Below are 71,133 nucleotides of genomic sequence, written 5' to 3' on the forward strand. Positions count from 1 at the left end.
TAGGGGCAACCGCATCGACTACCCTCGCCAACACGATTAGGAAGTTGACCAAGACGTCCGAGCGCACATCAACAATCTCTGAGACGCGTGACATCATATCAACGAGCGTCGTTTCTCTCGCCATGAAGAAGTACACCGCCATCAAGAATACGAGTAAGAGTTTGGTAATCCAAACTCAACCCTCTAGCCACTCAACATCGGCAACGCCGTAGATCACAACAGCGACGATCCCGAAGGGCCTTGAGCATTCACGAGGGCACTCCAAACACTCCAGTGCCCCCGTGGTTTCAAAATCACCGGGGTCGAGCCCTACGAGGGATGGATGAACCCCACACAGTGGCTACAAGCTTATGCCACTTCTGTGCGCGCCGTTGGAGGAGATACCAGTGTCATGGCAAACTATCTTCCCATCATGCTCACGCCAACCATGATGAACTGGTTCACAAGCCTTGCCCTAGACTCCATCGGATCCTAGGAAGAGCTGAAGAAGGTCTTCACCGACAACTACATGGCTACATGTACTCGGCCGGGCACCAAGCATGATCTGAATCGCATCTACCAGAAACCGTCCGAGCTCCTCCGTAGCTATATCAGACATTTTTCCGAGGTGAGGAATTCTATTCCCAACATCATGGAAGCGGATGTCATCACCGCCTTCATCTGAGGACTCCATCACCGTGACCTCTGTTTCAAGTTCTATTGCAAGACGCCAAAGGGGATTGGCAAGATGATTATGACCGCCGATCAGTACGCCGATGTCGAAGAGGCTAAAGTACGCTTTAACGAGGATGTGGGCACTCATCGCCCAACTTGCCGCAGCGATGAGCGACCCGACGATCGATGCCACAGCGACTACAGTCACCATCGGGACAATGGTCGTGATCGGCCAGAAGGGTCCAAATCTAGTCAATATCGTTGTCACCAACCAGACCACATCATCACTGTCGTTGGCGTACCTCACGCCAAGCACAACTACAATGAGCAGTACAAGAAGATCCTTGAGGGTCCGTGCCCTCTTCACAAGAATAGCAAGCATAAGATGAAGGACTACCTCGACTTGGCTAAGGAGTTCCAGGCTAAAAATTCGAACAACGACAACAACAACACAGCTAGAGGCCGCCGACCACCTGGAGACAACAACAACGCCTTCTAGGATCACGACAAAGTGGTCGCCACTATCTTTGGGGGCCTCACCACCACCGAGAGCAGAAGAGATTGGAAGCTCACCGCCCACTAGGTGCTCGCCGTTGGCGCAGAAGATGCCATCGCCAACCCCAGTTATCGCCCCCGGTCTGATGTCCCTATCACCTTCAGTAGGGCTGACCAGCGGGCAGACATCCCTTACACAGGGTGTTTCCCCCTCATTCTTGATGCAACCATCAGGAAAGTGATTTTTAGGAATGTACTCGTCGACGATGGAAGCGCTCTGGACCTCCTCTTCGCTGGAGCCCTAAAGGAGCTAGGCCTTGGGATAGGAGACCTCACACCATCCGACTCCTCCTTCTAGGGTGTGGTACCTAGCAGGACATCCAAACTACTTGAAGAGATCGCCCTCCTAGTATAGTTCAGCACGGCTAACTACCGCATCGAGCACATCAACTTCTATGCCGCGACTTCAACACCGCCTACCATGCCATACTTGGTCGGCTGGCTCTGGCCAAGTTCATGGCCATACCACACCATGCCTATCTGATGCTAAAGATGCCTTCACCTGTAGGAGTTCTAGCCCTATGGGCCAACCTCTCCATCGCCTACGCCTATGAGACAGAGAGTCTCACCCTCGCCGAAGCCACCGACCTCTCCATCCAGATGGCTAGCGTGGTCATCGATGCCAAGATGGTGCCCACCGATGACCTAGAGATCCCAGCGTTGGAGCCTCCATGTGCTTCCGCCAAGTCCAAGGAAACAAAGGAGGTCGACCTTGGCCTAAACGACCCCTCTAAGACCGTCAAGATTGGGGCTCGCCTCAACCCCAAATAGGAAAGCGCGCTCATCTCCTTCTTATGTGCCAACACCGATGTGTTTGCTTGGAAACCTATAGACATGATAGGGGTACCACGAGAGAAGATCGAGCACTCCTTGAATGTCTCGCCGACCGCCAAACCGATCAAGTAGAAACTCTGACAATTCACGCTAGACAAGGAGGCTATTAGGGTAGAAATAAAATGGCTCCTAGCTGCCGGATTTATTAAAAAAGTGTATCATCCTAAGTGGTTAGCAAACCCTATTCTTGTTCAAAAAAAGAATAAAGAATGGAGATTGTGCGTTGATTACACCGATCTCAACAAACACTTCCCTAAAGACCCCTTCGGCCTGCCTCAGATAGACGAGGTTGTAGACCCCACCGCTGGCTGCAAATTGCTCTCCTTCCTCGACTATTACTCTGGCTATCACCAGATATCCCTCAAAGAAGACGACAAGATCAAGACGTCATTCATCACACCTTTCGGTGCGTATTGCTATACCACCATGTCCTTTGGACTCAAGAACGCCGGGGTGACCTACCAAAGGGCAATCTAGATGTGCCTTGACCAATAGATAGGCCGTAACGTCGAAGCTTGCATCGATGATGTGGTCGTCAAATCCAAAATCATCGATAATCTCATCGCCAACCTCGAAGAAACGTTGACCAACTTGAGAAGATTCAGATGGAAGTTGAACCCTTCAAAGTGCATCTTTGGAGCTCCATTCGGCATACTCCTAGGCTACATCGTCAGTGCCCGTGGCATCGAACCCAACCCCGACAAGGTCTCCGCCATCACCAGCATGAAACGACCAACCTACGTAAAGGACATACAGAAGCTTACAGGCTACATGGCTGCTCTCAGCCGCTTTATATCATGCCTCAGCAAAAAGGGACTACCGTTCTTCAGACTCCTCAAGGCCTCCGAGTGCTTCTCCGGGTTGGAGGAGGCAGATACAGCTTTTGAGCAGCTTAAGTTGTTTCTAACGAAACCTCCGATCATGATGGCACCTCGACTAGATGAAACCCTGTTGATCTACATCGTCGCCACTTCTCACGTTGTTACCATAGCTATCATTGTCTAGTGCGAGGAAGCTAGACACGCCTATAAGGTGCAACATCCGGTCTACTTCATCAGTGAGGTTCTTAATGAGTCCAAAACTCATTACCCTCAGGTTTAGAAGCTATTGTACGCCATTCTGGTCACGTCGCGCAAGCTCCACCATTACTTCGAGTACTACAAGATCGTCATGGTCACCGAGTTCCCTCTAAGGGTCATCCTCCACAACAAAGAGGCCAATGGCCACATCATCAAGTGGGCTATCAAGCTCAGCACTTACTCCATCGAATTCAGAAGCAAGCCTACCATTAAGTCATAGGCACTGGCTGACTTCATCGCTGAGTGGACTGAGATCCAAGAGCCCATCCCCGCTACTTGCCCTGAGCACTAGGTAATGTACTTCGACGGCGCCCTCAACATCAACGGTGCTGGTGCTAGCATTTTATTCATCACGTCGACCAAGGACAAGCTCTGATACATTCTCTGAATTCATTTTCCAGCCTCCAACAATGCCACGGAGTATGAAGCATGTCTCCATAGACTCTATATAGCCATCAAGCTCGGCGTCAAATGCCTCATGGTATATGGAGACTCCACGCTGGTCATCAACCAACTCAACAAAGATTGGTCCTATTCTAGTGAGAAGATGGATGCATATTGCGCCAAAATCAGGAAACTCAAAGGGAAGTTCTATGGTATTGAGTACCACCACGTGGTACAAGATCAAAATCAGCTCATCGATCACCTACCTAAGATAGGCTCTTCTCGCACCGTGATTCCACCTGGGGTCTTCGTTCAAGACCTCTTTACGCCATCCATTAAGGAAGAGAAAGAAGTTCAAGAAGTCCCCACCATCAAGCAGCTGGTACTTACAGTACCTTCGCTGGCCGCTGATTGCATGGAATAGTTCATCAAGTACCTCACCAGCACCGATGTACCAGCTGACAAGACTAGAACTGAATGCCTAATCCATCGTAGCAAGCATTACATGCTGGTAGTTAGGAACTTGATGAGGAAAAGTGCCAAGGAAGGGATACTGTAGAAAAGTATCACCTAAGAAGGAGTGAAACTACTTCTTGAAATCCACTCTGGTTTCTGTGGCAATCATGAGGCCTCGAGAAACCTGGTCAGCAAAGCTTTTCGAGCTAGTTTTTATTGGCCCACGACCATCGCCAATGTAGAAGACCTCGTTCGACGTTGTGAAGGATGTCAATTTTTCGCCAAGCAAATACACGTGCCGGCGCAGGAATTGCAGACCATCCTAGCTTCTTGGCCTTTCGCATACCTGGGGACTAGACATGATCGGGCCTTTCAAGCTAGCGCTAGGTGGTTTTTGGTACATGTATGTCGCCATTGACAAGTTCTCCAAGTGGATCAAATACAAACTGCTTGTTTTGGCTACTACAAAGAAGGCGGTCGAGCTCTTCGAAGATATCATTCACAGATTCGGTCTCCCAAATAGCATTATTAGCAACCTCAGAACTACATTTACTGGTCATCATTTTTTGGACTTCTACGAAGACCGATGCATCTCCATCAAATATGTCTCTGTTGCCCATCCTAGAGCCAACGACCAGGTCGAACGGGCGAACAACATGATCCTTGATGCCCTCAAAAAGAGGCTATATCAAAAAGAGGAAAAGCATCCGGGCAGATGGCTCAAACAGCTCCTAGCTATGATCTGGGCACTGTGCACTCAAGCTAGTCGCAGCACCAGTGTGTCTCCATACTTTTTGATCTACGGATAAGAAGCCATACTTCCAGCGAACATTGCCTTCCGAGCACATAGGGTGGAATATTATAACGAAGAGCAAGCCATAGCTATTTGGATAGAGGACGTCGACAGGACCAAAGAAGAATGCATGATCACTTGCATCCGCACAGCCAAATACCTAGAAGGCTTGCGAAGATACTACAATCGCAACATAAAAGGTCGTTCATTTGCTGTTAGCGACCTCGTTCTCCATAGAAAACATAAAACAGAAGGGATGCACAAGCTCTCCTCCCCCTAGGAAGGGCCTTACATGGTCAAAGAGGTTACCCGACCAGGGTCTTACTGGCTATGCGACCTGGACGAATCGATATCCCCAATTCATGGCACATCGAGCACCTTATATGTTTCTATCCTTAAAACACTCCAGATATGTACTCTCCACTCCATAATGATTGAAGTTTTTGTCGCCATAATTTGTCTCCATTATTTCTCCACTACGGTTTAATCTCCATTTGCGGTCGCCAGCTCTAAGCTACTCCCTAACAAACTCCGGTTTAAACTCCAATGCGTGATCTCCATAAATACTCTATCACGTTTCTCCATACTAAAATATCTCTAAGATATTTCACCAACCATCGAGCAGCACACATTCTGCTCTATGTTCTTTGGAGAAAACCCAGTCTCCGATCTCTCCCTACACGTGCTACGGGCTCTGCGCTCTGCGTTATGGGTGGTCGGCTATGGTTCCTCGATCACGCCTGTTCCTCCTACACGTGCATGGGCTCCGCGCTCAACGTTATGGAATACGGGCAAGCCAAGGCCAAGAGCCCAGTAATGAACTAACTACTCAGATGCTACTTATACTACATATAATTGCGTTAGGGTTAACACTACATCGATTTTTCACCGAAAGTGCTGGCAAACTGCATAAACAAGCACATGTCACTTTACAATATTTATACACATACATAAATATTTGTCTATGCCCTAGCGCATTTAACTATCCTCTCTAGATGTTTTATATAGGATACTTTCTGAGTAGGTCATTGCGTTTGGCCCTCTCCGTCCACCTCACCGAACAGATCGATGTCGCCGGCCAGCTTCTTTGTTGCGTCCTCCACCACACCCTCTAGTTGTTGTTGTTGCTTCATTGCACCCATCCCACTAGCAAATCCGGCCCCTATCGCTTGAAGATCGATGGCAGGGTAATGAGACCGGACTACCACCAGGGCATGGGTCATGGCAGAAATAGTGGCATCTCGGTTGAAGCTCTTGAAGTTCTCCCACGCCGCCTTGCATCTGTCGATGATGGTGTTCGGATGCGGCGGGCTATTATTGGGCTGAGGAGCTACCTCCATGTCGACACAGTCGAGCACAGGCTTGACCCCGGTAGCCATGGCATCAAGTTTTGCCCTCTAGGTTCTGGCCTCTAGCTTTAGCATGTCAAACTATGCCCTGGTCCTTTGGTAGTATTCTGCAAGCACCGAGAAGACCCATCAAGCGAAGAAGTCACTTCAGCAACTCTGACCACGAACTACTCACCTTTTAGCTCGGCCAGTTTCTCTACTCACCTAGATGCCTTCTTCTCCTCCTCTTGAAGTTGACCGATGACTTGACGCAACTGATCGAGCTTCGCATCTTGCTCTACAAACATAACGGTCGTCAGCAACAATAAGATTGTTCGGCAATGCAAAGCAAATTCGTTGATCCACCATACCTTTCCTCTGCTCGAAGATGTTTCTCAGCTGCTTGGATTTGTGCTCCAGCTGCTCAGAAAGACTCATCAGCTGTGCGGAGATGGTGGCCAGCTGCTCGGATAGGATGCCCTTCTGGTACTCTAGGTCCCTGGCATTAGGATCAGCAAGATCCCACTCGCACTGGGCCCTTTATACTTTCTTCTCCATCAGCTTCACCGCCTCCTTTAGCTTCGTATTCTCCTTGGCAAGGGGCTCCATCCTCTTGATCAGCTATTGCCGGTGTACGACAGTTCGTGCTATGCTCTACAAAAGCACCAAGATTATGAAGAACTCCAATCTCCAACGTCAAAGATGGACATTGCCGATGCAATACTAACCTTGATCTACTTCATGGCTATGGAAAGGGTCAACTCTAGCCTCTTCACCTCTCTGGTGGTATCCTCCTCTTCCACGACCACCACTTCATCCCCCCGCTTGCGGAGGATCCAGACGGTTTGAGGTTGTGATTCCTCACGCTCAATCTCCTCCACCTCGTCCTCTTCCTCCATAGCTGGTGGCGCCACCTGGGGGATGGTGGCCGCACAGCGCATTTGACCACACCCTCCTATGTCTTAGGGAGTGCCGCCTGCTCCTCCAGCACCACCAGCCTCCCCATCCTAGACTCTAGCATGACGTTGGCAGCTCTAGCTCCTGCCTTTGAAGATTCGGTGGCTCCCACCGTCGTCCCTAGCGTCTCCATCACATCAACCACTGTCGTCATCAACCGTTCTCCACCGCCAACTCCATCAGCAGTGGTGGTCAACTCCTCCGTAGGCCGCCGAGCGCCCAGGGACTCTAGGACGGGGTCTGTCGGCATTGCCTCCGCACTAGGACCAGCCCTCGGCTGCTCGCCAGTCTGGACGGATGGATTTAGATCCTCCATACGCCTCGCTCTGTATCAGATTAGCTCATCAATCGCCGCAACTATAAGGATCCGACAGCAAAATGAATCCAAGGCAAGGATACTTACACGTTGGCCTCCCGGTACACAGTTCTAAACTAGCACTACCTCCTTGAGCACCCAGGCATGGGTCTGCAGTCAACATGCATGCCCTGGGCTAGAGGTCTCATGACCCCCGCTGTCAGCCTCTCGTCCGCCTATCGCTCGGGTACTCCTTCCGCCTATTGTTTGGGGACTCTTTTCACCTGCAACTCAGGGACTCCCTTCGCCTATTGCTTGGAGACTCCTCCCCTCCTTTTGATTGCACATCCATGCGTGTGTTGCGTGGTGGCACCTCAGTGCTCAGAGGAGGAGCTACTAGAGCCCCATTGTCATCCGACTACTCGGACATCGCCGCACTCTACATCCGAGTGGTCTGATCACCACCAAGCGAGATGCCACCCGGCTTGTGGGGAGCTACACCCGCCATCTTTCTCTTCTTGTGGGCCAGCTCATCTATCGCCGCCCTTTTCCCCGGGACTTTCTCCAACACCGGGGCGACTCTCCATCCGACCAGCGTCTGTGCCTCTAGACTTCGATGAGGCGCTGACAGCACCTTCCTCTGGCTGAGTGGTTGGCCGGGCGTCCACTACCTTCGACCAATCGCTCCTCGACACGCCTGAGAAGTACGCCGCTTGTTCCTGTGAATGGATCTTTCCACAAGTAAATCAGTTCACTGCTCAACAACAGTACAGGATAAAAAAGCATCAGGAACAAACAGTTAAGACTTTTACCTAAGGAGGTGGGTTCGTGTAGTTGAAGGCTCTCGTCTACCCTGACACTCTAAATGGGGCATTTGGAGCAAATAGTTTGGCTGCTCGGCGTATCACAGCCTCCTTCGACAGCCTCCCCGTCCTCTCTCGGGTGCCGTCAGTGTCTCCCTTGAAGTCAAAACCCACGTGGGCCCTCTCCTCACAGGGCTGGACGTGGCACACTATGAAACTCACCGCCACCAGTGCGCGGTTCATCTTTACACCCTTTATCAAGCCGAGGAGCTCCCTCACCTGATCCATATCAGCACTGCTCGGCTTCTTCGACCAGCTCCTCTAGTTCTCCGGAATGTGGTCGATGTCACAGCGGATGGTAAGATGACTTTGTTTCATGTAGAACCACCCGGCGTTCCATCAGCGAGGTGTTTAGCGGCATAGTGATGTACTCGCCGGCCATCCTATCACAAAGTTGCAGATACACGCCGCCGACCACTCTAGAACCGCCATCGTCCTTCTTCTTCAACCAGAATAGGTGTTGGAAGAGGTTGAAGTGGTGAAGAATTCCGAGATACGCCTCGTAGAAATGGATAAAAATGGAGATGTGCAAGATGGTGTTGGGATGCAGATTGCACATATTCACTCCCCGGAACTCCAACAGATCCCGCAAGAAAGGATGAACAGGAAATCCTAATCCATGCTAGAAATAATCTTCAAATACTATGACTTCATCGGTATGCGGCATCGGGTAGGGCTCACCATTGGCCGGACGCCATCCAGCGGTGACACGGTTAGGGAGAACGCCCGCCTCCACCATCCGGTTGAGCTCCGCCTCCCCCATGAGTGATGACACCCATTCCTTGTCTCAGCTTGATCCGGTGGCCGCCTTCTTCGGGTTACCAACTCCCCTCTTCGGCGCCATCTCTCAGATCTGGTTTGGGATTGGCAGTGGAAGCGCGTGTGAATGTGAATCGGGAAGCGCGAGGGCTAAGGAGGAAGACGAAGTGGCAAAGGTGGGAGCGCGGGGTGCGGCGGCGTAGTTATAAAGCACCCTCCCCATTTTTCGCATTCAAGGGTTTTTGGGAAACCGCTTCATGATTTGCGCCTCTCCGAATTCTCCAAAGCGTCGTGCTAGGCTGTTACCTGGGCTTTCGCGTAACTGCAGCCCATATCGCTGACTTTTTTGCCGCAACTTGTTACTGCACACCGAATATTCGTCGACTTCTCCATAATACCATTAAGGCTCAGTAACCACTACTGTACGGCCATTACTCTGGGTTTTCTCCAAGATTTGATTTCTCCAAGATTTCCACTTGTGGCTCGGGGACTATGTCATCATTACGACTTGGTTCCTCACCACGCGGGGGATTTTCTTCTAGTTACTATTGTTTCTAACCCTAACACCACGTGACCACGTTACCTACTGTCAGGCTCGAAGACTAAGTGGGCACACTTCACCTTGCGATAAATGTGCTTTTCTTATGTTGGAGCTCAGCCCAGGGACTGGCTACCTACTCGGCTGGTCTTCTGCTTTTCTTCTACTTTGGACCCTGTCACTACGTGACTGCGTCACCTATTGTCAGGCTTGGGGACTAAGTGGGCACACTTCACCTTGCGGTGAGTGTGTTTGCTTTAATCTGGAAGACTCCACGCCTCCTGAAGTTGAAGAAGACTATCTCCCTTTCTCATGGTCGGACTCTAAGTGGGCACACTTGGTCCACTGCGAAGAATTTTTTGATTTTGAACTTGAGCTCCTTACATCCTTGTGGCAAGCCTTACTTGGGATGCACTGCTCGACGACGGTTCACAACTGCTCGGCGACTCAGTATGGTGGTCGGACTATGAGTCTGACTGCTCGGCTTTGTTCGTACCTGCTCAGACAAGCTTAAGACGACGTTGCACAACAGATACAAGGCGCTCAGGGATTAGCTGTGGGGGGTACGACCCCGGATACCCATGGCAGACTACATGGGCTACGCCCCTAGGGGTGGCCCAGCCTACGAGATGAAGCCTTACGGAGCACGGCGCTGCTCGGCGCGCCTTGCAAGACACCGGGAAGATATCCTGAAGATACTACGAGATCTGTTAGGATACGTATGATCCCATGATTCCTATAATCTATTATTACATTTCGGTTATCTCCTAGATCTAACCGATTTGTAACCCTGCCCCCTAGACTATATAAGGCGGGCAAGGACCCCCTCCAAACACAGGCAATATCATACGAAGCCAATACAATCCAACATACCACAGGAGTAGGGTATTACATCACGCTGACGGCCCGAACTTGTCTAAGTCTTGTGTCTTTGTTGCCTTCTTGTTCTCGATTACACGCATCTGTGTCGATCAATCCACCTTTGTGGGATACCCCTCGGAGGACTGCCGATGATAAACTGTCGACACTCATACAACTATATGCAAGTACTCTCTATCTCTACTTCCCAAAAAGAATGTAATCCTAGGTTTAATTTTGAGTTAGTTGAACTTTGTTATGTTTGACCAAATTTATAGAAAAAATAGTGTTAATATTTATTTTCCAAATAAGTTTATTATGAAAATGTATTTCATAATTAATATAATCCAATAGTATATAGTTATTCAACATTATAGAAATTAATACTTTTTTATATAGTTTTAGGTCAAATTTAATAATATGTATTTAACTCACCAAAAAGTAAGAATTAGATTTTCTTTTTTAGGATGGAGGGAGTTATATTTATAAAATGTGCACAATGTTCGTGCATGCATGCGCGCACATACACCAATATGCATCCTAGTACTCCTATATATATAGTCAACACATGGTGCCACCTTTGAAAGGTCCGTGCCATCGTCCTCCATAAAGTTGTAGAGCTCCTACTACTCGATGTGACCGTGCTACCGCTCCATTCATCGGCCTACGTACAGTGGATGACCCGAAATGCTCATGGGATGGTGACCACAACGGCATGAGTGCCGATCCCTCCCCCCACCGCACATACACACACGGACACACCACATCACCACGGCCCATGATGCATGGCTAAGGATGGCAACGGATCGGGTTTGGTGCGGATATCCGCGGGTTTCGGGTTCTGCGGGTTCAGGTTTGGGGATGGTTTTTCACCCACGGTTTTCGGGTTCGGGGCCCCGAAACCAATCGGATTCGGTTTCGGGTTTGGTTTTCCACCCGTGGATATCCAATAGATATCCGAAATAAATCATTTGGAATTAAAACTCATGTTTTATAATATACTAATAATAATTTGTTTACTTAGATTATTACATTTATTTAAAGTTGACTCATGAAAATAATTATTATTTGTTGCCTCTTGTTTATACATGTGAATATGTGTATATATATCCGCGGGTTTCGGGTATCCATTCGGGTATCCGTTCGGATTTCGGGTATCCGCGGGTTTGGTTTTGGGGATGGATTTCCACCCGAATCGGTTTTCGGGGCGGATTCGGGTTTCGATTTTGGGTTTCGGTTTTGGGTGCACGGAGACTCCACCCGATCCGAACCCGACCCGTTGCCATCCTTATGCATGGCCGGTGTGAGCGAGAGCTCATCCCTGCAATGTTTGGCCGCCCATCATTGCATGCATGCATGCGAAGTGAGCAGAAAAGAAAGCAATTTACAATTCGTGTTCACCCATGGTTGGCTCGTTTACCATCTCTTTTATTTTCTTCAGATGGTTGGCTTACTGCTTCCCATGTGGGTAGGGATGAAAACGGATATCGGATATGGACGGATATCACCGATATTACATTTGTTTTCATATTTCTGTCCGGATTCGGATTCGAATACGGATAGTGTCAACTATGTCGGATAGGATACGATTGGATATCGATATCATAAATATGCGATTTGAGTATTCGGATACGGACAGTGGTGGATGCACGATGCGGGATAAGGGGGGCTAAAACAATGGAGATGTTGATTTGCATGAAGATTTAATGGTGAAATCAAGCTTTTGCTACTTCTAAGCACGGTAACGGCAGTGCTCCTATCCAACGGCCGGGGATCTATTAGTGATTAGGCTTGAAATCAAGAAATTAGGGGGGCTGGAGCCCCCCCTGTGGATCCGCCGCTGGATACGGATACGGTATCGGATGTTGAATATCCGGACTCGGATACGGACAGATCTCAACCCCTCTAAACAGATTTGGTTTCGAATACGGTCGGAAAATATCCGTACCGTTTTCATCGCTACATGTGGGGGCGTACGTTTTGGTTTGGCAGTGAGTGTGTTCGGCTGGCATATTATCAGCGCTGCAGCTGCAAAAAAAATCACTGTAGGCTCATGTATTATGGTCAGCTTGGATATGGGTCCTTGGCAGATCTCCCGTGCGCCCTTCAAGCTGATCGGTAAATGAGCGGTCCGCCTCGTTGGCTCAAGGTGTGTGCGTGGCGTTCGTGAGTGAGAAAGCTTTCCTGAGTCTGCATGGTGACCACGCCATGGGCCGATATTAGGAATAGCCAATGGGTTTTGGATTTGGGCATGTGCGCCTTTTGCTTATTGGGCTGAGCCCATGTATAACTATACTACACATGTTTTTTCTGTACGGAAAACAAAGGGTAGTATGGAATATTCAGAGAGCAAACAGAACACCTTTCTTCTTTCTTCCGTTCTATTAATTGTTCTTCTTCCTCATCTAGATCTCTGGTTGTTGTTTGGTTCCAATCCCAATGCTTCTTTGCCTATGATGCTAAAAAAAATGCTTCTATGCCTATCCATGTTACCTTGCCGCTAACAAATGAGATCTTCATCAAACATAAGCTTAATTAGAGCTTGGTTTGGTACGTGCATGGGTGTTTCTTCTGTTTTTTTTTTGGTTTGTTTGTTCTTTATGAGCTTGTTGCTATCAGCCAAAGGATATGGATCTGTAACGAGGGATGATTAAGTGAATGAATTATACATAGGCAAGAAATCTTTGTTAAAAAACTTGTGTTGGTGACATTTCTGAAATTTTGTTACTTCTGTTGTGTAACATTTCTGAATTTTCGTTACCACCGCCGCAACTAATATGAACTTGTGAAGCAAATTCGATAGGAAAATATAACACCTTTCAACAAATACATTGTTTAGGAACGTCACCCTTCAAATAATTGTTGGTATTTCTACCACCAATCGTCGTCGTCATGACTCATGAGTACCATTGGGATGGGCCCTCTTAATTAACACAAGTGGACAATAGACACAATTCAAATCACCATCAAGGCGCAGATTTAGTTTGGGCCTGTAAGGATAGTGGCATAAAATGGGCTTATTTTGTTGGGCTTTAAGCCTTTATAGCTATCAAATGGCTAGAAAACGTTACGCGATCTCTTTTTTCTTCCTGCTTTGGTCGCCGCAGCTCGGTGCTCGGCAACTGAGATTAGCCATTGGACCGAGCTAAATTCCAGAGCACAACAAAGTAAAAAAACATAAACGGCCCATGAACAGCACCCTGGAAAAAAAATTGGAGAAATAATCATCGCTCTCAATTCCCAAATAGCCTTTAAATAGTGAATTGTAGGATAGGATTTCAGCCATTGTATCAAGCGCTACACATAGCGTAAAGCCACGGCAGCGTTAATCCGCAAATCCGTCATAGTAGAACAACTATTTCCGGTGATAATAATCGCTAATGAAGCCATTGACTTTAGAATGAGACATCGGAATCAAACAAATGAGAAGAGTGCAACCGTTGGACGGCAGGACGGGTCACCTTGTTATGCTATCACTATCAGTGTCAGACCAATACCAACGATGTGAGTTCATCCCTATTGTAGATCCACCCCTTTCTTTTGGTACCTCTTCAAAATGTTGATCCATCCCTGGCTCTTGGTAAAAGATTAAAGAAACTCCAACATCATGCATCCATGTATCTTATCATTGAAAAGAAACGAAGTTGTTATATTTCAGGTGTCTGGATTTTTAAACAACAATCTTAGGCAACCAACTAGTACAAATAAAGGTACAACTTACACAAAGATAATTTTAAAAAATTTCCAATGGTCAACAATGACAAAATTATATGTTGCCAAAAAGATCAAGGAGTAGCAAAGAAAACACATATATATCTTACTCCATCCATTCTAAATTATAAGACATTTTGGCTTTTTTTTATACATAATTTTTGCTGTGTAGCTAGATATACACCATATCTAGATGCATAACAAAAGCAACTTATCTAGAAAAATCAAAACATCTTGTAATTTAAAACGGATGGAGTACCATCTATATCATGAAAATATATAGTTACGCAATCATGAACTAAATTCCCAATGATGCCACCACAATCTCTGCAAAGTATACAGGTTTATTGATCATGCCACATTAGTACCATCTGCCTCTACTGTATGTAGTATATATGTACCACTACTACTCTGTTAGAGAGAGAAGATAAGTAAGATAACAGCAGGTTGATCTCCTAATCAGCAGCTACGTCTACGTGCTACTCTTCCTTCCTCAGCCTCAGGACAGTCATATACTTCCAGTCTTCCACTGTTCTTGGCTGCCATTGATGGATCCCGTCTGCACCTTGTCCACCATCATCCAGTCCCTTGTACCTGTACCATTTCGCGCATGCGAGGAACACGAAGAAGCTGACGGCACCGATGAAGGCGATGAGGAAGTAGAACCAGTCCAACTTCCCCCTGTTGAGGTTCTCGGCGAGCCACCCGTCGTCTCCCCGCACGGGATCGGCCGTCACGCGGTGCACCACGACTACCAGCAGCCCGCTGAGGTACAAGGACAGCACCAGACCGGTGAAGAGGAGCGACCCGGCGACGCTGCGCATGTTCTCTGGGAACTGCTTGTAGTAGAACTCCATCTGGCTCACCTGGTTGAACGCCTCCGAGAGGCCCAGCGCCGCCAGCTGCGGCACCAGCCAGAACGCCGACGCCGGCGAGACGAGGGTGACTGAGAGTAGCTCGCGGTTCGCCTCCGCCTGGTGGAGCACGGCGAGCTCGCGCCGGCGCTGCTCCACGACGCCGGCGATGAGCTAGGCCACGACGGAGAGTACCATGCCCACGCCCATGCGCTCGAGCACGTGACGCCGCCCTCGACGCCGGTGAGCCTGCGCAGCCGCGGCACCACGAGGCGGTCGTAGAGCGGGATCCACACGGCGAGCGCCAGCATGGGGAAGATGGTGAACGACGCCGGCGGCATCTCGAAGCCGCCTCCGGGGCAGAGGCGGCGGTTGACCTGCGCCGCCTGCAGGACGACGTAGGTTGGTCTGCGCGAACGCGACGTAGTAGACGATGCTGTTAGTAATCCTGTGTAATCCATAGATAGAGCATGTTTATTTTTAGCCTTTGCATGGACATGTGGTTGCCGTGTGCGTAGGAGGTCGTGGACGAGAATCGCTCGCCATGAACCTGGCTATGGCCGGTGATTGCGGCGCATGGGGATGGACGTGCGCACTTCACGCGATCGTCGGAGCCATGGCTTGCATAGCTCTGCTCTGTAATTCAATAAAAGGAAGAATACAATCTCAGAAAAGCTGCGCTTCCGGGCAGCAACAAAACTCCACTGCGTTCCTGTTCTTGTCCATCGTTGTGAGCCCGCCGTCCGCTAGAGCCCGCCGTCGGCGTTCCTCGCTTCTTGCGACTGACAAGTGGCATCAGAGCTAACTTACGAGGGACCTCGTTGTCGCCATGGCATCTCCACCGAGACCTCGTGGACGTTCCCCGTCCAAGAAGAAGAACGACGGCAGCAGCGGTTCAGGTGTCAAGACGCCGCCACGTGCGCCTTCCCCGAGTTGCTCTCCTCTTCCTCGCCGATCGCGCACCCGCGGTGAACGGCGCTCACACACCCGCGACGCACGCCGTCCACGAGAGGCCGTCATCGAGCACATCATACGCGAGGGAGGAGGCTCCGGGAACTGGCCGCAGCTCATGCAGACAAACTACCATGAGTGGTCCCTCCGCATGAAGCTGAAACTGCAAGCCCGTCACCTCTGGGACGCCATCGAGTTCGACGACGGCGACTTCGACGACGACCGGAGCGCCCTCGACGCAATTTGCAGCGCGGTACCGGCGGAGATGGTGCCCGCGCTCGCGACTAAGGACACCGCCAGGGAGGCTTGGGAGGCCATCAAGACCCTCCGCATCAGCGACGATCGTGTGCTGAAGGCAACCGCCCAAAACCTCCGGGCGGAGTACGAGAACCTCACTCTCCGCAACGACGAGGCCATCGAGGACTTTGCCCTACGCCTCACCGGCATGGTGCAACGTCTGGCAACACTCGGCGACCCTGAACCCGACGACAAGGTGGTGGCCAAGTACCTCCGCGTCGTTCGACCACGCTACAAGCAGTTGGTAATCTCGATTGAGACCCTTCTCGATATCTCGCAACTGTCAATTGAGGAGGTCACAGGGAGATTGAAGGTCGCCGACGGTGTTGAGTCCGTTCTAACGCATACTGCGAGCGGGAAACTGCTCCTCACTGAGGAACAGTGGGTGGAGAGGTACAAGAAGAAGGACCAAGAGTCCGGCCGGGGCGGCTCCAGCTCTGGTGGTCGTGGCAAGTTCCGCGGCAGAGGCCGCGGCCACGGCTCCGGCGGGTCAGGGAGCTCCGGCGGCTCCAGCTCCAGCCGTGGGCCTCCGCCTGACGAACCGTGTCCGCGTTGTGGCAAAAAGGGCCATTGGGCTCGTGATTGCCGCAACAAGAAGAAGAAGGAGCCAGCCCATCAGGCCCATGTGGCCCGAGAAGAGGAGGAGGCTACTTTGATGCTGGCCATCGATGTGGCCTAGGAGGAGGCCATCTGTTCCCCTCCGGCCACGGTGGAGCTCCACATCCTGGAGAAGAAGGTCACCGCCGATCTCGACGATGCGGCGGACCGGGATCCCTCGCGTTGGATCCTGGACACTGGGGCGTCCAATCATATGTCCGGATCCCGCGCCACCTTCGCCGACCTCGACATCGGCATCACTGGCTCCGTCCACTTCGGGGACGGCTCCATCACCCGCATCGAGGGCGCCGGCACGGTGCTCTTCCACTGCAAGAACGGCGAGCACCGGTCGATTCCCAACGTCTACTATCTCCCTCGCCTCACCGCCAACATCATCTCCGTCGGCTAGCTCGACGAAGGCGGGTACCGGGTGCTGGTGGAGAATGGCGTGATGCGGGTGCGTGATGAAGACCGCCGCCTCCTCGCCAAGATCCCTCGAAGCCCGGGTTGGCTGTACACCCTCGGCGTCACTATCGCGCGCCCGGTGTGCCTGGCGGCGTGCACGGACGACGACGCCTAGAGGTGGCACCAGCGTTTCGGCCACATCCACTTCGCCGCACTGCGCAAGATGGGGCACGAGGAGCTGGTGCGTGGGCTGCCAGTCATCGACCAGGTGCAGCAGGTCTGCGATGCCTGCCTCGCTGGGAAGCAGAGGAGGGCACCCTTCCCTCAGAAGGCGCTCTCGCGTTCCACGGAGCCGCTGCAACTTCTTCATGGAGACATCTGCGGCCCCATTACACCGATGACCCCGAGTGGTAACAAGTATTTCCTTCTACTTGTCGACGACTACTCACGCTTCATGTGGATCTCCCTGCTGCCATCCAAAGACGCCGCGGCCACCGCCATCAAGAACATTCAGGCTGCTGCAGAACGCAAGAGTGGGAAGAAGTTGTTGATGCTGCGCACCGATCGTGGCGGAGAGTTTGCCGCCGCTGACTTCGTCAACTACTGCGCCAAACTCGGTGTTCGCAGGTAGCTCACGGCACCGTACACTCCTCAATAGAACGGCGTCGTCGAGCGCCGCAACCAAACCATGGTGGGCACGGCCAGGAGCATGCTGAAGGCCAAGTCTCTTCCTGGTGTGTTCTGGGGGGGCGGTGACAATGGCGGTTTACCTGCTGAATAGGTCTTCCTGCAAGGCGATCGACGGGCGCACCCCCTACGAGCTCTAGAACGGGCGCACGCCGTCGGTCTAGCACCTCAGGACGTTCGGGTGCATCGCCCACATGAAGGTGAACACGCTGCACCAGAAGAAACTCGACGACCACAGTCGACGCATGGTGTTCATCGGCTATGAGCCGGGGTCCAAGGCCTACCGGGTCTTTGATCCCCTGACGCGACGTGTCCACATCAGCCGCGACGTCATCTTTGGCGAAGCAGCAGAGTGGGCATGGTCTGCAGCAGATCCAGCCGAGCCGAATGACTTCACCGTCGAGGAGCTAGAACACCAGGAGCCCTCCGTGATCACCACCACCAGTACGACTACGGCGTACACTCCTGCATCAGGCTCTGCGTCAGGCTCCCCGTCACCTGCTTCGTCGAGCGTGCCCGTGACCCCAACCGTAGACTGGTTCGCGGCTGGTTCTCCAGCTGCTACCGGCCCCTCTCCAGCATCGAGCCCCACGGCGCAGCCCCACGTCGAATTTGCCTCCTTGCCCGGAGCCGAGGCCCGTGACTTCCTCGACGCCGATCACGACGATGACGCTCCCCTCCGATTTTGCCGCCTCGACAATGTGCTCGGGGAAGCCCTGACACCTAGGCTCGCCCATCGTGATTTGGAGGAGCACCTGCTGCTGGCAAGTGATGTCGAGCCAGCATCCCTCGAGGAGGCGATGCGCCACGAGTGTTGGCGCCTGGCCATGCTCGACGAGATGACCTCCATCGAAGCCAGTGGCACGTGGAAGATGGTGGAGCCACCGGCGCACATCAGGCCGATCGGCCTCAAGTGGGTGTACAAGGCTAAGAAGGACGCCGCCGGCATCGTCACCAAGCACAAGGCACGCCTTGTCGCAAAGGGGTACGTGCAACGTCAGGGCGTCGATTTCGACGAAGTCTTCGCCCCCGTCACGTGCCTAGAGTCTGTTCGACTCTTGCTCGCTCACACTGCCTGTCAAGGTTGGGCGGTCCATCACATGGACGTGAAGTCCGCGTTCCTGAATGGGGTGCTTCAAGAAGAGGTGTACGTCGAGCAGCCTCCCGGATTCATCCTCCGTGGGCATGAGAACAAGGTTCTTCGTCTCGTCAAGGCTCTCTACGAACTACGTCAGGCTCCGCGGGCATGGTATGCCAAACTCGACGAGTCCCTCATCGGACTTGGGTTTTGGAGGAGCGCCTCCGAGCACGCAGTCTACCTGCGCGGGATTGGAGCTCGCCGACTGGTGATCGGGGTTTATGTCGATGACCTCATCATCGCCGGCGGCAACCAAGTCGACACGACACCTTCAAGAATCAGATGAAAGCCACATTCAAGATGAGCAACTTGGGTTTGGTCCACTACTACCTTGGTCTGGAGGTGTCCCAGACTGAGGTCGGCATCACCATCTGTCAAAGCTCTTACGCGGCCAAGATCTTGGAGACTGCTAGGCTGACAGGTTGCAACCCCAGCGCAACCCCGATGGAACCTCGTCTGAAACTGAGCATGGTGAGCTCGGCTCCTTCCATCGACTCAACCATGTATCGCAGTGTGGTGGGCTCTCTGCGATATTTGGTGAACACGAGACCTGACCTTGCGTATTCGGTGGGCTACATCAGCCGGTTCATGGAGAACCCAACCACCGAACACCTGGCGGTCGTGAAACGGGTGCTGCGATATGTCGCTGGTACCCTGCACTACGGTTGCTTCTACAAGAAGAAGAAGGATGCGCAGCTCGTCGGCTACAGTGACAGCGACTTAGCCGGGGACATTGACACGCGCAAGAGTACCACCGGCGTCCTCTTCTTCCTTGGCGACAACACCATCACCTAGCAGTCACAAAAACAGAAGATCGTGGCGCTGTCTTCGTGCGAAGCTGAGTACATCGCGGCGACAACAGGAGCCTGCCAGGGAGTTTGGCTGGCATGGCTACTTGCTGAGCTCAAGAGCGAGGAGGCCAGCGCCATCACCTTGAGAATCGACAACCAGTCCGCCATCGCGCTCAGCAGGAACCCTGTCTTCCATGATCGCAGTAAGCACATCGATGTTCGTTATCATTTCATTCGTGAATGCGTGGAGGAGGACAGGGTGAGACTTCAGTCCATTGGGACAACGGAGTAGCTGGCGGACATTCTTACCAAAGCTCTGGGGCGTGAATGCTTTTGCGAACTGCGCTCCAGAATTGGAGTCATTGATGTATAGGGTTTACACAAGGATTAGGAGGAGAATTTGTTAGTAATCCTGTGTAATCCATAGATAGAGCATGTTTATTTTTAGCCTTTGCATGCACACGAGGACCGACATGTGGTTGCCGTGTGCGTAGGAGGTCGTGGACGAGAATCGCTCGCCATGAACCTGGGCATGCAAGCTATGGCCGGTGATTGCGGCGCATGGGGATGGACGTGCGCACTTCACGCGATCGTCGGAGCCATGGCTTGCATAGCTCTGCTCTGTAATTCAATAAAAGGAAGAATACAATCTCAGAAAAGCTGCGCTTCCAGGCAGCAACAAAACTCCACTGCGTTCCTGTTCTTGTCCATCGTTGTGCTCTCGTCCGCCCCGACGTTCGCTAGAGCCCGCCGTCGGCGTTCCTCGCTTCTTGCGACTGACAGATGCAGGTGCCCCACGCCGGCATTATGCGGAGGACGCACTTGGCCTCCTCCACCTGCTGCAGGCTGCACAGCCGCCACGGGTCCTTGGGGCCGCCGCTGGTGTCGTCGACCTCGCTGTCGGAGTCCACCACCACGGCGGCCTTGTCGAGGAACCTGAACTGGTCGGTGTAGGGGAGCCTCGACAAGAGCGAGCTTGCGTGGCGCGTCCTGAAGAGGGACGCCGCGGGCAGTGGCGGAGCCAGGATTCCAAACTTGGGTATTCCTACTTCCATGTCAATAAAAAAATCAGTTGTTTTTAACTGCAATGAGTGAAAATACTACAAAATATGAGCCAATTTGAGAGGCTGTTTTTTACTGTTTTGGGCTTCAATGAGTGAAAATACTACAAAATATGGCATTATACATATACATATACAAGTATATACACATATATACATAGAAGTGTGCTAAAATAGTTGGGTATTCCTGGGAATACGGGGAATACCCTCTGTATCCGCCCATGGCCGCGGGGTCTTCTGGCTCCGGGGCGCGCCGCTTGCGGACCGCCGCGACGGCGACGCGGAAGACGCTGGCCAAGGGGATCCCCTCGGGGCGCACGCGGACGTAGAGCCCCGCGCCGGCGAAGAAGAGCACGCAGGAGGCGAACATGAGCGCGGGGGGGATGACGAACCCGACGCACCAGCTCACGTTGCTCTGCACGTAGATGATCCCCGTCGACGAGCCCACGACGGCGATGGTCAGGATGAAGTAGTACCAGTTGAAGAAGCTGTTGATCCCGCGGCGGCCGGACCCGTGCGCGGGTAGAACTGGTCGGCGCCGAACGGCAGGCTGCACGGCCGGATGCCGCCCGCGCCCACCACGATGAACAAGAACGACAGCGACAGCACCGCGAGGTGCTCCTCTGTCGCGCCCGCGCACTGCTGCCCGCCCGCCCCGGCGCTGCACGCCGGCCGGTGCAGCGCCGGCACGCCGGCCTTCAGCGTCAGGATGATCATGCCCTGCCGTCGAGATCGAGATCAGAAAGAGTTCCCACACCAAAAATCAAGATTCAGCCGCCCGCAGCTAACTGCAGATCAAGTTCGTTGGCGATGCCAGTTTCTTACGTACGATGAGTGTCGCGACGCAGCCGAAGCCAACGGTGGCGTAGCGGCCGAGGCAGAGGTCGGAGGCGAACGCGCCGAAGACGGTGGCGAGGTTGGTGGTGCCGCCGAACACGTTGAGCGCCACGGCGGCGCGGACGTTGGTCATGTGGAAGACGGAGGTGAGGTACACCATCAGGTTCGCCGCGGTGCCGATGCTGCCCAGCTTCTCGAACGTCTCGTTCCCGATCACGAACGGCATCGCCTTCCACCCCCGGTACCGGACCTCCCGCCCGGCGGCGTCCCGCGTCGCGGTGGCGTCCAACGAGTCGCAGTGGACGGTGCCGTCATCGTGGACCGCGAGAATGGTGTCGCCGCCGGCGGGCGCCGTGGCGTGTTCACCGGTGCGGGGGACGGAGGGGCGCGCCATCGCCGCAGTTCTTGCGGCGCGACACACGTGGCGGGCGGAGGCGGTGTTGAATTGGTTGACCGTCCGAGGAGAGCGCGTCAGCGGCTCAGCGCGCCAAGGAATCTGTCGCTGTAGACGGGACGGGACCTGGAGTCCGCGTTTCGGCACTTATACAGAGGACTGACAGGTGGGACCAACAAAAACTGGAGGGTTTGTGTGCTGTGTGGGCGTTGGCGCTGCTGCCGAAACTCGTTCAACAAGATTTCTGTTAAGACTCTTTTCTGTTATTCTGTTGGGAGATTTCTTTTTTCTCAACAAAATCCAACGACAGTAGTTTTCAGCGACAACAATAAATGAGAAACAACGGTACATACTATAACACGCCTAGAGTGGTTTTGGTTTTGTTTTAAGTTAAACTTATCTAATTTTCAGTGAGTCTAGATAAATATGGACCAACATCTACAACACCAAACTAGTTTCATTTAATCCACCATACAATGCCCCTGTTCGGCTTACCCCATATTCGGCTTGTTTGGCTTCTTTTTTCAGCCAGAACAGTGTTTTTCTCTCACAACAATTCAGCCGGAACAGTATTTTTCAGCCAGTTTCAGCCAAGTGTCAGACCAGCGAACGGGGCCAATATGTCTTGAGATTGCATTTATTTGGTATTGGAGACGTCACTGCATATTTCTATAAACTTCATCAAAGTTATAATGCTCGACGTATAGAATAAAGAAACCCAAATAACTTATAATTTGAAATGAAGTGGCATTTCTGGTTGCAAATATTAAAACTCAACTTAGAGTTTCTTATAATTGACTACTACCTCTGTACTAAAATATAATGAATTATAAGTTTGTCGTAAGTTATTCTAAATTTGACCAAATTTATAGGAAATAACAATAATAATATTTATAATATCAAATGAACATCATTATATATATTATGAGATATATTTTTTATAATTTATCATTTTTATGTAGTAGATGTTAATACTATTCTATATAGACATTCATCAAACCTATGATAGTTCACTTAGGATAAACTCAGAACCGGGATGGAGGACCTTAGCTATGAGATGGTGATGTAGCAAGTGCTCTTGGGGTTTCCACTCGCCCTGTCCTCGCCGCCGCCATAGTCACCACCGATGAACCTAGCTACATCTCTTGTGCATAGGCCATCTCCAATGCCTCAAGCCTCACCTTCTAGTCACCACCCCGTGCACAACCCCTGTCTCACCCCTCGTCCGATGGTGTGAATCCTTGGTAGCTTAGATCTTCAGTGCGCCCTTCTCTAGATCCTAATACACTACACCAGTTGCCCATCATCACCAACGACGTGTGGGAGATGGTCATGCCACCGCTAGGTGGCCCTCGAGATTTAGATCTAGGGCATACCATTTTTGTCGCTACGTAGAGGGTGGTGATATATAGATATTGGAGATGTTGGACCCACCATCGCTGGGGTACCCACTTAGATCCTGATCTTTGGTAGTTGCCTAAATGTTGGTTGTTGCCATCACCACCTCCCCTCACAGGGAGCTCCTACACTAGTCCTCATCAGCATTCCGCTCGTCCTCCATCATCGTTAGCTCCCACCTCTAACTATCTCCATCGTTGAGGACGGCGGGGACGATAAACCCTTTACCTATGGTTGATGATCAGGTTTTCTTGAAGTGAGAGCAAGTGGTAGATCTATCGTTGTCGCCATTGTTGGATGGATATCCTCTAGTCAAGATCCTGTTTCAAATCACTAGGGAAGTCATTTTTTGTCTAAGTATGGATCTAGATCACAAGTTAAGTATGGATCTAGATCACAAGTTGCTCCTAGTCAATAAGCTCATCTCATTGCGTTTTTGAAGGCTTAGATATGCTCCTTATAGCCTTTGGTCATTGGTTGCTTTGATCCTTCTAGTGTCAAGCGTACTCTTCATTTAATTGTTGAGTTTTCAAGGTGTTGGATGTTGCCGCGGAGCCAGAGGTGCCGATTAAACTTTCATCGCCTAGAGTTCAATGGAAATCACAAGAAGATCATTCTTTGTCTGAGCATGGCTCAGGTTCACATGTCGCTCTTGGTCGATCAGCTCGGCCTCATCAAGTTTTTGCAAACTTAGATCTACTCCTTACAGCCTATGGTCATTGGTTGTTTTACGCTTTCCGATGTTGAGCATGCTTTTCCTTCCTTTGACGAGGCTGACAGGGTGTTGATTGTTGTTGCGAAGCCAGATAAACTTCTATCGTCTACTGTTAAGATGGGGATTGTCAAGAAGGTGATTGTGTTATCTCTCTTTGGCGTGCCACTGGTGCTTAGTGCTGTGGCTCTTTGTCCTGGCTTTATCAAATTTAAGATCGTTTAGATGTTCAAATATTCATTTCAATTCAAGGTTACCAAATTTTTAATTCAATTTTTTGAATTTTTAAAATGATCTCGAATATGACATGATCTATACCAACCTGTAGCTCTTAACCCTACTACAAATTTGTACTTGACAATTATTTTATTTGAGATCATTTGGAGTCCCCAAATATTCGGTTATATAGAGTTGTCATATTTTGAAATTCAAATATTTCAATTGTTAAATTACTTCAAATGGTGAAACAATCTACACAAAAGTAGTAGTGCTCAACAAGATCTAGAGCTCGTCGCAAAAAAAAAAAAAAAAAAAAAAAAGACTAGAGCTTTCCAGTTGAATTTTTTTAACTGGCAGAGCTCAAATATTCAATAAAAAAAGTTACATGGTTAAAAGACCAATGGCATGCGGGAGTCATATATCATTTACATGCCACATTAGCAAAACCACCTTTAAAGTAACTCCAAAATTTTAAGAAGGGTAATTTATCTGGTTTTGAGTGAGTTTAGGGGAGTTTTTTTAAATTCAGCAACAAGTTGAGACAAAACAGACTCGACTCTAAATAATATAACTAGATTGGCATCATGCGAAAAACCTAGACAACAAAAGTAAATCTAGAGGGCATGTTTGAACAAAGAGTTCAATGCAATGTATGGTGATTAGTTCAAATTTTGAGCTAGTACCGAAACCTTTCAATGAAATTCTGATCGAAACATACCCTCTAGATTAGTTATTTTAGTATTACGGTTGTCATCTTTGAATATTCCAACTCGAGCTAAGCTACTTTTTTCCAGTAATGAAGATTTTATGGGAAGAAAAGAAACCAAATAGAAAACCATGGCACATGGCAGCCCACATCCGAAGAAACATAGTTTGGGACTTTGGGGTAATCAGAACACAAGAACCAAGAATAAACATGGATTTACAGTATGGTGAGTGGAGCTAAGGTAAATGGATAACAGTGCTAACTGGAAGAGAGAGATATTAGCTACAGGGAATTATAAATAACTTTGCTCTCATCCAATCCAATGCTTTCTAGAAGAGAGATATAGCTATCGCAGATTATAAATAACCTTGATCATAACATTAACTCAAGGGTTCTGACTCCAATCAAATGCTGTGTTCTCGCCTTGGGAGCTTCCTCTCCTTTTTCGAACTATGTACTTCCTTGCAGCCTCGTGGTTCACATGAAAAATGAATTTCAGGTTCCTTATCTGTAGGTAGTAGAAAAACAGCTTCGTGAGAGTTCAAAATGCTACATGAATTGTTTACCTGACCAACTAAATAAGTAGGGTAGAAGCATTAGTTCAAAACTAACCAAATGAACCATAACTTGGTCAAACTTAGAATAGTTTGACTTAAACAAAACTAGAAATGCTTATATTTTGAGACGGAGGCAGTATTATCCATGAATCCCAAATGAAAGTTTCTCTCTGCTTCCAGTGAGATTTCATTTAAAATGTGAGCCAACAGACATCGCAAATGGCAAAATCCTGATTTTAACTCCAGACTAATTCACAACAGCTGAGTGGCATCAAATATTCAATAAGTTGCAAAAGGAAAGCATACTGTATCTTTCCAGCTACAACTCACTTTCCCCATTAGCGTTTTCCTAAGCACCTTATGCAGTTACATAGATAGGTGCAATCATATCATGTGTGGTGTAAACTAAGGAACCACAAATGAAAAAGTAACCATACTCTCATCCAGCTATATCTGAAATGACTATGAATGCTTGATTACTTCAATCTTATAGTACAATTGAAAGCACATTTTTCATACAAATATGCACAGTAAATAGCTCTACAGCTTACTAGTTCGAAGTTAGATTAAAAAAATGAACCAGTACATAGAATTAAACAGGGCATGGATATTTAGTACAGCAGTCATTTGGAACTCCTAGTATAAGAAGGAAGAAAGGATTTGAATGCCATACCTCAATTAATGAGTCTGACATTAAGTTGATACGTTTACTACAGGGTACTTCTTTGCCATTCACGAAAATTGAACACTTCCCAGTATTGTTTATGTAGAAAGATCCATCATCGTCCATCTTGATAACTGCCTGCACATCGAAAATACAGAATTGCAAGTAGAAGGTAAGCTAGCACATTAATAACTGAACATCATAATTTGGCGACAGCGAACAGACTAGAATGCATGCAGTATGCGCCCTCCTGTTCCTTTGGGATTTGTGAGTACCAAACAGAATGATCTCATCAAGTGGCTAAAGCCATGTCACCAAGCAGAACCAAATCGGCAAGTGGGTATAGCCATGCCAAGAAAAAAGACAGTGCAGCGGAAGGTACAGAAGCAGAGAAATGGTTAAGAAAGGGTCATGCCGCATGCTTACGAAAGAAAATAAAAATGAAATCCTTAGCAGTCAGCCCAAGCTTATTAACACAAAGGGAAAATTCTCATGAAAAGCATAATAAGAACCTCCTTACAGTTATTGCATTAATGCTTCCACCAAACCAAGCTCGGAGAAGGCTTCCTTGGAGCCCGTCATGTGGTTGCTGGCGTCGGAGTCCAGGTACCACCGTTGTTCCTTCTCGCCGCCCACACGTCCGAGGTGGACTTGGGCGCGCGGTTTGTTGAGGTTAACAGCCTTCAGAGCCTTGCCGTGCCCTTCCACCGCCATCACCTCTCCCTTTTCCTTCGCCTCAACGTCGTGCAGTGCACAGAACGTCGCCATCAGGAGAGTGGCCTCATCATCCTCATCAGCCTGTGTTAAATGAGCCTCGGTCTTCTTCTCCTGCTTGCGATTTGGGCACTCCTTTGCCCAAGGGCCCATCTTCCTGTAACGCCGGCATGCGTTGGAGTCGACCTTCTTCTTCTTCTTCTCCGAAGAAGCCTTGCCGCGGCGCTTGCCATCGCCACCGCAGCTGGATGAGGCTTCCCCGGACTTCAACATCTGGGCAGCCCACTCCTCCTCTGTCAGCAGCAGCTTGCCGCTGTCAGTCGTTGCTGTGGCCTGCTCCATGCGCTCGTCCACCACCCGCAGATGGCCTGTCACATCCTCAATGGTGAGGGTGGACAAGTCCAGCATCGTCTCTATGGAGAGAGCGATCTGGATATACTTCACCGGCACGGAGTGGAGGTACTTGGAGACCGCCTCTTCTTCATCGATGGTGACGCCGTGGCTCCTCAGCTTGCTGATGAGCGACTGCAGGCGGAGGGAGAAGTCCTCCATCGACTCACCATCCTTGAACTTGAGGTTGGCGTACTCCTGCTTCAGCAGCTGGGCCGTCGCCTTCTTTGCGCGGTCGGAACCGATGCGCATCGCCGCAATGGCCTCCCACGCCTCCTTAGCAGAGCTCTTCGTCCCCAACGGCTCCCTGTACTCTGCTGGCACAGCAGCGAGGATGCCTTCCAACGCTGACATGTCATCTTCTTCGTTGTCGGTGCCCTTGTCAATGGCATTCCAGAGCCGTCGGGCTCTAAGCTTGACCTTCATGGTCACCGTCCCACTCGCCATAGTTGGTGCGAGTCAGCGTCGGCCAACTGGTACCGCTGACCTCCCGCACCATGCGCACAACGACCTCCTGTCGTGGCTGGGCAGCCACAGCAGCGCCGCTGCTGTCGCCCATCTCTAAACCGTTCGTCATCGCCAGCGGTTAGTCCGGCGACGGCGCTTGTACGGTTCTGATACCACTTGTTGGCCCCTAGATCTCCCGCACGAGTGAGCCGACCGCTCACCGGTGTTGCCGACCACACACTATGGCTAGAGGTAGAAGAAGGGAGGAAGAACAAAGCGCACACACACAGCACAAGCACCAGCGTTGGCCGGAGCTCTGCAGAGGAGATGGCAAAACTGAACTCGCTCACTTTACTGAGTTGCAGTGGGAAGCTATAAATACAATTCTACACATCTAATCCTAGCACACAGACATGCCAGGTTGCCATGCTACTACAGAGACTAGATGTGACAGCAGGGCTGACTTTGGCGCCTGTCCCTACTGTGGCTACAGTGCGGCAGGAGAGCCTTTCGGCGCCTGCTCCTGCCGCGGCTACAATACAGCAGCAAGGAGCCCTTTCGGCGCCTGCCCCTACTGCGCGTTCACACAGAGGAGAGCAGCAGATTACTTTACAAAAGGGTCATGCCGCATGCTTAAGAAAGAAAATAAAAATGAAATCCTTAGCAGTCAGCCCAAGCTTATTAACACAAAGGAAAAATTCTCCTGAAAAACATAATAAGAACCTCCTTACGGTTATTGCATTAATGCTTCCACCAAACCAAGGTTGTTTTGCACCTTTTAACTCATAAAAAAGGCAAACAAGTACCTGTCGACGGGATATTTTGTTTGCCTTCCCTTCTTTACTCAAATCAATATCAACATGGACTTCTTCTGTTTCTCTCCCAAGACTTACCTGCATTAGAATAGGACCAAGCAAAGTTTTACAAAAGGGGCGTACCCAGTGCAGAGAGCTCCTGCTCTGTGCGGGGTCTGGGGAAGGGTGTCAGTGGCAAGCCTTACCCTCGCCTATGCAATGCGAGGAGACCGCGACTCGAACCCGGGACCTTCCGGTCACAGGCGGTAAGACTCTACCGCTTGCACCAGGCCCGCCCTTCAAGCAAAGTTTTACAAAATGGCATAAAAATGATACAGAAGTTGTATTTTAAAAGCATATCAGCAGTAGAGAAAGGTTTTAACCTGCAGGGTGACATTCTGTTTTGCTAGTGGTATTTAAGAATTCATCAGGCAATAAAATAATAAAACAGGTGAGTTTGACAACCAACAATTAAGTGATGTCACTTGTCAACTTCAACAACACTTGATGAAAATAGAAATGCTTAAGCACTTCAATTTTCACAACAGGGAATACACCCGTGGGATATTCTTTGCCTCTTTGGACATGACATATCTATAATACGAATAAACAAGTTTGACTAAAAATTTATTAGTAAAATGTTGGTAACAAGTCTAAACTACTAACTTTTGGAAAGTCCTCATAACAAATCGAATGATACTATTATTATGTGGCCAATCTAAAAGAACGTGTATTTGAAAAAATTTTAGGGAGTATAATGCAATGAAGATTCACAATATCATTGCTTAATATTACCTCAGGCTCTCTTATGTAGTATTTCATGCGTTGGCCATAAAGAATTGCAAAAGCACCCTTAGACATGATAGATCTGTTCATATAAGAGCAGGAACCTTTCTCTAATCTTATCAAATCCTTCCTGCTTTCAGGATACTGAAACCTTGAAACTGATCATACAAATAGCACAAACAGAAAAACGTAGTATTAGGGTTCACTAAGAGCATAAAAGATAACAACAGGACCAATTAAAAAGATATTTAACAAAGATGAACAATGGAATATCAGGTGTTCATATGCATTTACCTTCCGGTTGGATGAAGTCAGATTCTTGATCCCATGGAATCAGGTCCAGATCAAGTATCTGCAATATTTTTTTTTTTTTTTGAGAAAGTCAGAAGCACCAAGGCATATAAAACCATGTAAACTAAATGAAGAAAAGAACTATATGTACCAGTGCTTCTAGGTCAAAATAGTTTGGAACACTAATCTCACTGTCAGATCCTTCTGCTTGGCCCGTAGTTCGAATGGTTGGAACGGGGTCATGAAATTCTGTATCTGGCAATGCAGAAGCCAACTCACAGCTTCGGATAGCAGTTTCACAGCCTATTCCGGGCTTATGAGAAAGAAGCTTGCAATTCATTTGATTGGACACTTGAATTGACTTATCCAAAGTCAAATTCTGTACATCATAACAACTCTCATGTTTAATGAAACCACACGTTGTTTCTTCACCTCCATCAATAGAATGCAGTGCTGAAATACACATGTTTGCATTGTTACCACCAAAGTTACCCTGCAGGCCAGGTGGCAGCTCACTTCCTACAGCACAACCTTCCTTAAGAGGCACCATATTTGCATTTTGCTTTAGGATGGCTGATTCCAGATTAACTGGTGGTGGTGGCGACGAAGGTTGGCCATTTTCCATATTTAGCAGTTTGGCAACCGAACGCGCATCATGCTGGGCATCCTGGTCGAAGGTAGAAGTGGGTTCTAAAGAGGTCTGACCAGGTATAGGTATACAGTCATTGATAGGGATTTCAGAATCTTCTTTGTTCAACATGCACTTGACATTATGTTCAGGATAAAGCACTTCTGACGAAGCAGGTATACTGTCTACTCCAGAAACATCTGCAACATTTGGTTTCTTTTGGATAGGATCTATATGGTCATCACAGTTGATTGCGTCAGGGGGGTGAGGCCCTAAATCTTCCTTTTTTATCTCCAATGCACAACCTAGGAAAAAATCACTGCTGAGAAGCTCAAGGTTTTCTTTCTGACTGAAACCCTTTAAGTGGGAATGCATGAATCCACCTTCTGGTGCCATTGCACTGCCTAAACCAGAATCACATACTACACTATCCAAATTTGCCTGAAATGCAAGTGCCTCAATGCTATTTGTTTCCATTTTCTTGTCATCAGAAAGCGTAAGAGTTTCTCCTTCAATTTTATGCATATCTGTCAGCATATCAGATGAATTAACACCCAGGACCTTACTCCAAGTAGGAACGCTAGGTTCCCGAAGACACCACTTTTGACTAATTGCTTTGAATGCGCCTGGCTCAAGAAATCTTCCTGTGGTATTCCCAGAAGATTGGTCAAGATTTACACCATCTTGATGAATACCCAGTAGAGCCTTAGATCCTTTAGCTCCACGGTCAAACTGATCAGTAACATCTGACCTATTATTTGTAGAGATTACATTACTTCCACTGGTCTGAGAATTCTTCTGCATGTCGTCACAGCCATATAATTTGTCTACATCTGAGCAGACATGTGGGCTTTCATGGTTGGTATTTCCATCTATTACCATGCTGCCATCAGAGTTAGAATGCTCTGCATGAAATGAGTATTGTCCACTACCATTGGAATGTACATGTTTTCTCTTAGCGCCGCATCCACCTATAAATCCATAGCCATCTGCAACAGTTCCTGATGGATCAACTTTGTGCAACAAATGATGGTCTCCACATGCACAACCACTACCATCAACAGGATTACATGAGCAGGGTGCAATACTATAACAAAAATCAGCAGATAAACATGGTTCATGGCGAATTCTCTTTCTCATTGCATAATAGTGATTCTTTACACTATCTATCTTCCGCTTGTACAGGGAAAAGCATTTTTCCTTTGGGTTGAAAAGCTTAGATGCTTTAGCAGGATTGGAGGCTGAAAGCTCCATCTCAAACTTGGCCATGCGAGCGGATGCTTGAGTTGATGTCCCCGAGTCATATAGCAATGAATACCAGTGATCCTGCAGTTCTGGAAGGGTGAATTTATGGGAGAAGCATACAGCTCCTTTAGCCAATGATTCCAATGAAGCACCAGCCTACAAGAATAAGACAAATAAATTAACAGGGTACAAAAAATGATACTACTCACATCTAGTAAAGGAAACTCAATCCTCACAATATTTGCAAAATCTGGATCATTTAAACAAGCAGTTAGTTCTACCGATCATCATTACCACCGTTACTATTTTTTGCCCTAACATATCAATGTGCAGATCAGTCAACTTGATTCAATATTGAATTTAAAGCAGTGTATATTGAGTGTTTTTTAGACATTTGAATTTATAGTCCAAGTTTTCATTTGCCTACAGTAAAAGGTATACATTCTAGTTGTGATCATCGTGATTTGCTTTTGGATTTACTTTGCGTACATTATTAAGTCAACTTGTTTTAGAAGACAAGATGAAGCAGCTTGGATGCAGTATGAGAAATTGGGATCATAAACATAATCTTTGAACATGGAATTCAAACCATGTCATACCAATTTTACAGTGACATGGCTAACTAACATGACTCATTAGCTTCGGCTCAAACAATCATAACACAATACCACCACTGCTTTGTGTCATGGCCATGCATAAATCACTAGGTTTTACAACTAATCTTGATATATGGCACAGAGTCACTGCAGTGGCAGTCCTCACGCAACATATAACAATTCAAAATATAAATTAATGAAACGATGTAAAAAACGTGAGTCAAATCTATATCGTAATGCCAGTTCATGGAGCTAGGAGTAGCATCAGTGTAAGCACAAGATGTTGACACAATATTGCCATAGGTAAGAGGGCTAAATAGATTGCACTCTAGTTTCTGTGAATTTTACGTGAGAATTACTATATTATGATTCATGAATACACAAGGAAATTGGAAGTACTCAAATCATCATTTGATTTACACATACGAAGATAAGGAATTTATTTAGAACTGCAGTTCTTGAGTAACACATAAACATAAAATCGAGCGCACAAAATATGGCTCAAGTGAACACTAGTTAAGATTTTTGACAAGTAGATTATAGTATCCCTACATACCACTAACGAACATTCAAAAAATCGTTAACACCTCCAAACCTGAAACCGGACACATGGTAGTACTCCATTCGAGATGAGAAGTAATGAATAGACAAAATTAAATCAAACACGCCAGTACCAAGGCACTTCTCTATCAAATAGAGACACCAATAACTTCTCAACCTTTTGACAAATCTAATTATTAAATGCAACTGCAGGAGAGTAATTGTTTCACAAATAACCCCGTGCATTAGACGTCTAATCCATTAAAGAAAGTTACAAGCTGACAAAACAATAGCATGAAACGTGGCGGGAACGGGACAGACATCTAACATCAGGATAAGTTGATCATTGCAGTGAACTGAATCGACCTCAAGAATAAAGGTGTGTTCCTACGTTGTTCACTTCTGCAAACATGGATTCAGGTATGTGGCCACATTGTTCAACAAGGATCTCAAATCCTCTCAAACCACTAAATCCGGTAGCTAGGCCACTGAGCAACATGAACCACACCCGAAATCTAGCAGCAAGCAACGAGGAGAATTTATCAGTTACAGAGCGCGAGCAACGCGAACCAACAGAACACTCGGATAAGGCAGCGTTTCAGCAACCCAGGTGCCCCGGCGTAAAACAGTGGCTCGAACAATCTACAGGAACTCTTCACTTACAGGAGTGTTGCAGGCGGAGGAGACGATCGTATTCGGAAATTTGCGCCGAGCAATCAAATCCAAAGCCACACAAGCGACGGGGCAGCAATGCGAACCCAAAATTCAGCAATACTAGAAACAAGATGAACCGCGAATCGAACGCGATGGAGACGACGATGGCGGCGGACTATCCCGGGACGGGGGCGCCAGCGCCAGGCACGGCGGCGACGCGGCCACCGGCCGCGGCCGAGGCGGGAAGTTAGTTAGTGGAGCAGCACCGGAATTCCGCGCCGGCAGGAACAGGGCGCGCTCGATCGGACGGAGCGTTCCGGGGTACTTTACTTTGCGGGGGTATCGAAGGAGGGATAACGATCGGGTCGGGTAGTGCGGCGTAGATTACCTCGATGGCGTTCTTCAGGAGGACGTCGTCCTCGACGGTCCATCCCGCCGCGGCCGAGGCGGCTGCCATGCCGCCCCGGCAGCCCTGGAGGCTTCGGGCAATGCGGTCTGAGCGGCGCGATGAGGAGGCGATTCCGCGATTGGGTCGGGTGTACGGAGACGGAGGGGCAGCGTGGTGGAGGAGGAAGCGAAGAAAGAGATGGGAGCGGCGGTGTGGAAGGGGAGGGGTGCTTTTGCAGTGCAGTGGTGCTTCTGCCAACGGCGAAGTGGAGATGCCGAGATGCGGAGGCGACAGCTCAGCTCTTTCCAGGCACGCCACGCCACGGGCTACAGCTGCTGACAGCACAACAGAGCAAGCTTCCGCTCCAAGAAGGCAAGAACCCACAAATATCAGGCGCACGTACACACTCGTCAGTAGACCCAAACCTAAAACGAATCTAGAATAGGATCTGTATCCTCCCATAGAAGATTAATTTTAATAGAGGTTTGTGTGTTTTTACCCCTACTTTGCTGTGAAATTATGATTTTGCTCTCGTTTTTCTAACTTTGTGATTTTACCCTTAACTGTTCACAAGTCAACGCGATTTCGTCCCTGGTCAACGGTAAAAACAGGGGCAAATTTGCGTTGACCAGGGGCAAAATCGCGTTGACTTGTGAACAGTTAAGGGCAAAATCACAAAGTTAGAAAAACGAGGGCAAAATCACAATTGCACATCTGTGTAAGGGGCAAGAACACCATTTTCTCGTATAATCTAAATCTGAGTATCCTCTCTTTTAAAAATCTATTTACAGAAATGATTTTCTTTTGGGTCTCAAGAAAACTAAAAATAAGTATTGAACCATTTACTTATAACGCTATGTAAACATAAAATAAGAGGGTGTTTGATTTCTACAGAAAAATTTTAGTTCCTGTCCCATCGAATGTTTGGACATATGCATGAAGTATTAAATATAGACGAAAAAATAACTAATTGCACAGATTGTGGCTAATTTGCAAGACGAATTTTTTAAGCCTAATTAGTCCATGATTTGACAATGGTGTGCTACAGTAAATATGTGCTAATGGCGGATTAATTAGGCTTAATAAATTCGTCTCGTAAATTAGTCTCCATCTATGTAATTAGTTTTATAATTAACTCATATTTAGTTCTCCTAAATAGCATCCAAATATCCGATGTGACATGGACTAAAATTTAGTCCAGAAAACCAAACACCCCCTAAGTCTTGTATTTTATGTATCGGTCATTGGAGACAGTCGATCGGTTTCGGTGAGTTTCTTATGGTTTCGTCCTCATTTAAAACTATCCTCTCCGTCTAAAAAACACCGTTCTTGTAGGGTACCATTTAGTTCCCTCCCAAAATATTAAATTTTTTAAGATTTTTCATCGCATTAAATCTTTGATGCATACATGAAGTATTAAATATAAATAAAAAATAAAATTAATTATACAGTTTAGACGAAATCTACGAGATGAATCTTTTAAGCCTAATTAGACTATGATTGAACACTAATTGCTAAATAATAACGAAAACGACTACAGTGTTATTTTACCAAAATTTTCGGCATCTAAACAGGCGCCAGGATTAGGAGCGCAAATTAAGGTTGATGAGAAATTACAATTTTGCCCCTATAAAAGGATTGCTGATGCGCTGAAGGCTGTAAATGGTAATCATTGAGGTAGCAGCACATCACACTCAGTTTAAATTACGTCCAGAAGCTTGTAGAGGATACAGAGAACAAATAACAATAAACAAATGGTTCCTAGATGGTTCTTGCGGCCAGGAATAGCACACGTGGATACAAATAATAACAAAAAAAATTTGTGCCCCACTAAATTTGTGGCCAGGAATTGTTAGGCGCCATCCGTTCCCATCTAAAATTTGAAAACTGACGCCTTTGCACAAGGGCATTGTTTAATTTACGAAAATTTTTGAAAAATGGTACTATAGCACTTTTGTTGTTATTTGGCAATTAGTGTCCAATCATAGTCTAATTAGGCTTAAAAGATTCATCTCGTGAATTTCGTCTAAACTGTGTAATTAGTTTTATTTTTTATTTATATTTAATGCTTCATACATGCATCAAAAGATTCGATGTGATGAAGAATCTTAAAAAATTTTACAAAATAAAGTGCAACTAAACAGCACCTAGGTGAACCCCCACTATACAAAAAACTTCGTTGGCATCCACTCCACCACGCTGGGATCCATTTCCATATCCACCATGCTCATAGACTTAAATACAATCGGTATGTTCGGCTTACTTCGTATTCGGCTTGTTTTTTCCTGTCGGAACAGTATTTTTCTCTCACAACAATTCAGCAAAAACAGTGTTTTTTAGCCAGTTTCAGCCAAATTTTAGACCAGCGAACGGGACCAATACCAAATAAAGAAAATGGAGATCCCTTGCCTGACCTCAACTCCCTGCAATCCATTTCCCCCATCAACCATGGTCATAGAACTAAATACAATACCAGATCAATAAAATAGAGATCCCTTACCTGACCTGAATGATCTCCAAGAAGGTCATGCCCAACGTGTCCACATTGGTGTGCATGGCATAGATCTCAACATTACAGCCTCCGAGGAAGACCTATATCCTGAAGGTGATTTTTCTCTTAACTGCATTTACATAGCAAGTAACTGATGATTTCTCTATCTAAAACAAGAATCATTTTGAATAAAATATTTTGCCTCACCTCATTACAGTACAACACGAAGGTCTCGACTTGGATGGTCCAGTTGTCCATGATGAATTTGATCTCAACTTTGGAGTACTTCATCAACAACAGGAGATGCAACAAGTTATCAGTAAGTATATGATCACCAAACCTTTCTTTCGAGCAACCTTTTTTCTGTACCTTTCTTTTGAGCAGCCTCAACTGCTATCTTCCATGCAAAACTGGTGGTAAGAAATTATGTAAAGCAAAACTGGTGGTCACAAAACCTTCAAAGCAAAGGGCAACAAAAATAAAAAATCTGTAAGGCAAAACTGATGAAGCTCAAATCTTTTACTTTGACCCACACCAATTCCACATCAGCAGCACAACAATTCAGTAAACCTCATATATCCTATGCTACCAAGTGTAGTTATGTGCAGGAAAAAAACCGAGTGTTTGAATGAACTTGAGCAAACAGACCCGATTGGATTTCTATCTCATTTTAGTTGACAGAGTATTTATATGAAGAAAAAGAGAAATAGAGTTTTTACTACTGTAGAATGAAACTCATTCATCACGTTGATCAACACACAAAAAATGTAGTGAAACCTCTAGTAATACCGATTTGTTTCGTTCTCACAATGTTCTCGAGGATCTTCTGAGAGATAAGCAAATAAATGTAAGCAATTGCAAGTCTATATATTTCATATGCTACATTTGGTCACAACACTATATAACACTTACTTTTTCAGCGAAAGAATAATGTTTTTCTCTCATAACAAATCAGCGAACAGTACTTTTCAGCTTGTCTTTTCAAGGCCCTGTTCGCTTTGCTGAAAAGATAAAAGACAAGCTGAAAAGTATTGTTCGCTGATTTGTTGTGAGAGAAAAACATTGTTCCTTCACTGAAAAAGTACGACTCATAAGACAAGCGACCAGTTAAGATCGGCTATTTTATTTACTTGTAAAGCTGGTGTGGAACTCTTGGCATCATTCAGCTATTAGTTAGTTTCTGTATGTTGTCTGTATCAGATTTCTCAAACAAAAAGATATTGTTTGAATCCATCCAACTAATAGTTACTCCCTCTGTACCCATTCATGTGCCGTTTTGGCCTTCTATCAGATACATGAAAGATTCTCTGAATTTAGACATACATGACATCTAGATACATAGAAGATGCTTTGAATCTAGACTACTAGAAGCACAGCTAGAACGGCACATAAATAAGGACAAAGGGAGTAGTTGGTATTAGTAGCTAGGGTCATAGTTTTCCTAAACGCTAAACGGTAAACAGTCAGTCACCTACCGTTTAGCCATTGTTCGAGCAAAACGTCTCATTAAACGGGCTAAACGGCCAATTAAACAGGGTAAACGGGTGATTAAACGGAAACGGCGCACCACTGTGTAACATTTACACGGTGTGTAAACGGGTTAAACGCCCATTTAGACGAACAGTGGCTAGGGTAGGTCCAAAAGGCCACAACTAATAAATCAACTAATAGTTAGTTGGGGACTCAACTAACCTCAAACTAGCTAATATTCGCTAATAGAATTCAAAATTGCAATTTTGTCCTCCCACCTACTTCTGTCCACGTATCATATCCTCCCACCTACTTCTGTCCGCGTATCATACCAATAGCAAATAGAAAAAGAAAAAAGACATTCAGCCTGTTCGCTTGTTGGTTTTAGCCAGCCCAAACCAGCCAGCCAACAGTGTTTTTCTCTCACAACAAACCAACACCAGCCAGCCCAAACCAGCCCAGAAACCAACCAGCGAACAGGCCGATTGTGGACAACACTAATAATACATTCATCTTTTAGCTAGTGGATCCAAACATGACAAAGCTAATAGGTACGGATAGCAAAAATTAATTGTGAACTATTAGACAACTAATAATTACTCTCTTTATCCTGAAATACAAGTTATCCGGACAATTTTAGGACCAAATAAGGAGTTTGGCAAAAGTCTAACCCGTTCCTCATTAATTAGTGAGTTTGGTTGTCAACTTGCTTAATTTCCTAGTAACACATAGTTTAAAAAAGGCACACATGCATGTCATTGACTTCAACTACCAATGATAGGAGTATTTTTGCCGAGTTGTTTAAAAGGCACACATGCATTGGGTTTAAAAGGCATGCACACGTGGATAGGGTTGAGGAATCCAAAATATCCTTATCTGGCTATCTCTGTTTTTCTTTGCCTGGCCCATATTTTGCTTACCTCTAGTGGTGTGCGTGTATGACTATTTGCGTCTATATATATTTTTTGGATGAAAGAGTTTAATAACAAATGTACTTTAAGAATGTTTGTATCGTTAACAGAGTTACTGAGTGATGCATTGACGAAGATGTGAGCAAAACAGAAACTGGTAAAAGAGCAGCAGGTTCTTTTCCCGGGCCGGACAAAAGTTGCAAGCCCATGAACCGGCCCAACCGCAATGAGTTCCATAGTACTGTTACTACTGGAAGTCAGTAGTATGGAGTGGATTCTGTAACAAGCAGCCCAACAGGCCCAGAAGGTGCAAGTGCTGCTGGTGGAGTGAGTTCTTGGTCAGCTCATTGTTTCAATTCCCTCCCCGGGCTGTCCTCTGCTTTTTTTTATGTCTCAAAACTTGTCTTGAGAGGTGAGAAGGTTTTAATCATGACAACATATTAGGTGCAAATCAACAAACCTATGTAAACTTAAAAACTACCAATCAGAACCACTATATACTGATCTAATAGATGAGGTGAAGGGGCTTAAGCGCAAAAAAAAGGCCGGTGCAAGTCCGCTGCTGGTGGAGTGAGTTCTTGGTCAGCTCATTGTTTCAATTCCCTCCCCGGGCTCTGTCCTCTGCTTTTTTTTATGTCTCAAAACTTGTCTTGAGAGGTGAGAAGGTTTTAATCATGACAACATATCATGTGCAAATCAATCAACCTGTGTAAATTTAAAAACTACCAATCAGGACCACTATATGCTAATCCAATAGATGAGGTGAGGGGCTTAAGCGCAAAAAAAGGGCCGGCGGGTGAGGGGCTTAAGCGTAAAAAAATCACACCTCCCACCCCATCCATTTGATCAGCATCTAATGGTCCTGATGATATGTCTTTTTTAATCATACCGTATATGTACCGCTGCCCAGACTGCGCAGATGGCAAAATGTGACGGGCCCTACTCGTCATAAATCCTTCATCTAAAAAAATACTTGTCATAAATCCTAATGTACGTATGCATTTATATGTCCCGCGGAGACAGGTTTACTAATACCAATATAGGAGTATACTCTACTCTGAAATCACGATTTGGTTACCAAACCAACGACGACGTTGGCACTTGTATACCAACAGATACAGCGGCATGCAACATGCTCCTGGATCCTGGATGGTACTGGTACCGTTGAATTGACATGTTGTCATCTCGGTAAGAAGAATGCACCAGCTGCCCATACATATCCATCTGGCCATCTGCATGTAAAGACTACTGCACTTTCATAATATTTAGGGTGAAAACAAACCCGTGACAAATTTCAGCGAAGTGAACAGGGCCCTCGTCGAATTGATGTCAGGAGTAGGGTTTATTTTAGCCCGTCTTATGAAGATGAGCATGAAGACTTCGGATCTGTTTGGATCAACCCCTCCGTCCAGAAAAGAATGTAATTATGAGATCCGTGCCAGTCAAAGTAACTCATATTTGACCAAGTCTACGGTTAATAATATTAACATTTATGTCTCGAAACAAAAATTATTATGAAAATATATTCTATAATAACTAATCTAATGGTAATTATTTTATATCATAAATGATAGTAGTTTTTAATATAAATTTAGTCAAAACTCAAACTGTTTGACTTCTCGAAAAACGATAATTGCATTGTTTCATGGACGGAGGGTGTACCAGGGAATTGATATAGTGGGTGTTTAGATGCAACAGCCATGCCAAAAGTTTTGGCACCAAATCTTTTGGTGCAAAAATTTTGACATTCTAACTTTAGACTTAGGTGTTTAGATCCATAGCAAAACTTTAGCACCATATGAATAGAAGATTGATTTGCCCTCATTTAATGGTTGATTTGCTTCATTAATTACTGCATGCACATCCATGCATGTTCATGACACCACGCCAGTGCCCTTGTGCTAGTCGCCGGAGTGTTGCTGCAGCTCACTTTGATGCCATGCCCGGCATTGTTAAAGAACCATAAAAAAATTACACTTTATTACATAATTATTGAATATATCAAGTACACAATTCAATTGTCCTCAACTATAAAAAACAAAACACATGTTACATTTCAAGCTCACATTCAGATTGTCGTGATCTATTTAACAAACCAAAGGCAATCAAGTCACGAAAAACATTCGTCATCGTAGATTCATCCCTTGCCGGTGTTTGACTAGTACGTGGCTGAGAGCAGGATGCTTCAGGTAGAACATAGTTCTCATCACGGTCACAACGATCAAAATCCCTATCCACTATTACACTCGTTCTAACGAAGTTATGTAGTGCCATGCATGCAATAATTATTTGGCTTTGCTTATGAGGTGCATAACTTGGCATTTGCAACAAAATCCTCCACTTCATCTTCAAAACTCTAAACGACCTCTCGATGACATTTCTAAGAGATGAATGTGCGTAGTTAAAGATCTCTTTTTTACCTTGTGGCTCCGGACTGTCTCGATACTCCAGAAGATGGTACTTGGTTCCCTTGTAGGGCGCAAGGTAACCCGGTCGATTGGAGTAGTCGGAGTCCACCAAGTAAAATTTTCCTACACAATGGATCAATTTTGTAAGATTCAACTAATTCAACTAGAAGCTGCAAATGCAATAGAAGCAAGGTGTTTACCTATGGGTGGATGTGGAAAGACATGACTATACTTGGTCAGAGCATCATTGAACACTCTCATGTCATGTACTAAACCAGGCCATCCAGCAAGAACAAATGTGAACCTCATGTCAAAGTCACAAACTACCATCGCATTTTGTGTTGTCATGCCCTTGCGGCACATGTGCTGAACGAGCCAATCTCTTGGCACCACACATGGTATGTGAGTGCCATCTATTGCTCCTATACAATTATTGAAAAAGGGATGGAACCTAGGGTTTGTCAACCTAGGATGAATTATTCTGAACTCAGGGTCTGCTGGTTTAATGATGTCTGAAGCTAGCTTAACAACACACTGCAAAACTTTCTCAAAGTTGTTATGAACTATTCCTAGTGGTCTCTCAAATCTATCCTCAGCTTGCCTAACTGATTGTGGTGCTCCAAGTATCCAAAGAAACATTCCTAAAGCTTCAACAGAGGTACTCTTGATACTAGACTTTAGGCCATATGACTCAACCAGCACATCATGAAGTCGATGGAATACAGTAGGGCTCATTCTAAATATGTTGTAGCAGCCATTTCTATCTCCTAGCTTTCTCTCTACCCATTCTAGTCCAGTTAGTAATGGTTGCCTCCACTCAGCCCTATTGCAGTATTTATCAATGTAAATAGCATACTGATACATACCGTAGATAAGATCACTGTCATCATCGTTAAGAAGCATTTTGTAGATATCATCATCACTATCTCCATTATACTTGTCCTCATCCCTCGCTGCATTAGCATCCTGACACATAAATGCATAACAATCTCATTTATATATGGTAGTACAAAAATTGATCATGCATGACAAGCTCACATCATAGTCATAGTGCAAATGATATGAATTGTTCAACTAATATAGTTCAAATAACATGAATTGTCCAACAGTCACAGTTCAACTAACATAGTTCAAGTACAACAATAGACATAGTTCAAGTACAATAACGGACATGAATTGTTCAAATGATAGACATAGATAAGAAAAGAGGATCTAGTTGTTGACCCCATAGTTCTCAATGAAGCCCAGCCTTCCATGAGGTGTAGATGTTCCAATGAAGAACTCCATGCTGTCATCATCTTTGGTGATCTGGAATACCTTATACCACAACTACTTGTTTCCTTCATCTACACCACACTCTTTAGCCAACTGCTGCACATACCTAATCTTTTCTACACTGGCAGCCTCTTTCTGCTGGGCAAGCTAATAGGCAACCTGTTGCTTGTTTTTCAAATGTCTATGGAACATCACATTCCTCTCTGCTTGAATCCTGGCATTCTTAAGCATGAACCGGTCCATGCTCCTAACTGCTAGGCTCTTAGACTTCTTGCTGGGACTAAAGCCAGTGGTGCTTGTGCTGCTTGCTCTCTTGTTGCTAGTGATGCTAACCGGGGTCTGCAAATCAAGGTCCTTAGGTGGCTCCTCCTCCTCTTCCTCATCCATAGTGACACTTCCTCTAGGAACAAATGAGGTGGAGCCATCAACAGCTACATCATGGAACATTTGGTCTAGTTCATTGATGTAACTTGGCCACCCATTCTTGCATTTCTTTTAGTCTGGGTGGCCCTACATAGCTTATTTTAGTGAGCAAGGGAAGAGATTTCTAGACATAAATAGGAAACATGGATATTGGCAATTACCTTAGTGTTGTCTTCCAACCATTTTTTAGTGGCATCAATAGTTCCATCATATCTACGGCCTAAGCCAATGTCATTGCATAGTCTTTGTATGAATTGTCAATATCCCTTCAATTGCCTAATCCTATTACCAATCTGGGTTCTATCATGAACCAAATTTGTTGCAACATAGTACATTGCTATGACCTCCTTCATCCCTGACTTGTTCATGACACCATTCACACAGTTACCTTTAGTGATTTGGTCAACCCAAATCTCACATCAGTTTGCCTATATTTTCTTCTAACCAATTTTCCCTATTGACTCTATCCTAAATGATGCATAACAAGAATACAAACATATATTACGAAGATGGTAACAATCAAACTAAAACCAAACTGTGTAGGGTTCTAAAAAATTACCGGGATTGCAGCGTTTGGAAAGATCTCGTCATCATCAACATCCAAAGGGTTGTTGACATAGAAGTTGTCTTCTACAATAGTTGTACTCATAGGTCATCGACGTCCACCATGGCTCCAGGATCCTGGCAGTCACGCTGGATGCAGATCCATGAGAAGCGCGCATGCCAGCGGTCACAGGAGGCAACGGAGGTCCACGGCCACCACCGGAGGATGACGACAAGGCACGAGCGGTTGCACATAAGTCGAGAGTACGACTGCCACTGCGGATGCTAACAGGAGGGGGACCCATGCCACTGCCGGTGCCCCCACCTTGCGGGTTGGAACAAAGGAGGTCCTCATAGCCCACCATTTTGGGCCACTCTTGTCCATGGGAGTTGAGGTCGAGCGCCGCCATGCCCTGCTCGAGGAGCATTGATGCTTCTCGAGCTCAAAAAGGGATAAGTCGTGTCCGTTGATGTTCTCATAGCCGTCAGAGGGGGAGAACAAATTAGGTTGGGAGAAGAAGTCCCTAGTGCGGTCGCTATCGCCGTTGCCATTGCCGTCACCGTAGCCATCAACGTTGTAGCCGTCCATCAGCGAGGCCGAAGGAGGAGGACCTGGCTTAGGGCGGCAGCGTAGGAAGAGCTGGATCTAGAGCCCGAGGAGGAGGAACTGGATCTAGGGCCATAGAGGAGGAGCTAGATCTAGTCGGCCATGGAGGCTTAGAGCAAGTGTGGCGACAGGCGGCGACTAAGGTGGCGTGTGAGAGCGAGAGCGGCGGGCGAAGCTAGGGTTTGCGCGGAGGGAGAGAGCGAGAGCGATGGTGAGTGACTGTGGGGAATGGATAGGGTCCGAGCGGCAGGGTGGGTGGGTGCAGGGGTAGTGAGCGTCCAGCTCTTCCCTCACGCATTTTTTACATGTTTTGGGCCTCTTGGGTCCCAAATGCTAAAACTTTTGAAGCCCCACTTTTGCTGTTTTGGGTACATGGTGTTTAGATCCATTTTGCAAAAAGATAGGCTAAAACACCAAAACTTTTGGCAAATTTGGGGAACTAAACAGGCCCATAGTATGCTTGACTTAGCTTGGATTCTGTACAAGGAACCGTACGCCCCAGCCACCTGGTGGCGCTGAAAGCCTAAAACGGCTCCTGAAATCTAGTGCGGCCGCAAACTTTAATTAACTACTCCAATTATTAATCAAAGGCCAACGGTGCACGAAAACAAAGGTAGTAGACTATCGAGAGCAGATAAGATTCTCCGTACAAATGAAAGGCCGGTGCATGTGGATTTCCCACCAAACTTTGTCGACCCCATCGTCTCGTCCCACCAAACAACTTTGCCTTGCATTGCCTATCTGGCCAAGTGGCCATCTCATCTGCTTCCTTTTGTCTTTGGAGTTTTGACACCACCACAGCTTTTCCGAGAGAGATCAAAAGGCCATTTTCCATTACCATGTCTTTGGTGTGCCCTAGCTTGTTTATTTGGCACCGTACATACAACTAGGCATAACAGTAACAATTGGGCTTCATGGGTTTGAAAGACTAATTTGCCTTCCACTAATTAACAAAGGAAAAAGTCTACTTAACTCTCCAAACTATTGGTGGTTGTCTACTTCACCCCTTCACCTATAAAACCAGGTATTCTACCCCTTAAGCTATTGAAAACCGTCTAAATAACCCCCTGAAGCGGTTTTAAAAGTCGTTTCGCTGATGTGGCATATTGAAAAGTCTACATAAGCCCCTAACATATTAAGGGTTGACTAAATAACCTCCTCAACTATAAAAACAAATATTATAGCCCTTAAAGTATATCTAATAATGTTCAAATGGCCCCATGATAGTCTTGTAGGGCCATTTGGACATCATATCCCACCACACTGGCCTAAGCACGCATACTTGCACGTAGGTCCATTGGCTGCCTCTCTCTCCCTACTCTTTCTAGGATTATGGACCGCCCGATGAGCATCACCCTGTCTCCTGCTACACCTCATGGCACTCCTCGACGGCATTGAGTTCATGCACTACGCCTACACCCTTGTCACTCGACGACAGTCTGATAGAGGATGTGGGAGGGGCCAGATGACGAGGGTGTATGCATGGTACTTGAGCTCAATGTCATCGACGAGTGTCGAGAAGTGGAGAAAGAGAAAAGATATCACGTGTGCTTCTCATTGGGTGGTGGGTTAGTCTAAAAAGAGATGGGAAGTGGAGCATAGGTACTTAGGCAAATATCCAAACAGATACTGATGTCCAAATGGACCTACAAGACTATCCAAGGGGTCATTTGAATATTATTGGATACTTTAAGGGCTATAATATTTAATTTTATAGTTGAGGGGGTTATGTAGTTGACACTTGATATGTTAGGGGTTATGTAGACTTTTTAATATGCCAAGTCAGCGAAACCACCTACAAAACCGACTTAGGGGGTTATTTAGACGATTTTCAATAGTTTGAGGGGTAGAATACTAGGTTTTATAGGTGAGGGGGTGAAAGGTCCTTGTTTGGTTTTGGTAATTGAGTGACAACCTAGGTGGACTAATTGTGTTTATGTGAGATACACAGATGATTAGTCTACAGGTACATGTGTGTGAGCAACATATGCCATGAAGGTGAAAATGGCTTGGAGATGTTGCAAAGCTCACACATGTGATGATGAAGGAGCTTAAATGCACATGAGACATGACATTGAGTCATGTGATCAAGGTGGAGAAGATCAAGACAAGACTTGGCTTGATGGACCAGTTGCAAGCGTGAAGGGCAAGTCGAAAGGCTTTGGAGTGATGGACCGCGTGGCGGTGAAGCTTGAGCAAGACTTGGCGCCGATGGACTGATGGCAACGGTGAAGATCAAGTAGAGTCAAGATCGATGAACCAATATGATCATGTGATGATATGAAGTGGATCATATCATTGTTGATCGTGTTGGTGCATGTGTTGCATCGACATTGAAGGAGATGGAATGGAATGCGCAAGACAAAGGTATAACCTAGAGCATTTCATTTCACCGGTCATAGGTATGTAGAGAAGTTTATGACCGAGTTTAGGATAGATGGCCGTACTATCAAGAGGGGCAAACTTATTTGCATATCGGTCATCTAGTGCCACTCGAGTGATCTAACTTTGCATTGTCGCTAGGATCGAGTGGCGTGGTAAGTTGAGTGGCTAACATCCTTTGGGAAATGATTGTGAAAATGCTAACACACTTACACTTAGTGGTGTTGGCACATTTATAAAGGAGGTGGTGTTTGCAGGGGTGAGATGGGTTTTGGGTGCGAGGTGGGATTCGGCGTTTTCGGGAAAATGGAATGCCTATTTTCTATTGCGCCGGATGCAAATTCTTGGTGGTTAGCACATTGGAGCAAGGGTGAAGAAGTTAGAGGTGAAAATGAGTTGGTTGCGAAGATGCTGGCGTCGGTCAACTGACTGGACGCTGGATCTAAATGCACCGGATGCTGGCAGGCTGTGTCCGGTCAGGCTGACGTACGATGATGCAGAAGCTGGAGTGTGACCGGACGCTGGCTATGTCTAATCAAGTGTGACCGAACGCGTCCGGTCGAGGTCGGTACCTTACTGGAAACGACCGGACGCTGGGGGTTCAGTGTCCGGTCAGTTGAAAGCTGCTGCGTCCGGTCAGGTCAAGTGACCGTTGGAACTGGGACACGTGGCCGTCTGCGGGCGACCGGACGCTGAGGTCCTGTGTCCGGTCAACACGACCAGAGCGTCCGGTCGGTCCAACCGTTGCCCAGTGAAGGAGTAACGGCTAGTTTAGCCCTTGGGGCTATAAATAGAAGTGGCCTTCGGCCTTGGCTGGTGTGGAGCACCTCAAGGGACTTAGTGTCCATGCTTGTGAGTGCTTGGGAGCCCTCCATCACACATATACTTGATAGTGATCATTCGATTATGTGAGTGAGCGATTCTAGTGCGATTGCATCATGAGGTTGCATTGAGTGGCACTAGGTGATCGAGTTGCAAGCCGGTGGTACTTGTTACTCTTAGAGGTTGCCACCTCCTAGATGGCTTGGTGGTGGTCTCCGTCGAAGCGCGCAAGAAGCTTGTGTGGCACTCCGGAGAAGTGCTTGTGAGGGGCATTGTGCTCGCCCCGTGGGAGCCGCGAAGAGCAACTCTAGTAAAGCGTGTCATTGAGCTACCCTCACTCAAGGGGTAGGTTCTTGCGGCGCCCGACGTGCGGGCTTAGCGGGTGATGCTAATTAGCCGCCGAACCACCAAGTGAGCGGTCGACACAACGGGGACTAGCGTGTTGGCAAACACGTGAACCTCGGGAGAAAAATCATCGTGTCAACCTTATTCTTCCCGTTGGTTTGCATCCCCATTACACAAGCTTGCAATTACTTTTATACATATTAAGCTTGTGTAGTTGCTCTTGTAATTAGATAGCTTGTGTAGCTTGCTAATTACCTTCTTGCTTGTGTAGCATAGAAGTAGCTCCCTTGCATGGCTAATTTAGTTTTAGTAACCTTGTTAGTCACATTGCTTAGTTTGTGTAGCTAAGTATTTGCGCTCTCTAATTAGGCATTGGTTGCCTTGTTATTGAGCATTGCTAGTGAGCTTAGTTAGCTTTGTGCTTTTGCTTACTAGCATGTGTAGGAGCTCTCTTGTTGCTTAAAGTACTAGTGGCATAGGTTTGTGTAACCTTGCTCCTAGAATTGTTGAGGAGAGCTCTAGCTAGCCCGACACCTTAGTTGCATAATTAGTATCTTTGCAAGGTGCTAGAGAACATAGATAGAGGGGTGTAGTCTTGGCTAGACCGATAGTTATAATTTCGCACTTGTTTCGGTTAGCCGACGCGATTAATTTTAGAAAAGACTATTCACCCCCCCTCTAGTCCGCCATCTCGACCCTTCAGGGGGTGAAGTAGACATCCATCAATAGTTGAGGAGGTGAAGTAGAGTTTTCCAATTAACAAAGAAGGCGGCCCTAGAGGACGATGCTTACCGACTGTCGACCATGAGCAGCCAGGATTACTACTAAACTTCGGTTGTTGCTGATGACGGAGTTTGTAGGGCCTTGTTTAGATACCCTCAAAATTCCAAGTTTTTTCACTCTCTCTCCATCACATCAATTTTTAGCCGTTTGCATGGAGCATTAAATGTAGGTAAAAAAATAACTAATTGCACAGTTTAGTTGAAAATCACGAGATGAATCTTTTGAGCTTAGTTGGTCCACGATTGGACAATATTTACCAAATAAGACGAAAGTGCTACTATTCATCGGGTTGAAATTTTTTTCAATCTAAACAAGGCCTAGGTAGCAAAATTAGTGTGTGTTCGAGATCATGTAATAAAGTAGCAGATGCCATTACGGCGTTTGGGTGTAGGGTGCAAGTGATGTACTTGGGACTTCATTGTACGTCAATTTGTTGAGGACCTAGTGACCAGCGAGCGAGCTTGCTGTATCTAACGAGTAATGAATCCCGCGTTTCAATTTTTTTAATAAAGATATGTCCCATTTATGGGGCCTATTTGGCTTACCTCATATTCGGCTTGTTTGGCTTCTTTTTTCAGCCGAAACAGTGTTTTTCTCTCACAACAATTCAGCCGGAACAGTATTTTTCAGTCAGTTTTAGCCAAGTTTCAGACCAACGAACGGGGTCATGGTAAGATCAAAACAAAAACAGATCGAGCAACTGTTGAATCTCTTTATTAGACACACAAAAGCGTACTTCAGCCAAAGTGTACAGGGGAATAAATGATACAAATGGCACTCAGGCACGAGATCTCTTCAACAGTACATACGGTGTTGGAATCCATTCCCTTGGGTAAAGATTATTGTAGGCATAACTTTATTTGATCCGATAGATGGGAGTGATCTTTCGGTGCACGCTCCAAGCTCGTGTGTTTATCTCAATTCATATGTGTTGAAGTGAAATTGAACTAAATTCTATTTCATTCTATCCCACTCCAACACATGTGGATTGAGGTGGATACATATGCATTACACCTCAAACGGAGGAGCACCCAAACTCCATGAGTCCATGCCGTACACCTCAGCTCTTCCGTGCACTTTCCGTAGTCCCTCTGGTACGGAAAAACAGCACAGGCCAGCTTCATCATCATTTCATCAGGCGTGGGGCTGTGGGACCATCCATGTGAGGTGCTCCAGCTAGCCAACTAGTAGACCATCCATGTGCAGACGTGCAGCAACAGGGCGAGCGTGCGACAGTGCGTTGTGACTGTGCTTTGCGTTCAATTCTCTGGGTTTTGTTTTAATTTTGGTGGGTTCCCTTTCACTTTTCATTATCTTTGGTTGCGTCGAGGGAGAGGTTAAAGAAAGGATTATTGGTTTCAACTTTCAGATGAGTCGGCTTTTTCCTCTTGCTTGCACGGAGCTCACCTTGCTGGGGGAAATTAGGTACCGTGACAATGAAACAAAGCTACTTTTATTTGGAGCTCCTGTAACCTCGTCCTCATGAACCTCGTCTCATATTCGATCACTACTACTCTCTTGTCTTCAATTAATTACAAAAAGTGATGATCGAATGGCATTATACACATATGAAAAGCTTATATTGGCACATAATTGTATATCACGTCACACAACCTATCAAAGAGTTTTGGTTTGGTACAACTCTAACTTCTTAGCTCGCATCAGTTCACAGAGGTGCAAGAGCCAGTAAAATCAAAATAATGACTTCACCCGCTTCTAGTTTATTTTTTTCTCTAAAAGATAAAAATAACTCTATGCTACTTTGCACAGAGAAGCTGGAGCCGAGCAGAACTTCAACAAACAACAGGTGTACTTGGATCATCATCGATCAAAATTTGAGAGAGAAAAAGGGTGCAAGCTTTGCTCCTTTGCCATTTCTATATTGTAGTCAGATTGTGTAATTGGATCATCATCGATCAAAATTTTAAAAGGCCCATGATGCTTGTGTGCGTCCGGTCAATTTGTTTTGGTAGCCACCTAAATAGACTTGTCACCCGGAGAACTCTTATTTGGATGGGGGCTTTTGATTAAGGCCCCGTTTAGATGCAAGCCAAAAACCAAAAATTTTCAAGATTTCCCGTCACATCAAATCTTACGGCACATGTATGGAGTACTAAATGTAGACGAAAAAAAAATTAATTACACAGTTAGCCGAGAAATCGTGAGACAAATCTTTTAAGCCTAAATAGTCTATAATTGGATAATTTTTGCCAAATAAAAACAAAAGTGCTACAGTAGTCCAGAGCCAAAAATTTTTCAGAACTAAACAGGGCCTAACACGAGCGAGAGTTGGATCGGAGCACTGTACTGCTCCCATGCCTACAGAGTGTAAATGCGTCTACTAGTCCACTCTCCAGTGTCGTCCACGGTGGTTGGCTCCTCTACTCCTACCCAAATTCGACGGCCGTACACTTCCGTAGCACCCCTTGTACGGAACGGGGACGCGTTGAGCGCGACCGCGACCGGCCACCCACCAACCCAAGCTCTCCGTACGCGCACGCGGCGCCCGTGACTCCCGAGTCATGTGGGGCCCACCATGGGCTCCGCTTCTGCCGCTGTCCTGCCTGTCTAGTGCGGTTCGTTCGCCTTCTACCGTCCGTTTGGCTGTGGCTCGTCGTAAACGATTTAAATTTATTTTTTTTTTCACATAAACCAGCTAGCACTACTTCTTCATGAACCAGTAACGATACGAAACAGTCAAACGAACATGCTGCTAATCGACGATGGACGGTGCTAGTGGGCATGTTCGCTTGAGCTAGCACTACTTTTCAATTATAAAACAGTATTTTTCTCTCTGAACAAATTAGCATCCACGTCAGCAGCAGCTGCATAAACCATCGCTCTTGTTGTGGTTGACAACGGCGATGCGCGTTCGTTCGAAAGTGTGATACTGCGATGGGAGCGTGAGCGTGAGGGATGCTGGATGCATGGTTTCAGCGTCGATAAAAGTTTACCTTTAAATGTTTCAAAAAAAAAAGAGTTTACCTTTACCGCCACCACACGTTAGGATTTACCGACGCTGAAGTTTCTTTTAATTTCCTCCAACGTGTGCTGGCAAATAAATCAAATTAAATGCCACCAAGGGCGATGGAGATGCACGAGCTCGAGGCAGCCAGAACCACAACCATGCGTACTGTACGCCAGCGTTTTACTACTCCGCGTTGAATTCTATGCGCACACGATTGAATCTAAAACCATGTAAGTACAGTACATAGTAGCTAGTTGACATTACTGAACGTACTGCCTATTATATTACGAGTCCCAGAGCTTTGAAATTGAAGACTAGGTACCACACATATACGCTCTCTTTCTTTTTCTTTGACTTGTAAGGCTATTCTCTTCACCTATAAAAGAGGATGTGCTCTCTTCCAACAAAGAAACTCTCTATCTGGTTCTAGATAATCTGAGCATTCAAACAGCTCCACAGCTCTAGAACTCAACAGCTACACAGAACATACGCTCCAATACTTAGCGTACGTTAGAGCCCCCGTCACTCTCGGCCCTTCGGTTCAGAGTCCGACCGGACCTTTAACACCCCCTTCTTGTTCCTACTCGTTTGTCACCCCACAACAAACTTCGAGCACCTGGGCTTAGGAATAAAGTCTCCAACCAACTGAAACTGGACGTAGGGCACGTTGCCTGAACCAGTATAAATCCTGTGTTATCGAGTACTAGGCCACATCCGATCACAACGCACAACAAAACTACAAATATTTACTTGTTGGTCACTTTTCGCACCGACACGAATGTTGCAAGTGTTTTTATCTAGATGTTGCATATACATGCATAGTATATGTTTCAAGTGTTTCAGGTGTTTCGTACGTCTGTTGCAAGTGTTTCATCCGGATGTTGCATATGTTTGCATTTTTTAAGTGTTTTTCATGTGTTTTTGCAAGTGTTTTAAACGCATGTTTTAAGTGTTTCATCAATCTTCTTTTGTATGTTGCAACTGTTGTATCTGGATATTTTAAAAGTAGATCGGGTGTTGCCATGGAATGTGTGTGGGAAGCGGCTAGCGGCGCGAGCGCACTGCTAGGGCGCTCGCTCGCAAGCCCGACGCGCTAGGGGTGCTCGCTCACTCGCTGAGTGGGTGGCCTCCGACGCTAGCGCCCCAGATCAAGTCATGGAGCTCCAGTGATATAGTTATGCTACACGTTAATTTGTATCATCCATCCTCTGCCACTGCCGTGCAGACTTATCGGTTTACAAATTCATTCATAATTCGACCTCCCATCGACTTGGGCCCTGTTCGGCTGGTATTAAAGCCGGCTGAAGCTGATTTGTTGTGAGAGAAAAATACTATAGATTCTAGCTGATAAGCCGGCTGATAAGTTCAAGCGAACAAGCCCTTGTTGTAGTCTTGTTGTTTTCTCTCTTTTTTTTCATGAAGGAAGTTCTTTCCTTCTTCCTTGCTTCCTGCATGCTCGTCTGCTTCTTTCCTTCTTCCTTCCTGCATGCATTGCATGGGTCCCATCGACGGCCCAGCTGAAGAGTGTGCGCGCGTCATGGTGATGACGTCACTAGTATGCACGTAATTCAGGACCAGCTAGCGCACATGTGTACGTCAAGGTCGTACTGACCGGGAGACAGGACACTCCTCAGCTCACGGATCACCACCAGTCCATGCACCAATACCCTCCACTCTTTCACTTCCGATCCCAGAATTAAGGTCGTCCTAGCATTAAAAAAAAAGTATCACAAAGGAAGACGTTTTAGCTTCTAGCTCCTATACCAAAGTACGGCACCTGTCCATCCATCGGCTCCTGCCGTCCACTATATCAAAAATAAGGCCCCGTTTAGATCTAAAATTTTTTTGGGTTTGGGTTACTGTAGCATTTTGTTTGTATTTAATAATTAGTGTCTAATTATAGACTAATTAGGTTCGAAAGTTTCGTCTCATGATTTCTCACCTAACTGTGTAATTAGTTTTTTTTTCGTCTACATTTAGTACTCCATGCATGTGCCGCAAGATTTGATGTGACGGATACTGCACAAAATTTTTTGGAATCTAAATGGGGCCTAAGGCCTTCCAAAAACTTTTTTTTAAAAAGTGTTACAGTAGCCATTACATCGAATCTTGCGATACGTGCATGAGCATTAAATGTAAATGAAAAAAAAAACTAATTGCACAGTTTGGTTGAAAATCGCGAGACGAACGTTTTGAGCCTAATTAGTCCATGATTGAATACTAATTGCCAAATAAAAATAAAAGTGCTACAGTAACCAAATTTTCAAATTTTACCCAACTAAACACAGCCTAAGGCCATGTTTAGATTGAAAGTTTTTTCAACCTGATGAATAGTACCACTTTCGTCTTATTTGACAAATATTGTCCAATCGTGGACCAACTAGGCTCAAAAGATTCATCTCGTGATTTCCAACTAAACTGTGTAATTAGTTATTTTTTTTACCTACATTTAATACTCCATGCAAGCGGCTAAAAATTGATGTGATGAAGAGAGAGTGAAAAAACTTGGAATTTTAAAGGGAACTAAAGAAGGCCTAAATGGAAAAACCAAACAGCTTGTGAGGAGGCTCCGAGCCTAGGCCTCGTTTAGATGCTGAAAAAATTTCAACCCGATAAATAGTACCACTTTCGTCTTATTTGACAAATATTGTCCAATCGTGGACCAACTAGGCTCAAAAGATTCATCTCGTGATTTCCAACTAAACTGTGTAATTAGTTATTTTTTTTACCTACATTTAATACTCCATACAAGCGGCTAAAAATTAATGTGATGGAGAGAGAGTGAAAAAACTTGGAATTTTGGTGGCATCTAAACAAGGCGCTAGTGCTGTTCCCAAGCTACATGTGCAAGATTCCCCTAGGGTACCATGGTTTTTTTAGTGCACGTTGGTCTCCGTGACGATCACTAGGACGTCCTCTAGGGACAGAGGGAGTACACATTTATTAGACAAATTTAAACAAAGTAAAATAAACCAGCACGCACGTATATTATTTCACATAGTGTCGGTGCTTCGGAACCAGGGGTCCCTCAACCAACGAGTGAATTTGTGCTGCGTGCTCCTAATCCCGGATGGTGATGCAAAGAGACACAAGGTTTATACTGGTTCAGGCAATCGAGGCCCTACGTCCAGTCCGAGAGATCGATCTTGTATTCCTTGCACCGGAGTGCTCGTAGTAGGGGGTTACAAGCTAGGTGAGAGAGGGGGCTAGCCCCAGGTCTCGGCGAGGGTGGAGCGGGCTGCTTGAGGCGTTGTTCTCCACCAGCGTAGCGGAGGTGTCTAGTTCTATCGGTGTGTTCGTCCCCCTTCTTTCTCCCTCTAGAAATGGCACCGGTCCTTCCCTTTTATACTCCAAGGGAGAACCAGGAACCTACATATGTTGCTACATAGCGTTCTAAAAACGGGGGTGGCGTGTCCGAGCCCTGTAGCCGGCCACTGTTGTGGCGTGGTCGACAGAGTGGCCCCGTCCTTGTCGTGCAGAAGTGACGCGCCGGTCATACTCGATCTTGTGCGTCGTGGGACTCCAGTACAGCTTGATGCAGGACATGGCGGGCGACGTGCTGGTCACCGTGTAATGACGTCGTAGTGGGCAGCGGCTCTGCAGATGCCAAGGCCGAGCCATCGTGGGGGGCTCGGCGGTCATGGACCCTCAGGCTGCCGAGCCCGTGAAGCAAACCGCCGAGGCCCTGGAGGGAATTATTGGTCCTGGGTACTGATTCCGAGGCCACAGTAGCCCAGACGTGGCTTCCCACGCCGCGTTGTCCTCGGAGCAGGAGTTGGCAGCACAGTGAGGCATGGGTGTCAACCATGTGCATGGTGGTTAGCACAGTGACGGGTAACCCCTGCCCAGTCCGAGGGACGTGCAGGTCATCGCGTGATGACGTCGTAGGGGGCCATGGTTCTGTAGGTGCCGAGGCCAAGCCATCACGGGGGGCGTTGGCGGACATGGGTCCCTAGGCTGTCGAGCCCCTGAAGCAAACCGCCGAGGCCCTGGAGGGAATTATTGGTCCTGGGTACTGATTCCGAGGCCACAGTAGCCCAGACGTGGCTTCCCACGCCGTGTTGTCCTCGGAGCAGGAGTTGGCAGCACAGTGAGGCATGGGCGTCAACCATGTGCATGGTGGTTAGTACAGTGGCGGGTAACCCCTGCCCAGTCCTGCCTCCTGTCCCATCGGCCATTTTGCTGTACTGTGCCGAGCATGCCGTTGTCGTTAGGGGCAGCAGTTGGCTGAGTAGATGCGACACGACGTTTTGTCAGAGGGACGGGAGAAGGAAGAGGCAGCGGAGTGCTGCCGAGCCTACCTTGCGCGAGACGGAGGGTCGGTGGCCCGGCCAAGGCCTTTGGCGGGGAATCGCTCGGGGTCAGTAGTGAGGGGGCCTCGGGCGAATCGGAGAATCGGCCGAGGCCCGTGGCGATGGGCCTCGGGCGAGTCGGAGAATTGGCCGAGGCCCTTGGAGCCTCGGGCGAGTCGGAGAATCGGCCGAGGCCGGCAGCGTTTAGCTGGTTTCGATCTTTACGAAGTCTAAGCAGTTGTTTTTTGGGTCTTGCTTAGGGTACCCCTTCTCGCGGTACCCGACAGTAGCCCCCGAGCCTTGGGGGGAGTGGAGGCACTCCCCCTGAGGTTCCGACGAGAATTGGCTCTTGGTAGTTCCTGTCGGGATGGTGTTTTGTATTCGAGGTTTCGGTGGGTGCGCGCGAGCGCACCCGCCGGGTGTAGCCCCCGAGGCCCTGGAGGAGTGATTTCACTTCTTCAGGGGCTTTTTTCTCTTTCGAGTGAGGTGTTTTCGTCGTGTTTGTCGGGCCCGTGGGCGTGGGTTCGGATCGCGGGGCCTCGACGATGTCGCGGAAAGAGCCCCTTAGCCTCCGCCTGGAGCGAGAGGGCCGTCAGGGGTTCTCCCGACTTTCTGTACGACCCTCGTGCTTCCTTTTCGCTCGGAAGGAGGGGTGGAAGATGCCATGCTACCCTCGGTGGGTGCGAGCGATGGCATTTCCGGTGAGCTGTTATCGGGTAAGTCCGAGTGGAGGCCCGTACCCCGTTCGCTGGGGGTCGGCTAGCGGTCCGGAGACGCGCTCCAAGGATACCGGCGGGCTTCTCTAGTGGGTGCCGAGGCCGTTCGCTGGGCCTCGGTGGCTCGGTGCCTCCCTACGGTGGGATCCCATTCAGAGACCTCCCTGCCGGTCTCGGACACGACCCGGGGCGCGCCTGTACAGGCTCGCCCGTGGTCGTCCCTGACTCCTTTATATTGGGGCAGCTGTCGAAACCCCTGGGGGCCCAGCCTTCGAACCCCTGGACCGTAACGGGCTTGGGTCGCTTTGTCTTTATCTTGGGTGCAGGAAGAGCCCTCGAGCCTCTGCACGGAGCGAGTTTTTTGTTCGTCCCCCGCACGTCCTTTTCGTTCGGACGGGGGGGCTGTTTGCCGAGCCCACTCGTGTGCGAGCTTGAGCCGCTGGGTCTCGGCAAAGTTGCAGGAGGAACCCCCGAGTCTCTCGCACGGAGCGAGAGAGCGGTCAGAGGTCCCCCTGGCTTTTGGTTCGCCCCTCGCGCGTGAGGGTTTGTCTGCCGAGCCCCCCTCGGGTGCGAGGCTAGGTCGCGGGGTCTCGGCGTCTTTTGCAGAAGGAGCTCCCTAGCCTCTGCATAGGGCGAGAGGATCGTCAGGAGTTCTTCTGGCTTTTTGAACGACCCTCGCGCTTCCTTTTCGCTCGGAAGGAGGGTTTGTTTTGCCGAGCCCCCTCGTGTGCGAGTCTAAGCCGCTGGGCCTCGGCAATGTTTTGCAGGAAGGGTCCCTTAGCCTCTGCGCGGGGCAAGAGGGCCGTCAGGGATTCTCCTGACTTTTCATTCGACCCTCGTGCTTCCTTTTCGCTCGGAAGGAGGGGTGGAAGATGCCGTGCTACCCTCGGTGGGCGCGAGCGACGACATTTCCGGTGAGCTGTTATCGGGTAAGTCCGAGTGGAGGCCCGTACCCTGTTCACTGGGGGTCGGCTAGCGGTCCGGAGACGCGCTCCAAGAGTACCAGAGGGTTTCTCTAGTGGGTGCCGAGGCCGTTCGCTGGGCCTCGGTGGCTCGGTGCCTCCCTACGGTGGGATCCCATTCGGAGACCTCCCTACCGGTCTCGGACACGACACAGGGCGTCCCAAGCGTTTCGCTTGCTTGGGCCTCGGCCTCGCATAGGCTCGCCCGTAGTCGCCCCTGACTCTGTTGCCCTGGGGCGGCTGTTGAAACCCCTAAGGGCCCAGCCTTCGAACCCCTGGACCGTAGCGGGCTCGGCGCCCAGTTCCTTTACCTGAAAGGAATCGGGGGGGGATTTCTCTCCCTACGGCTAACAACGGCAGGCGCGTCTTTTGAGGCGATTTTTTTGGGGAGGCGGAACGGCGCCTGCTGCTGCTGCGGTTGGACGCGACGTGGGGTCAGCCGACGGGACATGTCCGCACGCACGATTTAATGAGGAGGGAGTGGGCGCGTGGGCGGTGAAACCGGATCTGGATAACCGCGCCGGATCTTCTAGGGGAAACTTCCCCGGTTTCGTCGCCCGGCGGTTTCGTCTTGTCCCTGCATAAATACGCAAAGAACCTCGCCCTTCCCCTTCTTACCTCTTTCGCATTCGCTTTTGCTGCCTTCGTGCCGCTGCTGAGAGCATAGAGCGCCGGGGAGGAGAAGGGCGAGGGCGAGAGACTGAAAGAGAGAGGGAGAGAGATAACCGTCGTAGCAGCGTCCTTCGCCGTGCAAATGGCTGGTGGTCCCGTCCTCCTTGCGGCGGATCCCTGGGAGCGGTCTGACGTCACCGAGGAGAAGCTGCAGTCGCTCGTGGAGGCCGGTCTTCTTCGCCCGATCACCGACCCCGACGAGCCGGAGTGGATTGCTCCGGGGGACGAGTCGGAGCCGAGGCCGCGCGACGGCTACGTGGTGAGCTTCGTGGTCTTCCACGAGCGAGGCTTTGGGTCGCCGGCGGATAACTTTATGCGGGCGCTCCCGCACTATTATGGCGTGGAGCTGCACAATTTCAGCCCCAACTCCATCGTGCAGGCGGCCATCTTCGTCGCCGTCTGTGAGGGGTACCTGGGGATCGCTCCCCACTGGGAGTTGTGGCTCCACCTGTTCCGAGCGACGTTCACCACCAAGCCGGGGGGAACGAGGGGGGCTCGGAAGGTGCAGAGGGCCGGCGGCTGCACCCTTCACGTGCGGCAAGACCGGCAGTCCCTCTACATCCCAGCCCAGCTGTCATCGTCCAACCGTCGTTGGTATGACGGCTGGTTCTACCTCCGTAACGACGGCGGAGGACTTCCCCCTTATACCGGGCGGGTCGTGGAGAGTCAACCGGAGAAGTGGGGGTACGGCGTCATCCAGGCCGATCAGCCCAGGCTAGAACCGCTTTTGAGGGCCTTGCGGAAGCTACGTGACCATGGCCTTTCGGCGGCTGTGGTCGTGGCGGCTTTTCATCGCCGGAGGGTGTTGCCGCTGATGGCCCGGCGGCGGCGGCTATTCGAGATGACCCCGGGCGATTCGATCGTCGGTGTCAAGATGTCCGCCTTCGCCCTTTCCGACGACGAGACCCTGCGTCGGGTGAGAGAAGCGGTGGACGGGAAGCCGAAGATCGACGATTTGATGCCGTTCCCGATGCGCCCGTCGCGGGGGTATGTTTCGCTGGTAAGTTGGATGTTGTCGAGGCTTTCGCGGCCTTCTTGTTTTTCGCCTTTTTTGTCTGTTGTCTTACTTCGTCGTTCTCACAGGGGATAAGAGACGTGCGAGGCTCCCCGCCGCCCGTTCCTGAGGACGCCCGGCGGCGATCCGTGAACAGGGCGCGTGCCGAGGGGGAGAAGAAGAAAAAAGATGCCAAGGAGGCGAAACGTATGAAGAAGATCCTCGCGCGCGAAAAGCTGGACGCCCGTCGCCGGCGTCAGAGGCTCGACGGTCTCCCGTTGGAACCGTCTCCCTCGTCGTCGGTGTCGGATTCTTCGAGCGACGGCGGCGGGCGCGAGGTGGGGACGGCCTGCCTGGAACACCTCCCCGACATCAGGGAGATGGTTCCCGGGGCGCCGGCAAGGAGCCTGACGCCCCTAGGAGGAGGAGGAGGTGCCCCGGGGCCAGTGGCGGCCCGTCCCGGGGCCGAGGCCGACACACCCGAGGCGCGGGTGTCGGAAGAGCGTGCCGTCAGCCCGATGGGTTCGACGGTGGAGGTGGAGCGGGTGACGGTGGGGGCGACCCCATCGTCTCCGCGAAGGGTCGAGGAGGTGCCGGGGTCCGACGGAGGCCGGCTGGCACTGGTGGACACCGAGGCCGCGCTGCTGCCACCACCGCCACCGTTGCAGAGGAGGCAGGCGGTGTCGAAGCGGCTGCATCCCCGTTCGCGGTAAGCGTCTTCTCTGGTGGAGTCCGTAGTACTTCTTGTTTGCCCCTTGATCGCATGCTGACCTCGGGAGTGTCTTTGCTTCCAGCCAGACGCATCTGGTGGAAGATCCTCCTTTGGCGCCCCGTAAGGCGCTCAAGGTGAACGTTAGCTCCTCCGCCCATCAGGCAGCGGAGGCGCAGGCTGGCGTGCAGCGTGGCGCGGCGTCGGGCGAGGCGCAGGCCGTTTCGGAGGAGGCGGCTGCCCAGGAAAAGGGTGCCGAGGCGGCCGCGGAGCGGGTCGAAGAGGAGGAGCCCGCGCCTCGCGATGCTGTGGGCCTTGGGGCAAAGGAGGCTGGGGCGTCTGGCACTGCCGAGGCCATTGAGGGTGAGGCCGGAGCCCCCAAGACCTCCGAAGTCAGGGCGGTGGACGCCGGGGCCATCGAGGTAGAGATGGCGGAGGCCAGAGCCCCCGGGTCCGTCGAGACCGGGGCGATGGAGGCGGAGACGGAGCAAATTTTGGCGCCGCCCCTGGTTCAGACAATCTCGTCTGATGATTCTTCCCGAGGGAAGGAGGCGGCGGACGTCGGGGCGGCCAGTACCGCGGAGCAGCCAGTCCCAGATCCCGCCGAGGGGAGTTCGGCCCTTGCCCCGCTACGGCCCGAGCCCCGTGGGTGGAACTTCCCGCGTGTTTTCTGGCGGGACCAGGCTGATCCCGAGGGGGAGCCTGTGTTCGCCCTTGAAGATATCGCAGAGGGGGGGCGTTGGGATACCCTCGAGGAGTACCGCCAACTGGCAGTGCGGTCGCTGCAGACGGCGATGACTGTTATGGAAAGGGACTTGCCTGGTGTCACTCAGGTAAGTACTTTCGTGTCTCGTGCCGAGTTGTCCTCGCAGTGTCTGACGTGCGTTTTTTACCTCTTTTAGGAGCTCGAGACCCGGTCCCTTGGGAAATCGGTGTTCCTACGAAGGGAGAGGGATATCTGGGACCAGCTCCGGCGGCAGAGGGGCCTGCTTGCCGATGCTCAGGGGCTTTTGTCGGCGCGGAGTGCGGAAGTGGAGGACCTCCGCCTTCGTTGTGCTGACCTTCAGGCCGAGCTGGTCACGGCTAAGGGGCAGGCTGCCCCTTTGGTGGCGAAGATCAAGGAACTGGAGGAGGAGCGAGACTCCTTCAGGTCTCGGGCCCAAGAAGCAACGGCCTCTGCGAAGGCCACAGCCGGGCAGCTGGGTGCGGAGCAGAGCGAGCATCAGGCGACAAAAGTCGCCCTGGCAGAGGCTACCAAGGCGGCCGAGGCCTCTCGGGTCGAGGTCTTAGCCTGGAAGAACAAGGCCGAGGGTAAGTTCCGCTGAACCGTGTTCCTTGTCCATTTGTTCTGGTTCGCGTTTGACTCCTGACCCCTCGTTGCGACGTAGATCTGGGGAAAGAGGCTTCCCAGGCGGCTGAAGCTTCCGTCGCAGCGCAAGCGGCGCTGGATGTTGAGGTCCGGGAGCACGAGGCGCTGTGCAGCGCTGTCCGTACCGCCTGCGAGGCCTTGGACGTCGAGGAGGTCCAATCAGCCAGCTCCCTTGGGAGCCGTCTGATTGCGTTGAGCGGCCGCGTCCATGAGAGGCTCCGGGGGGCGTTGCACACGGGTGTCAAGCGCGCCCTGGCCGTCGTCTCCTCGCACTACGCCATCAACCTCGAGGCCGTCAGCGACGGCTACGTGTTGCCAGAAGATGACGAGGAGGCGGATGCGGAGGTCGTGAAGCTGTTGGAGGCGGCCGAGGCACCTGGCACAGCGCTGGCCCGTCTATTTGAAGAAGAGGTGGTCCCTCCCGCGCCGGCCGTCGGTCCTTGAGCTTTGATCTGGGCCAAAAGGGGTCATGTAACCGGATTGGGTTAGTTGTCATACCGTGACGTCTTTGTGGCCGTCGAGGCCTGTAAAGTACTTGCGTACGTGCGTCTTTTAATCGTTTTCTGTTCTATTTCCGAGCCTGTGCCCTCTGTCTCGATCTTGTGAACCCGCAAAGAAAACCCTCGGGACCTAAGCCGTCCCTTCGGCGGAGGGTGGTGAGGGAGCTGCCGTAGCCCAGAGGCGTAGGCCGTTCTCACGTCTCGACCGGCCCTTTGGCCTCCAAACAAACTTTTGGTCCTTGGGTTTCTTGTGAGGGTCCCGTCGGAGCGCGAGAGAGTTTGGCGCAGAAAATTTTTTAAAGACCGTTAACAACGGTGTTCGAGACTTAGGTGGTTCCCCCTTTCTAGCCCCCGAGGGAGGCCCGGCTTTGCTGAGGCAGAGCCGAGTCTCCCTTATAGCGCTATCGTGACGTTGAGCCCCTGATAATAGACAGGCTCTCTGCATAGAACTTCCTCGGAGCCTACGCTGTCCTTTGGGTGAAGAGGTGGTGAGGGAGCTGCCGTAGCCCGGAGGCGTGGGTCGTTCTCACGGCTCGGCCGGCCTTTTCACCTTTGGGACGATCGTACGGTCCTTGGGTTTTATACAATCGGCTTGTCTATAAGGGGGGTTTCTCGAAAAATTATAACAACTAAGAACGCTTCTTTATTGCATTTCGAGGAACAATGTAAACAACGTTTGGAATTTTAAGGGTAGAAACGACGTAGCTGTTCTATGTTCCAAGCGTTGGTGAAGACTTCGCCCTTCTCGTTGGCTAACTTGTAGGTCCCGGGCTTCAGCACTTGAGCGACGATGTACGGCCCTTCCCAGGGTGGGGTCAGCTTGTGGCGGCCCTTGTTGCTCTGCCTCAGTCTCAGCACCAGGTCGCCCACCTTCAGGTCTCGGCTTCGGACGCGCCGGGCTTGGTAGCGTCGTAGGGCTTGCTGGTACCTGGCTGAGTGTAGTAGCGCGACGTCTCGGGCTTCCTCTAGTTGGTCGAGGGCGTCTTCGCGGGCAGTGTGGTTGCTTTGCTCGTTGTACGCCTGTAGTCTCGGGGAACCGTATTCCAAGTCAGTGGGGAGGATGGCCTCGGCTCCGTAGACCAGGAAGAACGGTGTGAATCCCGTGGCTCGGCTCGGGGTATTCCTTAGGCTCCAGATGACTGACGGGAGTTCGGCAAGCCATTTCTTGCCAAACTTCTGCAACCGATTGAATATTCTTGGCTTAAGGCCTTGTAGGATCATGCCGTTGGCACGCTCTACTTGGCCATTCGTCCTTGGGTGCCCTACGGCCGACCAGGCCACCCGGATGTGGTGGTCGTCGCAGAAAGTTAGGAATTTGCGACCGGTGAATTGTGTCCCATTGTCAGTGATGATGGTGTTAGGAACCCCGAACCTGTGGATGATATCCGTAAAGAACAGCACCGCTTGCTCGGATTTGATCTGAGCGATCGGACGAGCCTCGACCCATTTGGAGAATTTGTCGATAGCTACCAGCAGATGGGTATAGCCCCCGGGTGCCTTCTGCAGAGGCCCAACCATGTCCAGCCCCCATACGGCGAATGGCCATGTGATGGGGATGGTTTGGAGGGCTTGGGCCGGGAGGTGCGTCTGTCGAGCGTAGTACTGGCATCCCTCGCAGGAGCGTACTAGCCTCGTGGCGTCTGCCACCGCCGTCGGCCAATAGAAACCTTGGCGGAAGGCGTTACCCACGAGCGCGCGAGGCGCCGCGTGGTGCCCGCAGACTCCCGCATGCAAGTCGCAAAGCAAGGATTGGCCAGCCTCGGTGGTGATGCATCGTTGGAGAATACCAGATGGGCTACGCCTATACAACTCGCCGTCGCAGAGGACGTAAGTCTTGGCGCGTCGCGCAAGCCGCCGGGCTTCGGCTCTGTCAGCAGGAAGCTCTCCTCGAACGAGGCGATCGAGGAAAGGGACTCGCCAGTCCGTCCCTTGGTCGGCCTCGGGAGGCTCTGCGTCAATCGCCATGGCCTCGGGCCCGGCGGGCGAGGTCTCGGTGGCAGAGGGGGCCTCGGGCCCTGTGGTGGGCTCGGCTGACGGGCCCTCTTCCGTCGCCGGGGCGTAGTCGACGGATGGTTTGTGGAGGTCTCTGGCGAAGACGTTCGGGGGAACCGGGGTCCGCGCCGACGCCATCTTTGCTAGTTCGTCCGCGGCCTCGTTGAACTTTCGTGCAACGTGGTTGAGCTCGAGACCGTCGAACTTGCTCTCCAGGCGTCGTACTATCGCGCAGTACGCCTTCATTTTGGGGTCATGGCAGCTCGACTCTTTCATCACCTGATCGACGACGAGCTGCGAATCACCCCGTACGTCGAGGCGTCGCACTCCAAGTTCGATGGCGATTTGCAGGCCGTTGACGAGGGCCTCGTATTCGGCGACATTGTTGGAGGCGGCGAAGTGAAGACGGATCATGTAGCGCATGTGTACTCCGAGGGGCGAGACCAGGAGCAGGCCCGCGCCAGCCCCAGTTTTCATCAGAGACCCGTCGAAGTACATGGTCCAGCATTCTGATCGGATCTGAACGGGTGGCAGCTGTGTGTCGGTCCATTCGGCTACAAAGTCGGACAGGACTTGTGATTTGATCGCTTTCCGAGGCGCGAAAGACAAGGTTTCCCCCATGAGTTCGACAGCCCACTTGGCTATTCTACCCGAGGCCTCCCGGTTTTGGATTATCTCTCCCAGAGGAAAAGACGACACCACAGTCACCGGGTGGGACTCGAAGTAGTGACGCAGCTTGCGTCGAGCCAAGACTACGGCGTAAACCAGCTTCTGGATGTGGGGGTAACGCGTCTTAGTCTCGGAGAGCACTTCGCTGATGAAGTAAACAGGTCGTTGGACGGGTAGAGCGTGTCCCTTCTCCTGCCTCTCGACTACTACGGCTGCGCTGACCACTTGGGTCGTCGCAGTGACGTAGAGTAAGAGGCGCTCGCCCTCGGTGGGTGGAACCAGGACGGGGGGGGGGTGGTGAGCAGTGCTTTGAGCCTGGCGAGGGCTTCCTCGGCCTCGGTGGTCCAAGAAAAGCGCTCGGACTTTCTCAAGAGGCGGTACAGGGGCAGGCCTTTTTCGCCGAGGCGCGAGATGAAGCGGCTTAGGGCCGCAAGGCATCCCATGACCCTCTGCACCCCTTTGAGGTCCCGGATTGGGCCCATGTTGGTCACGGCCGAGACCTTCTCCGGGTTGGCCTCGATCCCACGCTCCGAGACTATGAATCCCAAGAGCATGCCTCGGGGAACCCCGAAGACACACTTCTCGGGGTTGAGCTTGATGCCCTTTTCTCTGAGACATGTGAAGGCAACCTTCAAGTCGCCGACGAGATCACCGGCCTTCCTGGACTTAACTACGATGTCATCCACGTAGGCCTCAACGGTTCGTCCGATGTGTTCGCCAAAGACTTGGATCATGCACCGTTGGTAAGTAGCCCCTGCGTTTCTGAGGCCGAACGGCATGGTTATGTAGCAGTACATGCCGAATGGAGTGATGAAAGAAGTCGCGAGCTGGTCGGACTCTTTCATCTTGATTTGGTGGTAACCGGAATACGCATCGAGGAAGGAGAGGGTTTCGCATCCTGCAGTGGAGTCGACGATTTGGTCAATTCGTGGTAGTGGGAATGGGACTTTCGGGCACGCTTTATTTAGACCAGTGTAGTCCACGCACATCCTCCATTTGCCACTTTTCTTCCTGACTAATACAGGGTTAGCCAACCACTCTGGATGGAATACCTCCTTGATGAACCCGGCTGCCATGAGCTTCTGCACTTCTTCGCCGATGGCCCTGCGCTTCTCCTCGTCAAATCGGCGCAGGCGCTGCTTTGCCGGCCTGGAGCCCGCCCGGATATCTAAGGCGTGCTCGGCGACCTCCCTTGGTATGCCCGGCATATCCGAGGGACTCCATGCGAACATATCGACGTTCGCACGGAGAAAGCCGACGAGCACGGCCTCCTATTTGCTGTCGAGGGTGGCGCCGATCTTCAGTCCTCGGCCGTCGGGGACGGTGGGGTCGACGGGGACGAGCTTGGCGGCCTCCGCGGGCTCGAAGGTCCCGGCGCGCCGCTTGGCGTCGGGAACCTCGCTACCAAGCTGGTCGAGATCGGCGATGAGGGTCTCGGCCTCCACGATGGCCTCGGCGTACTCGATGCACTCGACGTCGCAGTCGTATGCATGTTCGTACGTGGACTCGACGGTGATGATGCCGTTGGGGCCTGGCATCTTGAGCTTGAGGTAGGTGTAGTTGGGGATCGCCATGAACTTGGCGTAGCACGGGCGCCCCAAGATGGCGTGGTAGGCCCCCTTGAATTCCACCACCTCGAAGGTGAGGATCTCCTTGCGGTAGTTGGAGGGAGTGCCGAAACAGACGGGTAAGTCGATGCGCCCGAGGGGTCACGTGCGCTTTCCTGGCACGACGCCGTGGAAGGGCGCGGAACCGCCTCGGAGCAGTGATCGGTCGAGCTCCAGGAGCTCCAGAGTGTTGACGTAGAGGATGTTGAGGCCGCTGCCTCCGTCCATGAGCACTTTGGTAAGTCGGGTGTTGCCGACGATCGGGTCGACGACAAGCGGGTACTGTCCGGGGTTTGGAATATAATCGGGGTGGTCATGCCGATCAAAGGTGATTGCCTCCCGAGACCAGTCGAGGTACCGGGGGGTGGCCACCTTGACCGAGAAAACCTCCCGGCGTTCCCTCTTTCGCTGGCGCGCCGTGAGGCATGCCGAGGGTCCGCCAAAGATCATGAAAGCGTTGCGTACCTCGGGGAACCCGTCGTCCTTGTCCTCGTTCCGACCGCCGGGGCCCTTCTGCTTGGCGTCGTCGTCGGGGAGCCCGAGCCTGGCGTAGTAGCGCCGGAGCATGGTGCACTCCTCGAGGGCATGCTTCACCGGACCTTGATGGTAAGGGCAGGGCTTCTTCAGCATGTCGTCAAATAGCCCGGGGCCGCGGGGGCCGCGGGAATTCCTGCGATCCGTCGTGGCGACATGGACGGCCTCGAGGACTTCCTGCTTCCCTGGGCGACCCTTCTTCTTTTTCTTAGGGAGGTGGGGGGCTGAGGCCTCGGGGGCCTCTTCCCTCCGCTTCCCTTTGGGATCGTCGTCGGGGAAGATGGCTCCGACAGCCTCTTCCCCTGAGGCGAAGCTGGTGGCGATGTCGAGGAGCGCGGCAGCAGAGCGTGGGACGTTGCGTCCTAACTCTCGGACCAAGTCCCGACAAGTGGTGCCGGAGAGGAAAGCCTGGACGATCTCCGAGTCGCCGACGCTGGGTAGCTCGGTGCACTGCTTGGAGAAGCGCCGGATGAAATCTCGGAGAGACTCGTCTGGCTTCTGGCGGCAGCTTTTAAGATCCCAGGAATTCCCAGGGCGCACGTATGTGCCCTGGAAGTTCCCGACGAAGATCCTAACCAAGTCGCGCCAGTCGTGGATTTGCGAGGGAGGGAGATGCTCGAGCCAGGCTCGTGCCGAGTCCGACAACAGCAGAGGGAGATTGCGGATGATGAGCAGGTCATCGTCCGCGCCACCTAGCTGGCAGGCCAGGCGGTAATCGGCGAGCCAGAGTTCCGGGTTGGTCTCGCCGCTGTATTTCGCGAGGTTGGCCGGCTGTCGGAACCGGGCGGGGAAGGGAGCAACACGGATGGCCCTGCTGAAGACCCGAGGTCCCGGCGGCTCAGGGGAAGGACTGCGGTCCTCACCACTGTCGTAGCGACCGCCTCGGTGCGGGTGGTAGCCCCGTGCTGCTCCGTCGTCGTGGCGCCGTCGCCTGCCAACTACTTCGTGGTCGCCCTGTGCCTCGCGTCGGTCCCTAAGTCGGTCGCGCACCGAGGGGGCCCTGTTGACCGTCGGCGCGCGAGCGTCCTCGGGACGGACTGAGGCATCCTGGCCCCGGCGAGGTTGCGCTGTGGGTTGCTCCGAGGTGCCTCCGCGCCGACGGGAGGCGGAACTTTCGGCCTGCTGCACCGCTGCGGTCTCGAGGAGATCGCGGAGTTCCCCACGGACCCGTCGCCCCTCGGTGGTGGAGGGCTCGGGCATCGATCGGACCAGCATCGCAGCGGCTGCGACATTCTGGCTGGCGCGATTAAAGATTGGGGGTGGCGCTCCCTCCTCGTCGTTGTTGATGCGGTGATGGACGTCGCGGGCCCTCCCTCGGGCTCCTCCGCCCTCACCGCGCCCCTGCTGTTCCTGCTCGAGAGTGTTCCGAAGCTGTTGCAGAAGGAGCCGGTCTTGTTCGACCTTGTCTCGAAGCTCGCGGAGCTGCTCCAGATCTGGGCGTCGATGCCCCCCACGAACGGGATTCTCGTCCCGTGCTGCCGGGGCCTCGAGACGCGGAGGTGTGGCGTCGCCCGCCCCTGCCCGGGGCGGGGAATGGTTGCCTGTCCTTTCGTCCTCTTCACCCGCCCTTGGCATCCCGAGCCCGACGTGGAAGCACTCACGAGATGGATCGTAAGTCCCCTCGTCGTCAGAGTCAGAGTAGCCGAGGCAGTAGTCGCTTGCGGCCAAGAATTGGCGCAAAGCCCCAGGGTTGTGGAGTTCGGAGAAATCCACCCTGGGCCATGCCTCGTCCTCGTCCGAGGGGTCGGAGCGGGTGCTCAGGTCGAGAGCGAAGCGCTGGCGGCGTTCCGCAGGGTGCTCGTGGGTGGCAGCGTATGCGTAGGCGTAAGAGGCGGCGGCATCTCTCAACCCAAAGGGGTATGGGGACGGTGCCGTCTCCATATTCTGCCCCGCCGGGGTCGGCTCTTGAGGGAGTGGTAGAGCGGAGCTAGACGACTGGGCGTCGCCGCGAGCCACCGGCGATTTTCCTTCGTCCATGCTCAGGCCAGACAGGTCCCCAGCCAGGGACCCCGTACCAACAGCTGGTCGTAGGGCATCGGCGAGGAGGGGCGTGACGCCCTGGGCTCGCGTGACGTCGGGGTGGCCCCGCTCGCGTCGCGCCTGGCGAGCGTGGCGAGAACGGCCGCCCGGGCGCCGCCTGCGCCTGGGCTGCCGGGGCGCGACTTCACCGTCGGACGGTGGGGCTCGAGGAGTGAGGAGCACCATGTCGTACTCATGCCCTAGGGACATGAACTCTAGGCTCCCGAACCAAACCACGGTGCCGAGACGCAATGGTCGTACGGGGTCTGCCATCCGGAACTTGCTAGGATGACGAAGCTGACACGCAGCGGCCCCTACCTGGCGCGCCAACTGTCGGTGCTTCGGAACCAGGGGTCCCTCAACCAACGAGTGAATTTGTGCTGCGTGCTCCTAATCCCGGATGGTGATGCAAAGAGACACAAGGTTTATACTGGTTCAGGCAATCGAGGCCCTACGTCCAGTCCGAGAGATCGATCTTGTATTCCTTGCACCGGAGTGCTCGTAGTAGGGGGTTACAAGCTAGGTGAGAGAGGGGGCTAGCCCCAGGTCTCGGCGAGGGTGGTAGCGGGCTGCTTGAGGCGTTGTTCTCCACCAGCGTAGCGGAAGGTGTCTAGTTCTATCGGTGTGTTCGTCCCCCTTCTTTCTCCCTCTAGAAATGGCCCCGGTCCTTCCCTTTTATACTCCAAGGGAGAACCAGGAACCTACATATGTTGCTACATAGCGTTCTAAAAACGGGGGTGGCGTGTCCGAGCCCTGTAGCCGGCCACTGTTGTGGCATGGTCGACGGAGTGGCCCCGTCCTTGTCGTGCAGAAGTGACGCGCCGGTCATACTCGATCTTGTGCGTCGTGGGACTCCAGTACAGCTTGATGCAGGACATGGCGGGCGACGTGCTGGTCACCGTGTAATGACGTCGTAGTGGGCAGCGGCTCTGCAGATGCCGAGGCCGAGCCATCGTGGGGGGCTCGGCGGTCATGGACCCTCAGGCTGCCGAGCCCGTGAAGCAAACCGCCGAGGCCCTGGAGGGAATTATTGGTCCTGGGTACTGATTCCGAGGCCACAGTAGCCCAGACGTGGCTTCCCACGCCGCGTTGTCCTCGGAGCAGGAGTTGGCAGCACAGTGAGGCATGGGTGTCAACCATGTGCATGGTGGTTAGCACAGTGACGGGTAACCCCTGCCCAGTCCGAGGGACGTGTAGGTCATCGCGTGATGACGTCGTAGGGGGCCGTGGTTCTGTAGGTGCCGAGGCCAAGCCATCGCGGGGGGCGTTGGCGGACATGGGTCCCCAGGCTGTCGAGCCCCTGAAGCAAACCGCCGAGGCCCTGGAGGGAATTATTGGTCCTGGGTACTGATTCCGAGGCCACAGTAGCCCAGACGTGGCTTCCCACGCCGCGTTGTCCTCGGAGCAGGAGTTGGCAGCACAGTGAGGCATGGGCGTCAACCATGTGCATGGTGGTTAGTACAGTGGCGGGTAACCCCTGCCCAGTCCTGCCTCCTGTCCCATCGGCCATTTTGCTGTACTGTGCCGAGCATGCCGTTGTCGTCAGGGGCAGCAGTTGGCTGAGTAGATGCGACACGACGTTTTGTCAGAGGGACGGGAGAAGGAAGAGGCAGCGGAGTGCTGCCGAGCCTACCTTGCGCGAGACGGAGGGTCGGTGGCCCGGCCAAGGCCTTTGGCGGGGAATCGCTCGGGGTCAGTAGTGAGGGGGCCTCGGGCGAATCGGAGAATCGGCCGAGGCCCGTGGCGATGGGCCTCGGGCGAGTCGGAGAATTGGCCGAGGCCCTTGGAGCCTCGGGCGAGTCGGAGAATCGGCCGAGGCCGGCAGCGTTTAGCTGGTTTCGATCTTTACGAAGTCTAAGCAGTTGTTTTTTGGGTCTTGCTTAGGGTACCCCTTCTCGCGGTACCCGACACATAGAATCCCCTTGTTACAACATAAATGAATGAAGTTTTTCTTAGTAGTTAGAACTAAACTAATGAAGTTGGAGCAGGTTTATTGTTGCACAGTTTCTAGACTGACGACTTCGAGTCATCATGAGTATATATGGTGGTTCTTGACAAACTACATTGAAAAAGACTAACAAGGCAAAAAAAAATATAGTGGTGTGGAGGTGAAGCAGGAGGCCACGTAGCCCACACTCACGGCAGCCGTGCAACAGAGAGTAGTAGTACGTGGCTCAATTCGGCTGGCTGGCTGGCTTTTAGGAGATCCCCAGCCCCCAGCCCCCAGCCCCCGGCGTTGTTGGGTTGGGCGGTGGGGACTGGCGACTGCGAGCCACACACGCCGGCGCAGAAGATCTCGGTGGGCCCGCGGGCGGTGCCAGCGATGCGGACGCGCGCTGGGGTGTGGCCGTAGCTACGGCCTACGGAACCGTACCGCCGCTTGTACCCACCTCACCTTCCCCACGTCGCCATCGCTGGATCCTCTGCGGCGGCCGGGCCGGCGGACAACAGCAGCCAGCCTGTGTGTGCCGGACTCGACTGTCCGTGAGCCAGCCCATGTGGCCGTGGCCACGGCTCCACCGGCACCGGCGGCAAACACGAGACACACCGTCCTCCTGACCTCCAGTGAGTCTGCCAGCAGGGCAGGTTGCCAAGTCGCTCGATCTTGCAGCTGTGCTGCCACATTCACGGATGACAGATGTGCAACTTCTCATTCACTGGCCTAATTAAGCATGTAGTAAGAGTAGCTTAATGACCAGCCAAAAGCAGGCCCGAACCAACACCAAGCAGAAGAATCTCATCGTCGGCCCAGAGACACCCGGCCGTAGATCACGGACCCGTACGCCACTTCCGTACAGTCCCCACACACAGCCAGCCACGCCCTGCCCATTTCACGCGTGACGACATCGACAGCTAGCGCGGGCC

The 71,133-nt window shown here is 50.2% G+C and overlaps 3 protein-coding genes and 1 pseudogene across 4 annotated transcripts; all 4 read right to left on the reverse strand.

Moving 5' to 3' along the window:
- Positions 1-14,401: 14,401 nt before the first annotated feature.
- On the reverse strand, positions 14,402-22,158 carry LOC136551073 (protein NRT1/ PTR FAMILY 2.11-like; annotated as a pseudogene).
- A 3,153-nt stretch (positions 22,159-25,311) lies between these two features.
- LOC136549496 (uncharacterized) lies at positions 25,312-34,136 on the reverse strand. Of its 2 annotated transcripts, none has more exons than XM_066540800.1 (7): positions 33,806-34,136; positions 29,906-31,783; positions 29,758-29,815; positions 29,473-29,621; positions 28,690-28,776; positions 26,342-26,470; positions 25,312-25,619 (listed from the first exon to the last, which is right to left on the reverse strand). In XM_066540800.1, the coding sequence occupies exons 1-7, from the start codon at positions 33,872-33,874 to the stop codon at positions 25,497-25,499; spliced, it is 2,493 nt and encodes an 830-aa protein (XP_066396897.1). In that variant the 5' UTR covers positions 33,875-34,136; the 3' UTR covers positions 25,312-25,496. The 2 variants fall into 2 exon arrangements, with proteins under 2 accessions (XP_066396897.1, XP_066396898.1); XM_066540801.1 differs by lacking the exon at positions 25,312-25,619 and adding an exon at positions 28,884-28,974.
- Positions 34,137-40,726: 6,590 nt separating this feature from the next.
- On the reverse strand, positions 40,727-41,988 carry LOC136548171 (uncharacterized). The gene is made up of 2 exons (XM_066539787.1): positions 41,286-41,988; positions 40,727-41,208 (listed from the first exon to the last, which is right to left on the reverse strand). The coding sequence occupies exons 1-2, from the start codon at positions 41,986-41,988 to the stop codon at positions 40,727-40,729; spliced, it is 1,185 nt and encodes a 394-aa protein (XP_066395884.1).
- Positions 41,989-62,563: 20,575 nt separating this feature from the next.
- Positions 62,564-63,685, reverse strand: LOC136551074 (uncharacterized; the record flags this gene model as incomplete). Its single annotated transcript, XM_066542660.1, has 2 exons — positions 62,964-63,685; positions 62,564-62,777 (listed from the first exon to the last, which is right to left on the reverse strand). Coding segments are annotated over exons 1-2 (936 nt in total), but the record flags the coding sequence as incomplete, so codon positions are not given.
- Positions 63,686-71,133: the final 7,448 nt, after the last annotated feature.

This window comes from Miscanthus floridulus, chromosome 4 (assembly GCF_019320115.1).
Source record: "Miscanthus floridulus cultivar M001 chromosome 4, ASM1932011v1, whole genome shotgun sequence".
Classification (NCBI taxonomy): domain Eukaryota; kingdom Viridiplantae; phylum Streptophyta; class Magnoliopsida; order Poales; family Poaceae; genus Miscanthus; species Miscanthus floridulus.

What these genes read in the sequence shown, in the direction of transcription:
- LOC136549496 (XM_066540800.1), bottom strand. Translation starts at nt 33,874, where the DNA reads ATGGCAGCCGCCTCGGCCGCGGCGGGATGGACCGTCGAGGACGACGTC. An exon ending in TCCTGAAGAACGCCATCGAG is followed by an intron (nt 31,784 to 33,805) that starts GTAATCTACGCC and finishes TTATTCTTGTAG; the next exon opens with GCTGGTGCTTCATTGGAATC. An exon ending in TGACTTCATCCAACCGGAAG is followed by an intron (nt 29,622 to 29,757) that starts GTAAATGCATAT and finishes TTGTATGATCAG; the next exon opens with TTTCAAGGTTTCAGTATCCT.
- LOC136548171 (XM_066539787.1), bottom strand. Translation starts at nt 41,988, where the DNA reads ATGCTTCTTAACGATGATGACAGTGATCTTATCTACGGTATGTATCAG. An exon ending in CTTTCCACATCCACCCATAG is followed by an intron (nt 41,209 to 41,285) that starts GTAAACACCTTG and finishes TCCATTGTGTAG; the next exon opens with GAAAATTTTACTTGGTGGAC.